Source organism: Coregonus lavaretus (genome assembly GCF_964263955.1).
Source record: "Coregonus lavaretus genome assembly, chromosome: 23".
NCBI classification, from domain to species: domain Eukaryota; kingdom Metazoa; phylum Chordata; class Actinopteri; order Salmoniformes; family Salmonidae; genus Coregonus; species Coregonus lavaretus.
The window spans coordinates 37,242,018-37,314,106 of record NC_140010.1 but is presented as its reverse complement, the minus strand read 5'-3'; the positions used below and the strand labels follow the sequence as shown (position 1 = coordinate 37,314,106).

General features: G+C 42.5%; 2 protein-coding genes across 4 annotated transcripts in view; one reads left to right on the top strand and one right to left on the bottom strand.

Annotated features, from left to right (window-relative positions):
* Nucleotides 1–2,229, bottom strand: part of LOC311099269 (profilin-2-like) — a 7,398-nt gene extending 5,169 nt beyond the window's left edge. The window contains exons 1-2 of one of the 3 annotated variants that reach the window (XM_084139973.1): nt 2,097–2,196; nt 1,880–1,994 (exon numbers count right to left, since the gene is read on the bottom strand). In XM_084139973.1, the coding sequence (XP_083996099.1) occupies nt 1,880–1,978 (99 nt within the window). In that variant the 5' untranslated portion in view covers nt 1,979–1,994; nt 2,097–2,196. Of the gene's footprint in view, nt 1–1,879 lie in introns of all 3 variants that reach the window. The other 2 variants (XM_084139971.1, XM_084139972.1) reach the window with 2 other exon arrangements.
* A 13,570-nt stretch (nt 2,230–15,799) lies between these two features.
* On the top strand, nt 15,800–70,574 carry LOC311150837 (TSC22 domain family protein 2-like). The gene is made up of 3 exons (XM_084188384.1): nt 15,800–18,311; nt 68,147–68,198; nt 68,631–70,574. The coding sequence occupies exons 1-3, from the start codon at nt 16,438–16,440 to the stop codon at nt 69,099–69,101; spliced, it is 2,397 nt and encodes a 798-aa protein (XP_084044510.1). The 5' UTR covers nt 15,800–16,437; the 3' UTR covers nt 69,102–70,574.
* Nucleotides 70,575–72,089: the final 1,515 nt, after the last annotated feature.

Genomic DNA, 72,089 nt, shown 5'->3' with positions numbered 1-72,089 from the left:
TCAATGTCAACATAGCTAATAGAAGTAACGTGTTAGTAAACCAACTACAATAATGCAGTAACGTTACAGTATGCAGTCAGTAAGCAGTTTAGCAGTTACACCAGCAGGGCCCGGTGGCAATACATTCGTAAAACCAAAAGCTTACCTTGACTTGGAAGAGTTCCAGCATTGTGTTGGATAGTCATAGCCAGCTAGCTAACATAGCATCCCTATGTTTGAGTAGGCTAAACTAGCTTGCTGCATTGGCTAGCTAAGTGTAAGTGAAAAAAATAAATACAAAATACAACCCTCTTCATTTAAGAAATTAATTGGTTAAAAACTGTTCAACTATTGTCTTTCTCCTCCTTTAATTCAACTACTCACCATATTTTATGCACTGTGCAGTGCTAGCTGTAGCTTACACTTTCAGTACTACATTCATTATCTGATCCTTTGATTGGGTGGACAACATATCAGTTCATGCTGCAAGCGCTCTGATAGGTTGGAGGACGTCCTTCGGAAGTTGTCATAATTACTGTGTAAGTCTATGGAAGGGGGTGAGAACCATGAGCCTCCTAGGTTTTGTATTAAGTCAATGTACCCAGAGGAGGACAGAAGCTAGCTGTCCTCCAGCTACACCATGGTGCTACCCTACAGTGTGTTTTATTCAATTATGGTGACATGTGGATATATTTATAGTTTTAGCTAAAAATGATAACTTCAATGTTTTACTATTTTTTAGAAATTCACTGAGGATGGTCCTTCCCTTCCTCTGAGGAGCCTCCACTGTTTTGAACACATGCCGAATTACATTTACGTCATTTAGCAGACGCTCTTATCCAGAGCGACTTACAAATTGGAGTTACAATTACCAGTTGGTTTGATTATACCTGGGGAATAATGTGCAAGTAGTACAGCACTTAGCATAGCGAGTCTAAATTCAAAATGCAATAGCTAGTTGCAAACTAATCTAGGTAGTTAGCAAGCTTACCCATTGTGGAAGACATGGGGAGCAGCCATCTTGGGCAGCAACAAGCCAAGCTAGGTCCTGACTTGAGCAAAACGTTAAAGCGTTCTTTCTTCAGCTAACTAACATAAGCTAATATCTACCTACCAACCACATTTACTTATCCAACTAGCTAGATAGCTAACATAAAATGTCGGAATATATGCACAATCATTGGCTAGCGTCTCCAATTTGAAACATTAGGTAGCCAACTTGGCTACTAGCCACAATAACTTAACTACTAGTTAGCAACTAACGTTAGCTAGCATACCCGTATAGAATAAACAGTTGAGGACGCTAGCAAACGTTGGCAAGACAAGTGTTGACTTTCCAATTCACATAGCTAGCCAACAAACGTTAGTTGGCTAATGGCTAAGTTAGCCTCGTAGTGAGTCGAATAATATATGGCTGACGTTAGCTAGCTAGCTTCAGACCACGACACTCATTCATTGTGTCTAACGTTGGTAAGCAAGTTCCAGCATGACATTTAGCCAGTTAGGCTAATCAGACTGCTAGTACATAACTCTAGCTAACATTGTTAGCAGCCAGCAAGTGTTGCATAATTGGCATTCGAGTAGTTGCCTGGTTAAATTCACATTAGTTTGAGTTTGATATTATTGGCGAACAAGTCGTAGTGTACCAATTTCACGTTAGCAATAGCATACTAGCTTGCTAACTTAACGATTTTGCTGGCCAAACGGGGATAGGCGGTGAAGCTAGCTAGCTTACGGTAGCTGGCTGCTAGTTAACTGGCTAACACTAGGTAGCAAGTTAACCCTTTCCTTAAGCTAGGTCCGGCGAGGTTGTGATTATCACAGGCAGCATTCATTCTGATTCATACAAAGATCCACATAGTGGCATTCATTAAAAAATAGTTTCCCTTTCATTTCTTACCGTTATGTTGTTAAAAGTACCACCGGCATGTGCTGCCCAAACGTATTTGGCGTCCGTATACCCAACAATGGCGGAATCCTGACAGCTGCCGTCGGCCATCAGGTTATCCACGTAGCTTTGCCAAGACATTTTTGAAAGTTAGAATATACAGCTCCCTATGCACTCAGAAATGTAGTTTCTAGGATAAGACCTTTACAGCCAATGTTGCACTGCTTACGGGTCAATTTAGTGTCTCCAATTCTAGCTACCCCCACTTCGACGTTGACACACGTCTTGGCTCGGGCAGGAAAGAAAGCCCATGTAATCATGCAGCGCCTGGGTGTAGTCCGTATCAGATCCCTCCGCACAATGGGCTCACTGGCAATTTATAGTTAAAGGGGCGGAAGCATAAAATAAAAAAATGGGACGTGTGTCGTACACTTCAGAGTTGTCTGGAGAATGTCCTCACGGTTTTGCAATGCATTGGATTATAGTCCTTATGTGATTTGTGTAATATTCTTCTCGAAACTATATTGTGAGATAAATTGAGGAATAGACAGGGTGAGTGTCTATAGCATATTGCTGCAGTAAAGCAATATCTTTCATGATTTGTGGACCTCTGTATTTCAGACAATACTGTAACAACCCATGCATACCTATGGGCTCGTTACAATCTCCTTAACAGGAAAAGTGGTTAGCAAATTGCACAGGTTCGAGACCCATATGAAGGGTCGGCAGTGTTGCCAACTCCTCAGTAAGGAAAGTAGCTATTGGCTGTCCTAAAAGTCGCTAGAAGTCGCTAAATGACGTAATCACCTAATTTGCATAATTGGCAATGTGCATGTAATTGTGATGGAAGCTGTAGGAGAGGGGAATAACCTCGTGGGAGAGACAAAAAGTGAATAAAAAACACCCTAAATATGTTTAGAACTACAAATGAACTTTCTTCTGTCGATTCTTGTTTTTTTTTATGTCACAATTCCAAACCTCCTCCTTTATCCGGGCTTGGGACTGGCAAAAGTGACCCAAAAGAGACACTCTGGCGGAGTTACTTAGTTTTTAATTTTTTATATATTTTTATATTTTTTTGTTTAGTTTTCTTAAGTTTGGTTTGGTTTTTAACCTTATGGTCCACTTAGGAGCCTACAACAAGTCACAGTAAAACATTAACATTTTTAACCATAACATTTTAAACATTTTTTTGTATACAATTAACAATCTAAATGGACTAAAAAGAGACAATAGAAAAAACGGTCAATGGCAATGTGAGAAAATGATGGTAACTAGTCTGGCCCTAATCCATTATTATTATTATTTTTTTGACCCCCCTCCACACACACACACACAGGCTGTGCTGGCTCACAGAAAGAGTGGGTCATCGTCATTTTGGTCAAGGCTCTCTATGGCAGGTTCAGCAACTGAGGGAGATGACTTAAATGAGTAAGCAGCTGATGTGCCAAAAAGCTGCAAAACATTATCAGGCAGCTGGTGCTCATAGCAAGCCTCATCAGACAGCTTCAGTCCATATCGAATGTACAGGATGGAGTTAAGGGTCTGCAAGGACATCCGATTTCTACGTTTGCTTTTTACCACACTCATCTGGCTGAATAATCTCTCGACTTCAGCATTCGAGTGTGGCAAGGACAACACAGACACAGCAGCCATGGCAAGTTCTTGAAACGGGTTGATATCAGCTGCATCCTTGAACTTCCAAATCTCACTCCAGAAGCCCAGTGTGTTTTTTGTCTCATTCCATTTACTAAGATGGATGGCACGCCACTGCTGGACAATCTTGTCTATCTCTGCAGGGGAGTAGCCAAGGAGCTTGGTAATTTGTTCTATTGCTTCAGGGCTCTTATTGTGCTTTAGAGTTTCCTCCACATTGAAAACTGACATGTACTGCAATGCTTCGATGTTGTCCGGCAGTCTCACCCTCAACTCATTATTGAGTGAGATGGTGAAGGCTACACATCGCTTTCGGACATTGTTTTGTGCAAGGTGGAGCTCAGCTGCCTTTGACTCAAAAAGGTAACCAAGGTACGGTTTGGGACTGATGTATCCATCTATTGGCCCTTTGAGTACATCAACATTTGCCAGTGGATTCAGCACCCTGCTGCTCACAGACTTGATCAGGCTAACCAAGCTGTCAAGTAGCTTAAGAGGATCTACTTGCTCTCCCTCAAAAGCCTTGATGGCCAACTGTACCTCACCCAGCACTGACTTCAAAAAAGTCAGTTACAATATGTTTTGAGGATCACTGTACATGGAGTATAAAACCTCAGCCATGTAGCAGTGTTCATTGGACTTGGTGACTGCGAAATGCAGCCTAAGCTCCTCCCACTGGTCCAAAATGCATGAAACCGTGGGTTCAATGGAGAGCCAACATGTGGCACACACCTTGGTTATCTGTAAAGGTTTATCCCCACAGTTGATGGTCTCATATATGGCCTTGTAGGCCTCCCTGCGCTTTGGAGACACTGAAAAACAGTTCTAAGGAAAGCCACAACAGCACGGGCTATAGATTTGGCATCGCCTCCCTCCAACTCAACATGCCCCAGAAATGTTGATACAATTGTCTGCTTGGTGTCACTAAAGTACCTTATCACAACCCCCAGGTACTTAGAAACACTTACATCCGTGGACTCATCGAGGAGGAGGCTGAAACGTTGGTCACCCACATCTGCGACCAACTTTTTCAGAAAGTATGGCGCTAGAACACCATTAATCATTTCTGTGCACTTTGTCCTGTGCATTTTGAAGTGGGTAGCAGCAGTGGAGTCTGAGAAAGCAGCTCTACATGCTTCTCCAATGTGATCACATGCCAGCATGGAACAGTGTTCAGCGATAGCTAATGCCATGGTGGCCTCAGCCTTTTTTGCAGAGTACATTTTTTAAACCATAAATGGCAGCTTGTTTTGGGTGGAACTGTTATAAGGCTTTGCCTTTTGAGTATGTTTTTGAGTTGTCATGTGTTTTTTTACATCACTAAGTTTGGCGTAGAAATCAGCCTTACAATACAGGCAGTATGCCTGTGTATCATCTCCAATAAACGGCTTCAACCAGCCTTTGAATTCAGGGTTTGATTCCCACTCCTTTCTGTATTTTTGAGTGTACAGTTTAGACTGAGACATGATGAGCTAGCCAGCTAGATGTTTAGCTTATGTCACAGAGAGGCACAAACACAGTGGACGAGGTGAGTAAGTGACTGAGGCTGTGTGAGTAAAATGCAGTGATTTATTTTTGTGCAGTGATTTATTTTAGACAAAGAACATTTTACATTTACATCCCGCCCTGAATGTAAGCCAGGGCGGGATCAGCCAGGAGCGGCTTTCCGCATGCGCGATTCATTTGCAGTCTGGACGCGGATGGGTGAACATCACCTGCTCTGACTGCAGCTGGGAGGGACTGCTGCGCGAGGACTGGGCCACCTGTGAGTGCTTTGGGACAGGGGTGGGGCCTACGGCAGCACCCGCTGATCGTTGAGAAGAGTAAGAACGATACGTGCTTTCACGTCAGAGTCTCCAAGTCTCCAATAACACCAGAAAAAGTCGCTAGATTTGTCGCTAGTCGATTTTTTTGAACATGTGTCGCTAGAGGGGTATGAATACTCGTTACATATAGCGACAAAGTTGCTAAGTTGGCAACACTGGAAGGGTCGGACCTAGCCTTTTGTGGGCTCTAAGTGAGATTTTTTAATTTCCTGCAATTCTACAAATTTTGCCATGGGGCGTAGAGAAAATGTGGCCATTTTTCTGTAAAAAAAATGGCCTTGTGTAATTGTACACATTTCAGTTACAGCTCATTTCCTGCAATCCTACCCATTTTGGAATGACTTATGCCATGTTAATATGATACCTGAGTGGAAATGACTAACAAAACCAATGGGGGACCCCTGGAGCCAGGGCACGTGCCCTGCATCCCTGGTCAGGATTTGGCCATGATTAATACAAGTTTAGATGGCTGGCTAGACTAACTACCAGTCTAAAAATTGTTAGCTGACATGGCTAATTGAGTGACTGTCAGTGACTGATATAACAAGAGACAAACTGCTGATGCACAAGCAACTTTCGAAATTGCAGTTCCTAAAAAATAAAAGAATAGTGTATATATATATATATATATAAAGTGAGGGAAAAAAGTATTTGATCCCCTGCTGATTTTGTACGTTTGCCCACTGACAAAGACATGATCAGTCTATAATTTTAATGGTAGGTTTATTTGAACAGTGAGAGACAGAATAACAACAAATAAATCCAGAAAAATGTCAAAAATGTTATAAATTGAATTGCATTTAAATGAGGGAAATAAGTATTTGACCCTTCTGCAAAAACATGACTTAGTACTTGGTGGCAAAACCCTTGTTGGCAATCACAGAGGTCAGACGTTTCTTGTAGTTGGCCACCAGGTTTGCACACATCTCAGGAGGGATTTTGTTCCACTCCTCTTTGCAAATCTTCTCCAAGTCATTAAGGTTTCGAGGCTGACGTTTGGCAACTCGAACCTTCAGCTCCCTCCACATATTTTCTATGGGATTAAGGTCTGGAGACTGGCTAGGCCACTCCAGGACCTTAGTGTACTTCTTCTTGAGCCACTCCTTTGTTGCCTTGGCTGTGTGTTTTGGGTCATTGTCATGCTGGAATACCCATCCACGACCCATGTTCAATAACCTGGCTGAGGGAAGGAGTTTCTCACCCAAGATTTGACGGTACATGGCCCCGTCCATCGTCCCTTTGATGCGGTGAAGTTGTCCTGTCCCCTTAGCAGAAAAACACCCCCAAAGCATAATGTTTCCACCTCCATGTTTGACGGTGGGGATGGTGTTCTTGGAGTCATAGGCAGCATTCCTCCTCCTCCAAACACGGTGAGTTGAGTTGATGCCAAAGAGCTCGATTTTGGTCTCATCTGACCACAACACTTTCACCCAGTTCTCCTCTGAATCATTCAGATGTTCATTGGCAAACTTCAGACGGCCCTGTATATGTGCTTTCTTGAGCAGGGGGACCTTGTGGGCACTGCAGGATTTCAGTCCTTCAAGGCGTAGTGTGTTACCAATTGTTTTTTTGGTGACTATGGTCCCAGCTGCCTTGAGATCATTGACAATATCCTCCTGTGTAGTTCTGGGCTGATTCCTCACCGTTCTCATGATCATTGCAACTCCACGAGGTGAGATCTTGCATGGAGCCCCAGGCCGAGGGAGATTGACAGTTATTTTGTGTTTCTTCCATTTGTGAATAATCGCACCAACTGTTGTCACCTTCTCACCAAGCTGCTTGGCGATGTTCTTGTAGCCCATTCCAGCCTTGTGTAGGTCTACAATCTTGTCCCTGACATCCTTGGAGAGCTCTTTGGTCTTGGCCATGGTGGAGAGTTTGGAATCTGATTGATTGATTGCTTCTGTGGACAGGTGTCTTTTATACAGGTAACAAGATGAGATTAGGAGCACTCCCTTTAAGAGTGTGCTCCTAATCTCAGCTCGTTACCTGTATAAAAGACACCTGGGAGCCAGAAATCTTTCTGATTGAAAGGGGATCAAATACTTATTTCCCTCATTCAAATGCAAATCAATTTATAACATTTTTGACATGCGTTTTTCTGGATTTTTTTGTTGTTATTCTGTCTCTCACTGTTCAAATAAACCTAACATTAAAATTATAGACTGATCATTTCTTTGTCAGTGGGCAAACGTACAAAATCAGCAGGGGATCAAATATTTTTTTCCCTCACTGTATATATATATTTAGAGAGAGAGATTTGTATTTTATATTGATTTTGTGTTTTTTTGGGGGTTGGGGCCCCCTAGTGGCCGGGGTCCAAAAGCAACCGCTTATGTCGCGCTTATGCCTAGAACCGGCCCTGCCCATGTGGTGAATTGCACAGTTGCTTTTTGCTACATGGTGTAACAATCTGGACGGCACACCTGTAAGGTCTATGGAGAGGCCTGTACACATCTCATGAGGAACTTTAGCTACAGATTGTTGAACCAGATAATGTGATTTAACCAAATATTTTTTTGGTATGGGTTAGGTTCTGTTTGGTGTAGCATAGAACATTTTCGACCCACCTTAACTTGTCTTCTAAAATGTCTGTGTCCAGTTGCATGTGGTGCGTTTAAATTTAGAAAAATATTTGATTTTTTTGCTCTATGAAGTAATCCAACAATGTGTATGCCGCCATATTGTCTATTGTCTGTTTCTTCTCTCATTGATTGAGAAAGGTAGGTCCACCCCAAAGTGCCACATGTCATGATGACATACAGTGAGGAAAAAAAGTATTTAGTCAGCCACCAATTGTGCAAGTTCTCCCACTTAAAAAGATGAGAGAGGCCTGTAATTCTCATCATAGGTACACGTCAACTATGACAGGCAAAATGAGAAAAAAAACTATGACAGACAAAATGAGATTTTTTTTCTCCAGAAAATCACATTGTAGGATTTTTAATGAATTTCTTTGCAAATTATGGTGGAAAATAAGTATTTGGTCAATAACAAAAGTTTCTCAATACTTTGTTATATACCCTTTGTTGGCAATGACACAAATCAAACGTTTATGTAAGTCTTCACAAGGTTTTCACACACTGTTGCTGGTATTTTGGCCCATTCCTCCATGCAGATCTCCTCTAGAGCAGTGATGTTTTGGGGCTGTCACTGGGCAACACAGACTTTCAACTCCCTCCAAAGATTTTCTATGGGGTTGAGATCTGGAGACTGGCTAGGCCACTCCAGGACCTTGAAATGCTTCTTACGAAGCCACTCCTTCGTTGCCTGGGCGGTGTGTTTGGGATCATTGTCATGCTGAAAGACCCAGCCACGTTTCATCTTCAATGCCCTTGCTGATGGAAGGAGGTTTTCACCCAAAATCTCACGATAAATGGCCCCATTCATTCTTTCCTTTACACGGATCAGTCGTCCTGGTCCCTTTGCAGAAAAACAGCCCCAAAGCATGATGTTTCCACCCCCATGCTTCACACTAGGTATGGTGTTCTTTGGATGCAACTCAGCATTCTTTGTCCTCCAAACACGACGAGTTGAGTTTTTACCAAAAAGTTATATTTTGGTTTCATCTGACCATTTGACATTCTCCCAATCCTCTTCTGGATCATCCAAATCCACTCTAACAAACTTCAGACGGGCCTGGACATGTACTGGCTTAAGCAGGGGGACACGTCTGGCACTGCAGGATTTGAGTCCCTGGCGGCGTAGTGTGTTACTGATGGTAGGCTTTGTTACTTTGGTCCCAGCTCTCTGCAGGTCATTCACTAGGTCCCCCCGTGTAGTTCTGGGATTTTTGCTCACCGTTCTTGTGATCATTTTGACCCCACGGGGTGAGATCTTGCGTGGAGCCCCAGATCGAGGGAGATTATCAGTGGTCTGGTATGTCTTCCATTTCCTAATAATTGCTCCCACAGTTGATTTCTTCAAACCAAGCTGCTTACCTATTGCAGATTCAGTCTTCCCAGCCTGGTGCAGGTCTACAATTTTGTTTCTGGTGTCCTTTGACAGCTCTTTGGTCTTGGCCATAGTGGAGTTTGGAGTGTGACTGTTTGAGGTTGTGGACAGGTGTCTTTTATACTGATAACAAGTTCAAACAGGTGCCATTAATACAGGTAACGAGTGGAGGACAGAGGAGCCTCTTAAAGAAGAAGTTACAGGTCTGTGAGAGCCAGAAATCTTGCTTGTTTGTAGGTGACCAAATACTTATTTTCCACCATAATTTGCAAATAAATTCATAAAAAATCCTACAATGTGATTTTCTGGAAAAAATTTCTCATTTTGTCTGGCATAGTTGACGTGTACCTATGATGAAAATTACAGGCCTCTCTCATCTTTTTAAGTGGAGAACTTGCACAATTGGTGGCTGACTAAATACTTTTTTTCCCCACTGTACCTGTCTCAATCAATGAGAGAAGATTTGAAGTAGACAAGATGACGGCGTACACATTGTTGGATTACTTCATGGAACAAAACATTTATTTATTTTAATAACGGAGCATTTTCTAATTTCAAACACACCACTGTGCTTTGGTGTATTCCATTTATTTTTATCCTAAAAAACTTCCTAGTCCTTGCTGATGACAAGCATACCCATAACATTATGCAGTCATAATCATGCTAGAAAATATGAAGAGTGGTACTCAGTGATGTGTTGTGTTGTATTTGCCCCAAACATAACGCTTTGTATTCAGGACAAAAGTTAATTTCTTTGCCACATTTCTTGCAGTATTACCTAAGTGCCTTGTTGCAAACAGGATGCATGTTTTGGAGTATTTGTATTCTATACAGGCTTCCTTCTTTTCACTCTGTCATTTAGGTTAGTATTGTGGAGTACCTACAATGTTGTTGATCTATCCTCAGTTTTCTCATATCACAGCCATTAAACTCTGTAACTGTGTTAAAGTTACCATTGGCCTCATGGTGAAATCCCTGAGCAGTTTCCTTCCTCTACGGCAACTGAGTTAGGAAGGACACCTGTATCTTTGTAGTGACTGGGTGTATTGATACATCATCCAAAGTCTAATTAATAACTTCACCATGCTCAAAGTGATATTCAGCGTCTGCTTTTTTTTTTTTAACCAATTGGTGGCCTTCTTTGCAAGGCATTGAAAAACCTCCCTGGTCTGTATGGTTGAATCTGTGCTTGAATTTCACTACTTGATTGAGGACCTTACAGATAATTGTATGTGTGGGGTACAGACATGTTAACCACTTTTATTGAACAGAGAATGAGTCCATGCAACTTATTATGTGATTTGTTAAGCACATTTTTACGCCTAAATTTATTTATTTTGACCCCAATTTCAATCTTGTCTCATCGCTGCAACTCCCCAACGGGCTCCGGAGACGAAAGTCGAATCATGCATTCTCCGAAACATGACCCGCCAAACCGCGCTTCTTAACACCCGCCCGCTTAACCCAGAAGCCAGCCACACCAGTGTGTCAGAGGAAACACCGTTCAACTGACGACGAGGTCAGCCTGCAGGCGCCTGGCCGCCACAAGGAGTTGCTAGAGTGCGATGAGCCATGTAAAGTCCCCCCGGCCAAACCCTCCCCTAACCCGGACAATTGTGCACCGCCTTATGGGACACCTGATCACGGCCGGTTGTGATACAGCCCGGGATTGAACCTGGGTCTGTAGTGACGCCTCTAGTACTGTGATGCAGTGCCTTAGACTGCTGCGCCACTCGGGAGGCCCAGACATTACAGGTTTTCATTTTTGTATTGTTCAGCGTTGCTAGCCTCGAAGCGAGCATAGAAGGCATTTGGCTCGTCTGGTAGGCTTGCGTCACTGGGCAGTTCGCGGCTGGTTTTCCCTTTGTAGTCCGTGATAGTTTGCAAGCCCTGCCACATCTGATGAGTGTCAGTGTAGTAGGATTTGATCTTAGTCCTGTATTGACGCTTTGCCTGTTTGATGGCTCGTCGGTAGGCGTAGCAGGATTTCTTATAAGCGTCCGGATTAGTGTCCCGCTCCTTGAAAGTGGCAGCTCTAGCCTTTAGCTCAGTGCGGATTTTCTTGTAATCCATGGCTTCTGGTTGGGATATGTACGTACGGTCACTGTGGTGATTAATTTGTCGATGCACTTATTAATGAAGCCGGTGACTGATGTGGTAAACTCCTCAATGCCATCGGATGAATCCCGGAATATATTCCAGTCTGTGCCAGCAGTCTCCTGAGTGGCGCAGTGGTCTAAGGCACTGCATCGCAGTGCTAACTGTGCCACTAGATCCTGGTTCGAATCCAGGCTCTGTCGCAGCCGGCCGTGACCGGGAGACTCATGGGCAGTTGAGATTCATACGGGGGAATTGTCATTACAAAAGCATATAATCAACAATGGCATTATTTTCAATTAACTCTGCAACTCTTCCAACAATTGACTTTTTTTCACAACTGCCACCATTATAAACTATTTTAAATAATTACAGTGGTCTGGAAATATTCTAAGATCATGTTGTGGGTTGTTTATAATAATTAATAATTCCCGTAATGTTTTTTTAATATCAGAAATAAATAAACAAATCCCAGAATGCATCAGATCAAACACTGCAGCATTGAGATCCTATTAAATTTCAGATTGTAATTGCTAATTCTATGCACTTCCATATCAACAATCTAACAAAGAAATTACATGACAAAGAAAAATACTGTTTGACAGATTTGAGTTATAATCAAAGTAATATTTGTAATGGTACAGTGCCTTCAGAAAGTATTCACACTCCTTAACTTTTTCCACATTTTGTTGACAGACCTCTACATGCTTTGTAAGTAGGAAAACCTGCAAAATCGGCAGTGTATCAAATACTTGTTCTCCCCACTGTAGGTGATTCTAACATGTATTGACTCAGGGGTGTGAATACTTATGTAAATGCATATTTCTGTATTTAATTTTCAATACATTTGCAAACATTTCTAAAAACATGTCTTCACCTTGTCATTAGGGGGTATTGTGTGTAGATGGGTGAGAAAAAAATCAATTTAATCAATTTTGAATTCAGGCTGTAACACAACAAAATGTGTAACAAGTCAAGGGGTCTGAATACTTTCTGAAGGCACTGTAGATATTTTAGATTGTCCAGATTCTTCAAGAATCTTCAAGAATCTACTCTTCAAGAAAGAGTCATTTATATTAGCTCTGGCTTCTTATTTCTTACAAATTGAATATAGAGCCTTTTTCTATAAGTCTAGGAGCAGTGGCAAACTGCAGTTTGGAGTTAATAGTTTACCCTAAATGTTGATACACATACTGATACCTAAATGTTAAAAATACAATTAGGGTAGGGAAGAGTTCTATCATGACACTACTGATAAGATAAGAACCAAATGATTTGTTAATATCACCTACTGAATAATGAAATCCTTTCATGAAAAACAATGGAACCATTTTTGTTCCATCATCAACATCTATTGAATTATCATTCTGTTTATAACTGATGTTGCTCAGAGCTTGGCCCAGATAAGTTACAGGAAAATCAACCAGAAACCGTATGTCAAAGCCGTTCTGATGCAGTCTTTTTTCTAGCACAAACCTTACAAAACATTACAAAAGGGTTACAAAAGATAACCAATTCAACCAATTCAGTTTCCTCAGGTTTGTGAACATGCCACTGGTTCATACTGTTTTCTTCTGTTCCCTTTCAATGACTCCTTTATATATACTGTATTATGTGGGTGAAAGTTTAGTGCAAACAAATATCCAGAAAAACCTGTTTTGTCTATAATGTATGTAAAATGTATGCAAAGTTCTACCTTAAAATGCCCAATTAAATCAAACCAAGTTTCTAGGAAATTTGTAAAGAACATTCCCTTTGTGCTATATGGATGTAAATTGGGATTTGTGTATATAACAAAACTGCTAAGACCATTATATACATATTCTAAACCACATATTCCCTTTGATATGTAATGCTTTTATGTTCCTCTAGTGACAAAGAACACATTATCTATCTATGTAACTACCTGATGCCACACCAGAAATATGTCAGCGATGTTACGCAGACTATGCAGGGTTACGCAGTGTTTTCTTTTTCAAGTATAAGAACTGAATCATGGGTTTTTCAGTGGAGGCTGTTCATAAAGTGCCTAAAATGCTTTGATACAGCACTATGACCAATTTGTAAAGGACACGAATACAACCAAGTCTGGTGATCAGAGAATTGTAGTCATAAGACATTGCATATTGCTGCTGTGGCCCAAAGCAAAGAAAGTTACCAAGAGCTAATTCAGTAAATAAGCATCTAAAGAAATACAATATTACAGCCCACCTGGAAAATGAGATCTCATGGTGACATTAGAGCAGAGATAAATGAAAATGACATAATTTTGAAGAAGTTGGGTAATATTAGGACCAATCCAATAATCTCAAACTACTAAAACAAAAATCATCATGACGTGCTTGGAATGCCCCTCTAAATTAAGGCAGTTATACTATGAACAATGTCAAACCTAAATATCTTTAGGCACAGGTTCTAACTTGCCAAATCCTAATGCAAACTACACTACATGTCATTCCAAAATCATGGGCATTAATATGGTGTTGGTCACAACTTTGCTGCTATAACAGCCTCCACTCTTCTGGGAAGGTTTTCCCCTAGATGTTGGAACATAGCTGCGGGGACTTGCTTCCATTCAGCCACAAGAGCATTAGTGAGGTCGGGCACTGATGTTGGGCGATTAAGCCTGGATCGCAGACGGCGTTCCAATTCATCCCCAAGGTGTTCAATGGGGTTGAGGTCAGGGCTCTTTGCAGGCCAGTCAAGTTCTTCCACACCGATCTCAACAAACCATTTCTGTCTGGACCTTGCTTTGTGCACGGGGGAATTGTCATGTTGAAACAGGAAAGTGCCTTGTCCAAACTGTTGTCACAAAGTTGGAAGCACAGAATCGTCTAGAATATCATTGTATGCTGTACCGTTAAGATTTCCCTTCACTGGAACTGAGGGGCCTAGCCCGAACCACGAAAAACAGCCCCATTAAAAACAACCATTATTCCTCCTCCACCAAACTTTACAATTGGCACTATGCATACAGGCAGGTAGTGTTCTCCTGGCATTTGCCAAACCCATATTCGTCCGTCGGACTGCCAGATGGTGAAGCGTGATTCATCACTCCAGAGAACACGTTTCCTCTGCTCTAGAGTCTAATGGCGGCCAGCTTTACATCACTCCAGCCGACCCTTGGCATTGTGCATGGTGATCTTAGGCTTGTGTGCACTTAAAGTTGACCGGGGCAGCTCTAACAGGGCAGAAATTTGACGAACTGACTTGTTGGAAAGGTAGCATCCTATGACGGTGCTACGTTGAAAGTCACTGAGCTCTTCAGTAAGGCCATTCTACTGCCAATGTTTGTCTATGGAGATTGAATGACTGTTTGCTCGATTTTATACACATCAGCTACGGGTGTGGCTGAAATAGCCGAATCCACTAATTTGAAGGGGTGTCCACATACTTTTGTATATATAGTGTATTTTGCGAGGGATTCACAACCATCTATAGTTCTATTGAACTGACTGAATATTTTAAGATTTGCATACATTGGTGTGCTGAATGAGAACCGGTTCAACACAAAGACCCCCGGGGGTACATGGCAGGGTTTTATTTAGGATTGTTCCTGCTCCCTTCAATATTGTTATTCACCCATCCCTTGAGGATAGTAAGGGGTGCAGTCCCCTTCCCCCCCCCCCCCCCCCCAAAAGGGTGATGTCAGCCAAGTGAGTAATACAAATAGCAAACAAGTTTAACATGTTAACATTTTAAATATTTCAAATGTTGTCTTAAATTGAGAGATCTTGAAAGAAACATACAAAATGTAATGTATAAATGCCTTTCAAATAATACAAATGGTCTAACCAAAATAAGACATATGGTCTAAAAATGTAGTAAGTATGTCACGACAGAGCGAGAGCGAGAGAGGGTGCCAGAGAGAGAGAGAGAGAGGGAGAGAGGGAGAGAGAGAGAGAAAGATAAATGAAATTCTCAATCATCATGTACGTAAATATGGTTGCGTTAGCTACCCACGATGCCGTGCGATTGTACGTAACCAAATATTTTCTGTTATATTGACAAGATTGTCGAGTGACTGCTCTAACAACGGAAATACATGTCCTTGAAGATGGAAGGCAGGCGGGAAGATACGAGATCTTGTGGGGCATTCTAGGTAATGAGAGGGCAGATACGCTTGTGAACAACAGTTACAACTCCGATATAAAGTAGTTTTTACTAAGTTGCCGAAATTCTACGTGCTTCTACTTATATCCGTGCGTTCGATATTCTATCAAATAAGCCTCACGTAGCAAATTAGCAATTACATTTTTTGTTGACCAAATTCGACACTGTCATTGACCTCCATACAACAATTCCTCATTGGTAGTGTTATTTTCGTGGACAGATTTTGGGCGGAGTAAACCCTCTCGCTTTGCCTCTTCCTCTCTGACATAACTAGCTAGTCATCTTCTTGACAAGAATGAGGTAGGGGAGGCGCTGTTTGGAATGTCAGTTCCATGAAGTGTGAAATAGAGACAGTGTATTCTTGGAAATGTGTTACATTGACCTTTTAAACAGGTGTTAGTATTGAATAATTTTTAATTCTCAAGTCAAGAGGGGAGAGTAGACTTGTTCCGCATGATGTCTTACATACTTGTTCCAACGTAGAGGAGTGTTGTAGCTAGCAAGCTAGCTAGCCAACGTTAGCTCTTTGAGTGGAGGGGTACGGGCCCGCCTCAGACTAAAGTAGCTCCTGCAGCTGGGGAGCTCTATCTGCGACAGCGGCTATCTGACAACTACGGAGTCGGGACATTACTTATTGGGCAGGCCGGTTCGGACGGATCAAAGCTTTGGACCAGTTATTGAATAGCTAGCTACTTATTGGCAAACACCGCATTTCTGGACTTGAGAGGGTCGGTCTTCAATGTTATGAACTCGTAAAATGCAACAGGAGACGAGAGGAGGAAGGATGACATACTCATCTTGATAATAGAAAAACTGAAATCGATGCAAATACGCTGTTTCAGATAGCCATTTGTCAGCTGATACTAGCTCACTCGCTTTTGACGCAGGGTATTTAGACTAGAGTTGTAAACGCAGGCTCTCAAAATGTCTAAAATGCCGGCTAAAAAGAAGAGCTGTTTTCAGATCACAAGTGTGACACAGGCTCAGGTGGCGGCCAGCAGTGCCACGGACGACACAGAGAGCCTGGACGACCCAGACGAATCACGGACTGAAGACGTGTCGTCGGAAATATTCGACGTGTCCCGGGCCGATTATGAGCCAGAGGTATGTGATCGAAGTTCATCTGAGGAAACACTAAACCATGTAGGGGAGCAAGAGGCACCTGGCCTTATGGCACCGCCACATAGCAACGTTATACCTCAAGTTGGGCAGCTACCTTCAATGTCGGGTCCCCCAAATGGGGGTTTTGCTATTCGAAAGGTGGGAGTGGCAGGCTCTCCTCATGCTAGCCAGCAAACTCTGGGAACTGGTTCCTCAAGCGGCCTCCCTAGTATCGCTCAGTCCAGGCTCATGCAACAGCCTGCCCCAGCAACCAGTGGGGGGGCTACCAACGTGTCAGTGAGCACATCCCAGCCAGTAGTGACTAGTTCAACCCCTACTTCTACTACGACGTCGACAACAAGTTGCAGTTCACGCTTCAGGGTCATCAAACTTGATCATGGTACTGGAGAGCCCTTCAGAAGGGGCCGATGGACTTGCACAGAGTTCTATGAGAAAGACTCGGAGGGTAACACAGTGGTTAACAGGACTATGGATAACATTAGGCATGCCAATGCGTTGGACCCCAGCGCCGACAGGGACAGTGGGCTGGGGTTGACAGTAACTCTCTCAGGCCAGGGCCTAGACTCTATAGCGGACGCAGCTGCACTTAATGCCTTGCACATTCCCCCAGGGGACACACTGCAACAGCAGCAGCAGCTCCACTACCAAAACTACAACATGGGTCAGCCTGGAACAGCCACATCCAACGCTTTCCCCACCAACAAACCCATAGCTGTCCCAGTTCAGCAGCCTGCGCTGGGCACTATCCAACCCGCTGCCCCCCAGAACCTCCTTGTGGGGTTCAACGGTCTGCCTCAAACTGGCATCCACATACAGAAATCTCATAGCGTGCCCCCGGCAGCCCAGACCAAGCCGCTGACCTACCCTCTCCAGCAGCAGCAACCCATGCTACAGCAGCTTCCACTGGGACACCACCTGTCCAACCAGCCCCCAGGCCTGCCCCAGAACCAGGCGGAATACTACCAACACCAACAGCACCAGCCTGTCATGGAGGCAGTGGCCTCGGCTGGCCAGACCCTTTCCGTGGCCAGCCTCTCCGTGGGACAACCTATGGGTCAGGGCCCGTCTCCGGTCATGACTCCCGCCGCCGGGGCGCCGATGCTGGGCCAGGTAGGGGAGTTGGCAGCGGTGGGGGGAGGAGTCCCTTTACCCCTCAGTCAGCCAGCTCCAGGCCTGATGGGTGCAGGTATGGGAGGTGTCGGGGCCTCCATGCTGCTGGGCAGAGGCTCTACTCTGCAGCAGCCTGTGGGTCAGTACGCCCTCACAGGGATGCCTCAGCCCCTCGGCCTCCACTCCATGCCCGCAAGTGTCCAAAACGTGCCTACCGCCGTCGTAGCCATGACAACCAGCATCGCCGGCATGCCCACCACTGTGCCCAGTGCCTCCAATGTCGGCGCAGCAGTCCCTGCCACCATGCCAAACCTGACTGCCTTCTTGTTGCCCGGGCAACAGGCCCCCATGGCCCACAACGACGGGGGGGCGCAGGGCCTCCTGGCTGCTGGTTTTGGCCAGGTGGAGGAGGGCGGTAGGAAGGTGGAGGGCCTCGCGGCGGCCCAGCCTCTCGCCATCTCTGAGAAAAACCTGATGAAGACCCCAGAGGGCCTGCAGCTGGCCGTCAACCCCTCTGTGAACAGCCTGTTTGGAATACCCATACAAATGGACTGGGACGAGGACAGGTAAGCCCCCACCACCATTGTTCACCCTGTCACAGTTCACCATTGATCATATAGAAGGGAATAACCTAGCTAGAAAGTCAACAAAATGCTGTCAGGCCACATACTATGGACTCTCAGGGGCAGAGCCATTCAGATACATGACTTAGGCCTAGCCTAAAATTGCCAAAGACTCCAGCCACCCAAGCCATAGACTGTTCACTCTGTTACCAACATGCAAACAGACCAACAGGCTCTGAGACAGCTTCTACCCCAAGCCATAAGACTGCTAAATAGTAAATTAATGGTACCCAAACAATCTGTACTGACTCTTATCTTGCACTGCCCTTACGAAAACTCACTAGACTATATATACACACACACTACATTGACACTCCCACACAAAACCCACACACATTAAAATACACTACATACACCCACACACACATAGCACACGCATACCAACACAACACAAACGCACACATTACACACACGCACACACACATTTACACTCATAATTTCCTGCTGCTACTCTGTTCTTTTATTTTACTCTTATCTATCCTGATGCCTAGTCACTTTACTGTGCCTTCATGTACATATCTACCTCTAATACTTTTGTACCTCTGCACATTGATCTGTATATGGCTCTATTCTTGTGTATTTAATTGTATTCCTCGTGTTACTATTTTATTATTTTAAAACCGGTTCGTTGGGAAGGGCTCGTAGGCAAGCATTTCACCATAAAGTCTACACCGTCTACACCAGTTGTATTTATGTGACAAATACAATTTGATTAGCTATAGCGAAACATAATCTCAATCTTCTTGGTTGAGGTATAAATAACTTTGGTACTGTTTCGCTCAGTAAGCAGTACAATTGGCAGGTTTCTATAGCAGTGTGGAAAAACATTGCAGCTGTGGAGTGGTTTTATAAAGTGCAGGGTGTGTGGGGGCTATAAGCGTGTGTGTGTTCACATGGGGGAGAGTCTGTGTTTGAACTTATATGGCCGCATGTTGCAGCCAACCAGCTCCCTGGACATACAGTGCATTCGGAAAGTATTCAGACCCCTTTACTTTTTTCACATTTTGTTACGTTACAGCCTTATTCTAAAATGTATTACATTTGTTTTTTTCCCCCTCATCAATCTACACACAATGACAAAGCAAAAACAGGTTTTTAGAAACGGAAATATCACATTTACATAAGTATTCAGACCATTTATTCAGTACTTTGTTGAAGCCCCTTTGGCAGCGATTACAGCCTTGAGTATGACCCTACAAGCTTGAAACACCTGTATTTGGGGAGTTTCTCCCATTCTTCTCTGCAGCTCTGTCAGGTTGGATGGGGAGCGTCGCTGCACAGCTATTTTCAGGTCTCTCCAGAGATGTTAGATCGGGTTCAAGTCCGGGCTCTGGCTGGGCCACTCAATGACATTCAGAGGCTTTTCCCGAAACCACTCCTGCGTCGTCTTGGCTGTGTGCTTAGGGTCGTTGTACTGTTGGAAGGTGAACCTTCGCCCCAGTCTGAGGTCCTGAGCACTCTGCAACAGGTTTTCATCAAGGATCTCTCTGTACTTTGCTCCGTTCATCTTTCCCTCGATCCTGACTGGTCTCCCAGTCCCTGCTGCTGAAAAACATACCCACAGCATGATGCTGCCACCACCATGCTTCACCATAGGGATGGCGCCAGGTTTCCTCCAGACCTGATGCTTGGCATTCAGGCCAAAGACATCAATCTTGGTTTCATCAGACCCAAGAGTCTTGTTTCTCATGGTCTGAGATTCCTTTGGGTGCCTTTTGGCAAACTCCAAGTGGGCTGTCGTGCCTTTTACTGAGGAGTGGCTTCCGTCTGGCCTCTCTACCATAAAGGCCTGATTGGTGGAGTGCTGCAGAGATTGTTGTCCTTCTGGAAGGTTCTCACATCTCCACAGAGGAACGCTAGAGCTCTGTCAGAGTGACCATCGGGTTCTTGGTCACCGCCCTGACCAAGGCCCTTCTCCCCCGATTGCTCAGTTTGGCCGGGCGGCAAGCTCTAGGAAGAGTCTTGGTGGTTCCAAACTTTTTCCATTTAAGAATGATGGAGGCTACTGTGTACTTGGGGACCTTCAATGCTGCATAATTTTTTTTGTACCCTTCCCAGATCTGTGCCTCGACACAATCCTGTCTCGGAGCTCTACGGACAATTCCTTCGACCTCATGGCTTGGTTTTTGCTCTGACATGCACTGTCAACTGTGGGACCTTATATAGACAGGTGTGTGCCTTTCCAAATCATGTCCAATCAATTGAATTTAGCAAAGGTGGACTCCAATCAAGTTGTAGAAACATCTCAAGGATGATTAATGGAAACAGGATGCACCTAAGCTCAATTTCGAGTCTCATAGCAAAGGGTCTGAATACGTATGTGTAAATTTTTGTTTTTGTAATACATTTGCAAAAATATTACAAAAAAGGAAGTCTTTAAGTCTCGTATGAGTGTTTTAAGTTTGGGTGGCGTGGCTGGACAGAAACTGGGCTTTCCCCTGCTACTAGGACTGCGTCCCAAATGGCACCCTATTCCCTACATAGTGCACTACTTTTGGTCAGAGGCCTGGCTCTGGTCAAAAGTAGTGCACTATAGGGAATAGGGTGTCATTTTGGACGCAGCCTAGCTATACAGGGAAGGGGATTGGAGGGAGGGAGCAGAGGGGTCACACAGAAAGTAAATATCATGTTTGGTGTTTCTCAGTAGGCCGACTCTTGAAAGAGAGCTGGAGTGTAGCCCACTACAGGAAAACACAAATGACCACCACCCCCATCTTAAAAACAACTGGGTTAGAAAGCAATGAGCATATTCACTCCTTACTGGTGTGCAGTAGTAGTTTGTACATGTTGCTTTGAAATATTCTTGGCCTGTTTTCATTTGTTGACAGTCTTAGTACAGTGTTGCTAAGTTGATCTAGGCTAATCTCCAGCATTCCTTGTTCTCTTGCTATCACACAAGAAGTCAATTTCGAAGTTGATGGACTCTGTAACAAACTGGAAATATAATCTTTATAGCTAGCTTCTACACTAGATGCGAAACATTCCTTTTGTCTTAGTCCTCTCGTGGGCTTGACCTTTTTGAAATGTTAGCGCCTGCCCCGGATGTAATGCGTTTCAATGGGGACGTCCACAACGGCGTGGAAACACAACGCCCCCTTGCGGTTGAAGGCTCCGTTGCGAGAGTCCATCGAAGAACAGGAAGTTACCAAACCACAGAAGATGAAAATATGTGGTTTTCGGTGATGGCTTTATGGGATATCTAGCAACTTGTAAACAATTACCCATTCCTATAAGTTAGTACTATTTTAATAGTAATGTTAAATAATATACATTGGCTGTTAAGACAATTTAGATTATGACTGTTGCCTCCCGTTTAAGTTAATTGTGATGGTAATGACATTTGTTTTTGATAATTATTAGGTGGAGGTCGCTAGCTACAATGCTATCTTCAACCTAGCATGTATTTTAGCTAGCTAGCTGCTCTGCAGTGCAAGCTAGCTTGACTTACATTTACATTTACATTTTAGTCATTTAGCAGACGCTCTTATCCAGAGCGACTTACAGGAGCAATTAGGGTTAAGTGCCTTGCTTAAGGGCACATCGACAGATTTTTCACCTAGTCGGCTCGGGGATTAGAACCAGCGACCTTTCGGTTACTGGCACAACGCTCTTACCCACTAAGCTACCTGCCGCCCCTATGAAGTTTGAGAAACAAGTTGACAAAAGTAATTAAACAAAACTTGTTTTATTATCGCCTGAAACAATATTTATCCTGCCTTGAATGAAAAGGTCATATTTTGCAATCTCCCAAAATAAATGCAATCTCTGACGAGAGACAGGCTCTCCTCCATCTTGCGTTACAAACACTAAACTTGTCTGTTCAGTAGCGGGGCAAGACACCGTGAAAATTACGTACGGCACAATGAAATACGTCACAAATGGGGCAACTTTAGAGTTCAGAAATCAGCATTTTCAAAACACAGACCATCAAAAATCGGTGTTTTTAAACCATTTGACCTGCGTTTTATATTGAAAGTCAACAGTGAAAATGATGGAGTGATCAGGGCGTGCATCTAGGACTGACCCCACTGTAATCGACTGGTCGATTGTGTAGTCGATAGGCTGTTGGTCGACCTAGATTTCTTTAGTCGAGCAGTCGCAAAAAAAGTCATGGTGCACACGACACCTGTCTGATTCGCGCATGTCTGAGTGGACTAATCCATTGTGGAGGCTGTGGGGATGTGCTACTGAAATTGTACATGATTATATTACGTAAGAACAATGGTGCAACTAATAAAAAAAATATTTTAAAACATGCGCTTTCTCCAGCGCTGAATAGCGGTCACTGTCCATGGTTCTGAAACAGCAGTGGGCTGTTGAATTGGCGCCTTTTCCATGTTGCTATGTGCATAATAGCAAAGTGAACCAGCATATTGGTGTTGAGAACAAAGTGGAGGAGGCAGAAGGGGAATTAGGAGATGAGAAAACAGCCCTTGCCTTAATGTTCTAAGAAAAGGGAAGAGAGGGGAAACCCCAACTTAATTAGGGCTATAATCAATAGTCTAACTGTTAAATGTGCCTGACTTTATAAATCATCCATATATATCGAAATAAATAAGAAATCCTGCTTCTGTTGCCTGTTTGAGTGTTTGTTTAATTGCCTACTGATTCTGTGAGCGCCAAGCCTCATTCAAACACATGTCAATATTTGCTATGCTTTAATAAAGGCTTTACACTTTATTTTCGTTAGAGGAGCCTCTAATGATATTCTAACAGCACCTGTTTGTCACACATAATATGCACGCAGCTCTCGCTCCTATACCCTCCTTTTTCTTGATCTCTTATTAGTGTTAGTATTACAATTATTATTATTATGATCATTATATTAATAATGTCGTCATTAGTAGGTTTAGTATAGTAGCCTTGTATAACCACCATCGAGCTGTAGGCCTAAGAGCGCATCCTGTTTAGTCTTAATACCGTAACTTACTTAGGCCTATATGTCAATATATAGGCTACTGTATCAATTAATCATTCATTCGTTCATGTCCTCACACAGGGATCCAAGTCATTCATGATTTGAAATGTAAATCAAGTATTTTACTTTTTAAATGAAATTACAAAGGGACCTTTTGAAGAATTTAGCGGAAACAATAAATATACCGTTCCATGTTGGCAATTGCATTCACGAATGCATGCTACTGTTTTTAGTCTATAATAAAGGCTTTACAACCAAAATAAAATTGTTAGAACAGACTCTGGTAGGCTTATAATTGAGTGTTTACATTGTTCCAAACAGTCCAAAAAACCCAAAACAAATTGAAATGGAACCTGTTCGGCACACAATATGCATTCATCTCCTTACCTTCCTCCTTTTTCTTAGTCACAACTAAATCAAATGTATTCCACACATCTGACTTCCTCTTTCCCTCCTGCAACCAGTAAATATTCCCCCGTTTCGAGTTTATTTTTTATAGGGAATGTGTTTTCGAAAGAAAATGAGGGATTTTGGTGAAATGACTGTAATTAAGTTGCAGCTTCAGCAACACGGACTGCGCGATAAACACTGATGTTCTCTGGTGGTCGCTGCAGCAGGGAGGAGAGAGCGAGACAACGGGTGCACAAAGGCTCTTAAAAAAAAAAAATTACACAATGAAGGAAGTCTGACCCCGGCCTGGCACAATCAAATCAATTGTGGTCGGACTCCCTCTAGTCATTTGTGTCTTAAATATTTAATCTAACAGTGCGCTTAAATCATCATACAAGCTCAGTGCATATACCTGATTTTATTAAAACATATAGAAAAATCAGTGTTTAAAAATTTGGACCAATCAATTGGTCGAAAGAACAGACGACCTTCGGTCAACCAATATCTTTTTTAGTCGGGGACAGCTCTACGTGCAACTAGTTTTCCTTCACAGAAAATAGATTAGTGCAACACATTCGGCAGAAAATTGCTTCATTTTCATCAGATGACAACAGAAGTGCAACGCTATTTGGCTAGTCTTTTTATTTGTAATGTTTATCATAGAAGGAATGCAGCCAGCTACATTTGTTTTGCTTCAAGTTAATCTTCTGTTTTCCTGAGAAAAGTAGGCTACACCTAGAAAAGTACTGGAGAAAAGTAGCTACATATCACTCAGAGCGCTGTCTGCTTATAAAATGAATTCTCATCCGAGTGGAGAAGTGCAACTGAAGCACAAAATCAGTCTGATGCCGAGCAGAAATTACAAAAAGAAGCATTTTAGATCTGCGTTTACAAAACGCAACAAGATATTTCTTATGCATTTTATTGTATTATTTTTGTGGGTAAAAACGTGTGATTCATCACTCCAGAGAACGCATTTCCACTGCTCCAGAGTCCGATGGCGGTGAGCTTTACACCACTCCAGCAGACGCTTGGCATTGCGCATGGGGATCTTAGGCTTGTGTGCGGCTGCTCGGCCATGGAAATCTATTTCATGAAGCTCCCGACGAGCAGCTCTTGTGCTGACGTTGCTTCCAGAGGCAGTTTGGAACACGGTAGTGATTGTTGCAACCGAGGACTTTGCGGCTGAGCCGTTGTTGCTCCTAGACGTTTCCACTTCACAATAACAGTGCTAACAGTTGACCAGGGCAGCTCTAGCAGGACAAAAATGTGACAAACTGACTTGTTGGAAAGGTGGCATCCTATAACGGTGCTATGTTGAAAGTCAGTGATCTCTTCAGTAAGGCCATTCTACTGCCAATGTTTGTCTATGGAAATAACATGGCTGTGTGCTCGATTTTATACACCTGTCAGCAACGGGTGTGGCTGAAATAACAAAATCCACTAATTTGAATGGGTGTCCATGTACTTTTGGCCATGTAGTGTGTGTGTGTGTATATACTGAACAAAAATATAAACGCAACGTGACGTGTTGATCCCATGTTTCATGAACTGAAATAATAAATCCCAAAATTTTTACATAAGCACAACAAGCTTATTTCTCTCAGTTTGTGCACAAATGTGTTTATATTCCTGTTAGTGAGCATTTCTCCATTGCCAAGATAATCCATCCACCTGACAGTTGTGGCATATCAAGAAGCTGATTTAAACAGCATAATCATTACACAGGTGCACCTTGTGCTGGGGATAATAAAAGGCCACTCTATTCTCTTTTAGAGAATTTGGCAGTACTTCAAACCAAACTCACAACCACAGACCACGTATAAACACGCCAGCCCAGGACTTCCTCAATTTGAATGCACAGCGATACCGTGACGAGATCCTGAGGCCCATTGTCGTGCCATTCATCTGCCACCATCACCTCATGTTTCAGCATGATAATCCACGGCCGCATGTCGCAAGGATCTTTACACAATTCCTGGAAGCTGAAAATGTCCCAGTTCTTTCATGGCCTGCATACTCAACAGCCATGTCACCCATTAAGCATGTTTGGCATGCTCTGGATCGACGTGTATGACCGCGTGTTCCACTTCCCGCCAATATCCAGCAACTTCGCACAGCCATTGAAGAGGAGTGGGATAACAGGCCACAATCAACAGCCTTATCCAATTCTATGCTAAGGAGTGTGCCCCGCTGCATGACGCAAATGGTCACACCAGATACTGTCTGGTTTTCTGATCCACGGCCCTACCTTTTTTTAGGTACCTGTGACCAACAGATGCATATCTGTATTCCCAGTCATGATAATCCATAGATTAGTGCCTAATGAATTTATTTCAATTATTGCGTGTTGCGTTTATATTTTTGTAAAGTGTACAATTAAAAACATTACATTTCACAACACATTGTGTGTCCTCAGGCCACTACTCTACTACCACATATCTACAATACAACATTCATGTGTACACTGCATATGTTATTGTGCCTGTGTGTGTCTCTTCAGTCCCCACTGTTCCATAAGGTTCCATATTTGTATTTGTTTTTTAAATCAGATTTGACCGCTTGCTTGAGTTACTTGATGCGAAATAGAGTTCCATGTAGTCAGAAAAGACATACCAAATAATACAACAAATATACTAATTGATAAAGCATAATTTTTCCCAAAAAATATTTAAAGGTATAATCTTTGTAAATGATATCATAAATAGGACTGGTGGAGTTATGTCACACATGCAGATAACACAAATATATGGAAATGTCTGCTCTACCCAAAATTACAACCAACTAATTATAGCATTACCGCCAAAATGGAAGAGGCAAGTGAAAGGGGGAGAAAGTAAGTAACTTGTCTGTAATTGGCTAAAGAAAATTGTGATGAATAAAAAAGTATACCAGTTTAATTTAAGGGCCAAAAAATTGACAGCTGTGCCATATAGATTGCAAAATAGTTTTCGACGTACCGATTCCATGACACATGGTTGATGAATTGATACGCAAAACGACGCCGGATTCAAAACTTAGAATTGTTCAATTTAAATTATTATACAGAATTATTGCAACCAATAGAATGTTATATATGGGGGATACAATCATCCCAGCTCTGCAGATTTTGCTGCGAAGAGACAATCATTAGATCATTTGTTTTGGTACTGTCCATATGTTGCTTGTTTTTGGTCGCAGGTCCAGGAATGGCTGAAGAATTGCAACATTTACCTGGAGCTACCTCTGCAGATAGCACTACTGGGTGATTTGAAAAGTCATAGTCAATCGAGCAATAATATAATACTTTTAGCAAAAAAATTTAATTTACAATCTGTAGAAACTATGAGAATGGAAAGGTTCAGAACTTTTGTAAAACAGCACAGTTCAAAATATGGCAAATAGAAATCAAACTGGATGGTCTTCAGAAATAGATGGGAGGGGTAGAGGGTAGCGGAAGGATAGGAGTAAAAACAAACAAAAGATTGTCCGTAAAACGTATATAGTAAGTAGAAGCTGGAGGTAGAAGCCTAAGTGGTGTTGTTCATCAGGTTACTCCAATTAGGGGAGGACTGGTAGGGTTAGTGGAAAAAAAAAAAATATATATATATTTAAAAATTGTGTGTGTTGAGAAAGTATTCAGACCAATTGACTTTTTCCGCATTTTGTTACGTTACAGCCTTATTCTAAAATGGATTAAATAAATAAAAATCCTCAGCAATCTACACACAATACCCCATAATGACAAAGCAAAAACAGGTTTTTATAAATTTTTGCATATTTATTATAGATAACTATTCAGACCCTTTGCTATGACACTCGGAATTGAGCTAAGGTGCATCCTGTTTCCATTGATCATCCTTGAGTTGTTTCTACAATTTTGATTTGAGTCCACCTGTGGTAAATTCAATTGATTTGGACATGATTTGGAAAGGCACCGGTCTATGTAAGGTCCCACAGTTTACTGTGCATTCTAGAGCAAAAACCAAGCCATAAGGTCGAAGGAGTTGTCCGTAGAGCTCCGAGACAGGATTGTGTCGAGGCACCGATCTGGGGAAGGGGTACCAAAAAATTAAAATGTCTGCAGCATTGAAGGTACCCAAGAACACATTGTTAAATGGAAGAAGTTTGGAACCACCAAGACACTTCCTAAAGCTGGCCGCCCGGCCAAACTGAGCAATCGAGGGAGAAGGGCCTTGGTCATGGAGGTGACCAAGAACCCGATGGTCACTCTGATACAGCTGCAGAGTTCCTCTGTGGAAATGGGAGAACATTCCAGAAGAACAATCATTTCTGCAGCACTCCACCAATCAGGCCTTTATGGTCGAGTGGCCAGATGGAAGCCACTCCTCAGTAAAAGGCACATGACCGCCTGATTGGAGTTTGCCAAAAGGCAACTAAAGACTGTCAGACCATGAGAAACAAGATTCTCTGATATGATGAAACCAATATATAATTCTTTGGCCTGAATGCCAAGCGTCACGTCTGGAAGAAACCTGGCACCATCCCTACAGTGAAGCATGGTGGTGGCAGCATCATGCTGTGGGGATGTTTTTAAGCGGCAGGGACTGGGAAACTAGTCAGGATCAAGGGAAAGATGAACGGAGCAAAGTACAGAGAGATCCTTCATGAAAACCTGCTCCAGAGCACTCAGGACCTCAGACTGGCGCAAAGGTTCACCTTCCAACAGGACAACGACCCTAACCACACAGCCAAGACAACGCAGGAGTGGCTTCGGGACAAGTCTCAATGTCCTTGAGTGGCCCAGCCAGAGCCCAGACTTGAACACCATCGAACATCTCTGGAGAGACCTGAAAATAGCTTTGCTGCAACGCTCCCCATCCAACCTGACAGAGCTTGAGGATCTACAGAGAAGAATGGGAGAAACTCCCCAAATACAGGTGTGCCATAACTAAGAAGACTCGAGGCTGTAATCACGGCCAAAGGTGCTTCAACAAAGTACAGAGTAAAGGGTCTGAATACTTATGTAAATGTCATATTTCAGTTTTTTTATTTGTAATAAATTAGCAAACATTTCTGAACCTGTTTTTGCTTTCCCTCGATCCTGACTAGTCTCCCAGTCCCTGCCGCTGAAAAACTTTCCCACAGCATGATGCTGCCACCGCCATGCTTCTCCGTAGGGATGGTTTCTAAACCTGTTTGTCGTTATGGGGTATTGTGTGTAGATTGAGGGGGGGGGGGGGAATGTATTGAATCTATTGTAAAATAACACTGTAATGTAACAAAATGTGGAGAAGGGGTCTGAATACTTTCTGAATGCACTGTATGTGTATGCATTGATGGAAGCTACAATCTATCTGCAATATTAAAGCTGATCTACCCCAACAAAAATAGAGTTCCATGTAGTCATGACTCTATGTAGTACTGTGCACCTCCCATAGTCTGTTCTGGACTTGGGGACTGTGAAGAGACCTCTGGTGGCATGTCTTGTGGGGTATGCATGGGTGTTTGAGCTGTGTGTTAGTAGTTTAAACAGGCAGCTTGGTGCATTTAAACATGTCAATACTTCTCACAAATACAAGTAGTGATGATATCTGTCTGTCCTGTACTTTGAGCCAGGAGAGATTTAACATATGTTAGCTCTCCATGTACATTTAAGGGCCAGCCGTGCTGCCTTTTTCTGGGCCAATTGCAATTTTCCTAAATCCCTCTTTTGTGGCACCTGACTACACGACAGGACAGTAGTCCAGGTGCGACAAAACTAGAGCCTTTAGGACCTGACTTGTTGATAGCGATGTTAAGAAAGCAGAGTAGCGCTTTATTATGGACAGACCTCTCCCCATCTTAGATACTGTTGCATCAATATGTTTTGACCATGACAGTTTACAATCCAGGGTTACTCTAAGGAGTTTAGTGTCTTCAACTTGCACAATTTCAAAATTATTCATTACAAGATTTACAGTAGATACAGTCTTTACTCAGTGGTAGGTCATTAGTAAAGATTGAAAAGGGTAAGGTGCCTAGACAGCTGCCCTGGGGAATGCCTGACTATACCTGGATTATGTTGGAGAGGCTTCCATTAAAAAACACCTGTGTTCTGTTAGACTGGTAACTCTTGATCCACAATATAACAGGGGATGTAAAGCCGTAACACGTTTTTCTCGCAGCAGAGATTGTGATCGATTTAATGTCAAAAGCTGCACTGAAGTCTAACAAAACAGCTCCCACAGTCATTTTATCAATTTCTCTCAGCCAATCATCAGTCATTTGTGTAAGTGCCATACATGTTGAATGCCCTTCCCTATAAGTGTGCTGAAAATCGGTTGTTAATTTGTTTACTGTGAAATAGCACTGTATCTGGTCAAACACATTTTTTTCTTAACATTTACTAAGGGTTGGTAACAGGCTGATTGGTCGGCTGTTTGAGCTAGTAAAGGGTGCTTTGCTATTCTTGGGTATCTGAGTGACTTTTGCGTCCCTCAAGGCCTGGGGGCACACACTTTCCTGTAGGCTTAGATTGAAGAGATGGCAAATAGGAGTGGCAATATCGTTTGCTATCATCCTCAGTAATTTTCCATCCAAGTTGTCAGACCCAGGTGGCTTGTCATTGTTGATAGACAACAATTATTTTCTTTACCTCTTCCACACTCACTTCATGGAATTCAAAATTAAAATGCTTGTTTTGCATAATTTGGTCCATTATGCATGGATATGTAGTTTCAGAATTTGTTGTTGGCATGTCGTGCCTAAGTTTGCTAATCTTGCCAATTAAAAAATCATTAAAATAGTTGGCAATATCAGTGGGGTTTGTGATGAATGAGCCATCTGATTCAATGAATGATGGAGCTGAGTTCGCCTTTTTGCCCAGAATTTCATTTAAAGTGCTCCAAAGCTTTTTACTATCATTCTTTATATAATTTATCTTTGTTTCATAGTTTAGTCACTTGATTTCTCAATTTACAGTACATTTTCCAATCGGCTGTGCAGCCAGACTAATTTGCCATTCCATTTGCCTCATCCCGCTCAACCATAGAATTGTTCAATTCCTCATCCAGCCATGGGAATTTAACCGTTTTTACAGTCATTTTCTTAATGTTTGCATGCTTATTAGTAACTGTGTTAAGTGCAGCGTCTGGTTGCTACTCATTACACACCACAGACCAGCAAATATTCTTTACATCTAGGAATCGTAGGAGTCACTACAAAACCTATTGTATGACCTCTTATACACTCTATAAGGCCCAGCCTTTGGAACTTTTCCTAGATATGGCTACTATATTATGATCTCTACATCCAATGCATTTGGATAATGCTTTAGACCAGATTTATGCAGTATTAGTAAAGATGTGATCAATACATGTGGAGGATTTAATTCCAATGCTGTTTGTAAATACCCTGGTAGGTTGACTGATAACCTGAACCAGGTTGCAGGCACTGGTTACAGTTTTTTTAAAGCTTTTTTTGGAGTGGGCAGCTTGATGAAAGCCAGTTAATACACTGCTCAAAAAAATAAAGGGAACACTAAAATAACACATCCTAGATCTGAATGAATGAAATAATCTTATTAAATACTTTTTTCTTTACATAGTTGAATGTGCTGACAACAAAATCACACACAAATTATCAATGGAAATCAAATTTATCAACCCATGGAGGTCTGGATTTGGAGTCACCCTCAAAATTAAAGTGGAAAACCACACTACAGGCTGATCCAACTTTGATGTAATGTCCTTAAAACAAGTCAAAATGAGGCTCAGTAGTGTGTGTGTGGCCTCCACGTGCCTGTATGACCTCCCTACAACACCTGGGCATGCTCCTGATGAGGTGGCGGATGATCTCCTGAGGGATCTCCGCCCAGACCTGGACTAAAGCATCCGCCAACTCCTGGACAGTCTGTGGTGCAATGTGGCGTTGGTGGATGGAGCGAGACATGATGTCCCAGATGTGCTCAATTGGATTCAGGTCTGGGGAACAGGCGGGCCAGTCCATAGCATCAATGCCTTCCTCTTGCAGGAACTGCTGACACACTCCAGCCACATGAGGTCTAGCATTGTCTTGCATTAGGAGGAACCCAGGGCCAACCGCACCAGCATATGGTCTCACAAGGGGTCTGAGGATCTCATCTCGGTACCTAATGGCAGTCAGGCTACCTCTGGCGAGCACATGGAGGGCTGTGCGGCCCCCCAAAGAAATTCCACCCCACAACATGACTGACCCACCGCCAAACCGGTCATGCTGGAGGATGTTGCAGGCAGCAGAACGTTCTCCACGGCGTCTCCAGACTCTGTCACGTCTGTCACATGTGCTCAGTGTGAACCTGCTTTCATCTGTGAAGAGCACAGGGCGCCAGTGGCGAATTTGCCAATCTTGGTGTTCTCTGGCAAATGCCAAACGTCCTGCACGGTGTTGGGCTGTAAGCACAACCCCCACCTGTGGACGTCGGGCCCTCATACCACCCTCATGGAGTCTGTTTCTGACCGTTTGAGCAGACACATGCACATTTGTGGCCTGCTGGAGGTCATTTTGCAGGGCTCTGGCAGTGCTCCTCCTGCTCCTCCTTGCACAAAGGCGGAGGTAGCAGTCCTGCTGCTGGGTTGTTGCCCTCCTACGGCCTCCTCCACGTCTCCTGATGTACTGGCCTGTCTCCTGGTAGCGCCTCCATGCTCTGGACACTACGCTGACAGACACAGCAAACCTTCTTGCCACAGCTCGCATTGATGTGCCATCCTGGATGAGCTGCGCTACATGAGCCACTTGTGTGGGTTGTAGACTCCGTCTCATGCTACCACTAGAGTGAAAGCACCGCCAGCATTCAAAAGTGACCAAAACATCAGCCAGGAAGCATAGGAACTGAGAAGTGGTCTGTGGTCACCACCTGCAAAACCAGTCCTTTATTGGGGGTGTCTTGCTAATTGCCTATAATTTCCACCTGTTGTCTATTCCATTTGCACAACAGCATGTGAAATGTATTGTCAATCAGTGTTGCTTCCTAAGTGGACAGTTTGATTTCACAGAAGTGTGATTGACTTGGAGTTACATCGTGTTGTTTAAGTGTTCCCTTTATTTTTTTGAGCAGTGTATTTGGGTCACCTGTTGATATCACACATTATCAAGCATTTCACACGAGAGGATTTCGACACCCACCATCTCAGATTGTTCTGAAATTGTTTCTTTTAGAAACAGATCAAATTAGCATTTCTGGAACATTGTTTTGTTTAAATATTTTGATCTCTGAGAAATTAAGCTAATTGATTGCACCCAAATTGGGCATTTTTTATTTATAGGATTCATATAATATTCATTAAATATATAGTACCTAACAATGAGTTAGACATGAGGAATCCAAAGAAAGACCCTCCACACCCCATGCCAATCCCACCCCAACAACGAGTATCAGTTCTCCATGTCTGACAAGTAGTATGGCGCTGCGGCTCAGAGTATTATTTCTTCATACTATGTAATGTACTTCCCAGTGAATTCAGCAATGTTTTTTTTCCCTTGGTCAGAGAAATTAGTCATTGAAGTTGTTTGGTCTCATCCTACATCCTGATATTACCAGTTTCTGACCACTAGATGGTGCTGTTCCAGGTGATTTAATTATTTATATACCCCCCTCAATGTCAAAGAGTTCCCCCAAAATACAAAATTCCTTATTGGTTTCCTTACCCTGTAAACAGTCTATGGACAAGGTATGACTGCAATCCATGCGTTGGTTTTGTTGTCCACTGTTTCAAATGCTAACTATTTTGCATTTGTGGCACATCCAATGCAAGTCGATGGTACCTATATTGGCATTTTCACGCTTCATGTCCAAATCATCCTGAAGTAGCACATTTATTGTGTAACTCAATGATGTTACTTATGGATATGAAGCTCGAAAATGCTAATATAGGTACCATGGACTTGCATTGAATTTGTGCCACAAATGATAAAAAGTTAGCATTTGAAACAGTGGCCAGGTAAACAACCAAAGCATGGGTTGCTGTTATACCTTGTCCATAAACTGCTTACAGGGTAAGGAGACTGATGTCATGGGAGGGGGAGAACTGATACTGTATAGTCATTGTCAGGGTGGGATTGGCGTAGGGTGTGATGGGTGGCTTTTGACAATTTCTTATTGTTAGAAAAGGGTTTGGTCCAAATTGTATGTTCGGTACTATATTTATTGAATATTCTAAGCATCCTATAAATTAAAAATGGCCTAATCAGAAATGATTTCAGAACCATCTGAGATGGTGGGTGCCATGGCTTGCTGAAATTTAGCATTAAGTTACAGGCACTAACCCTTGACTGAAAACAGTCCGTTTAGTGTGTATACAGTGGGGGAAAAAAGTATTTAGTCAGCCACCAATTGTGCAAGTTCTCCCACTTAAGAAGATGAGAGAGGCCTGTAATTTTCATCATAGGTACACGTCAACTATGACAGACAAAATGAGAAAAGAAAATCCAGAAAATCACATTGTAGGATTTTTAATGAATTATTTGCAAATTATGGTGGAAAATAAGTATTTGGTCAATATCAAAAGTTTCTCAATACTTTGTTATATACCCTTTGTTGGCAATGACACAGGTCAAACGTTTTCTGTAAGTCTTCACAAGGTTTTCACACACTGTTGCTGGTATTTTGGCCCATTCCTCCATGCAGATCTCCTCTAGAGCAGTGATGTTTTGGGGCTGTCGCTGGGCAACACGGACTTTCAACTCCCTCCAAAGATTTTCTATGGGGTTGAGATCTGGAGACTCCAGGACCTTGAAATGCTTCTTACGAAGCCACTCCTTCGTTGCCCGGGCGGTGTGTTTGGGATCATTGTCATGCTGAAAGACCCAGCCACGTTTCATCTTCAATGCCCTTGCTGATGGAAGGAGGTTTTCACTCAAAATCTCACGATACATGGCCCCATTCATTTTTCCTTTACACGGATCAGTCGTCCTGGTCCCTTTGCAGAAAAACAGCCCCAAAGTATGATGTTTTCACTCCCATGCTTCACAGTAGGTATGGTGTTCTTTGGATGCAACTCAGCATTCTTTGTCCTCCAAACACGACAAGTTGAGTTTTTACCAAAAAGTTATATTTTGGTTTCATCTGACCATGTGACTTTCTCCCAATCCTCTTCTGGATGCACTCTAGCAAACTTCAGACGGGCCTGGACATGTACTGGCTTAAGCAGGGGGACACGTCTAGCACTGCAGGATTTGAGTCCCTGGCGGCGTAGTGTGTTACTGATGGTAGGCTTTGTTACTTTGGTCCCAGCTCTCTGCAGGTCATTCACTAGGTCCCCCCGTGTGGTTCTGGGATTTTTGCTCACTGTTCTTGTGATCATTTTGACCCCACGGGGTGAGATCTTGCGTTGAGCCCCAGATCGAGGGAGATTATCAGTGGTCTTGTATGTCTTCCATTTCCTAATAATTGCTCCCACAGTTGATTTCTTCAAACCAAGCTGCTTACCTATTGCAGATTCAGTCTTCCCAGCCTGGTGCAGGTCTACAATTATTTTTCTGGTGTCCTTTGACAGTTCTTTGGTCTTGGCCATAGTGGAGTTTGGAGTGTGACTGTTTGAGGTTGTGGACAGGTGTCTTTTATACTGATATCAAGTTCAAACAGGTGCCATTAATACAGGTAACGAGTGGAGGACAGAGGAGCCTCTTAAAGAAGAAGTTACTGGTCTGTGAGAGCCAGAAATCTTGCTTGTTTGTAGGTGACCAAATACTTATTTTCCACCATAATTTGCAAATAAATTCATTAAAAATCCTACAACGTGATTTTCTGGATTTTCTTTTCTCAATTTGTCTGTCATAGTTGACGTGTACCTATGATGAAAATTACAGGCCTCTCTCATCTTTTTAAGTGGGAGAACTTGCACAATTGGTGGCTGACTAAATACTTTTTTTCCCCACTGTATATGCAGTTTAGACTAACTTTTCACAGAATCTTAGTGCATATGTTAATCTGTACAGATTCGGTTGAGAGGTGTCACTCACACTTCCTTTTCATATGCTAAAACTTTCAGTTCCTGAGCTGAGCACTTGCCGTGAGAGGAAACGGTAAAGTGCCTTGAATCTCTTGGTAATTTCCATAAACAGGTTTTATAGACAAATATAGACCAGGCATCCTATGCAGCAGCGCAGGCATTTTGCTTTCGGTCACATATGGCCTAGATACCTAGTTTAGCCCTTTTGTTTTACAAGTCCAACTTGCCTTATAGGCTTTTTCGGAAAGTTGTTTAGTGTGTTTTTGCAGCACAGGCTTTTGTATTTTGAAGGCTCTGGTTTTGCCCTTTGTTGATCCATGAGCCTAACTTGCCTTTTTAAAAAGTTATTTAGTAGTACGTGTAGGCTACTCAGTTTCTCAGTTTTGCCATTTCTAAGTTGCGGTGTTTCAAACGGCAATGAGTCACGCCTTGCAACAAAGTGACTGATTATCTTCTTTTAGCTGTTGTGAGTGAAGCAAGCAGCCACTTATCCCATGCTCGTGAGAATATATAAACTCTCCAAATGATTAGAGTAGGGGTCTCTCATGATAGTAGCAGCCCTATCGGGCAGCGAAGTGGTCTTTCCACCGTGCCCCCATTCTACAGATAAGGCCCCGTCAACGGGGTGTGTCGGACATTAGTCACTACGCTAGTTGTCACGTTGTTGTTCTTCTACCATATCTACCATATACCATTTTCTCTCTCTTTCAATATCTGCCTGAAACGTCATCGAAATTCGTCATTGTCACCCACCACCCCTTGTCCGGAACCAAAACCACACTGGGGCCCTGGCTGGCGAGACCTGGCTGTAACTTTGCATCTGTTCCACCTCCATGTCTTTTGTGCCAGCAGCCACTGGGAACATCCTGTGTTGCAGTGTCTAGAGCCAGGCCCCTTGACTGACTGACAGGCATAGAGAGGCAAACTGGCAGTTGTGACTGAGGTACTAGTGATAGGCCTAGTACATAGCTCATATCTCCCTTTAACATCCAGGCCTAACCAGTTGTAGGTTTCCCATTCTCACAATATAAATATCAAATGTCATCAGATGTTGGTAAAATTGGGTGTCTGACTTGTTGCTGACGCAGTGACTGCAACTGTTAATGCCTAAGCCATGATCTGATTTTGGAGGGGCAAGTAGAAGTGAAGGAGTGATTGACACTGAAATGAGCCTGTGTGTGTGTGTGTGTGTGTGTGTGTGTGTAGGAGGTCAAGGTCGTGTTAAGGGAAGTCTTATGTATTTTGTGTGTGAGACAACGATCGGCACTTGGCATCTAACCCCAGGGTGTCCTGCTGTTTCCTGTTTTGCTCACCCGAGAGCGAGAAGAGTGGGCTGATCACTGTGTCCTGACCATGGCTTCCATTATGTAATTTACCGGACATTTGAGAAATGTACTGGATCCGTATGCTTTGGGTGCGTTACTTGATTTGGGTGTCTACCCACAGTGCTCAGAATAACAGATCACACTTAGATTATGGTAATTCATTTTAACAGTACATTGAAACTTGAGGATGCAACGTGCGTCCTTCTTACCGAATTACTATGCAAACTTTGAAGAGGTTAGAACAACTGTCCACATTTACTTTTCCTCAGCCAACAAGATGAGTAACGAACAGCAAAATCACTAGCCTATGTCAATCTACTATCCCCCATAGTAGAAAAGTTAACCTATTCTATTGGTTGGTTTGTCGAGAAAGCTGACCAATTCCAAACAGACTCTGGGACAGTTGGGGGACGATAGATCCCAAATGCATACAACCAGTTAAAAAGCAATGAGGCTGACACAACAGATCAGAACGTTTAGCTTACAATTTTGATACTGAACAAAAATATAAACGTAACATGCAACAATTTCAAAGGTTTTACTGAGTTACAGATAAGTTCAGATAAGGAAATCAGTCAATTGAAATGAATTAATTATGCCTTAATCTATGGATTTCACATTACTGGGAATACAGATATGCATCTGTTGGTCACAGATACCTTTAAAAAAAAAAAAAGTAGGGGCATGGATCAGAACCAGTCAGTATCTGGTGTGACCTCCATTTGCCTCATGCAGCGTGACACATCTCCTTCACATAGAGTTGATCAGGCTGTTGATCGTCCAACTCCTCTTCGATGGCTGTGTGAAGTTGCTGGAACTGGAACACGCTGTCGTACACGTTGATCCAGAGCATCCTAAACATGCTCAATGGGTGACATGTCTAGTGAGTATGCAGGCCTTGGAAGAACTGGGTCATTTCAGCTTCCAGGAAGTTTGTACAGATCCTTGCGACATGGGCCGTGCATTATCATGCTGAAACATGAGGTGATGGCGGCAGATGAATGGCACGACAATGGGCATCAGGAACTCGTCACGGTATCTCTCTGCATTCAAATTGCCATTGATAAAATGCAATTGTGTTCTTTTTCCGTAGTTTATGCCTGCCCATACCATAACCCCACTGCCACCATGGGGCACTCTGTTCACAGCATTGACATCAGCAAACCGCTCGCCCACACGACGCCATACATGCTGTCTGCCATATACCTGGTACAGTTGAAACCGTGATTCATCCATGAAGCGCACATTTCTCCAGCATGCCAGTGGCCATCGACGGTGTGCATTTGCCCACTGAAGTCAGGTCAAGACCCTGGTGAGGATGACGAGCACGCAGATAAGCTTCCCTGAGACTGTTTCTGACATTTTTATGCAGAAATTCTTTGGTTGTTCAAGCCCACAGTTTCATCAGCTGTCCGGGTGGCTGGTCTCAGACAATCCAGCAGGTGAAGAAGCCGGATGTGGAAGTCCTGGGCTAGTGTGTTTATACGTGTTCTGCGGTTGTGAGTTTGGTTTGAAGTACTGCCAAATTCTCTAAAACGACGTTGGAAGCGGTTTATAGTAGAGAAATTAACATTTCATTATCTGGCAAAAGCTCTGGTGGATATTCCTGCAGGCATCATGCCAATTGCACTCTCCCCAAAACTTAAGACATCTGTGGCATTGTTGTGACACAACTGCACATTTTAGAGTGTATTTTTATTGTCCCCAGCACCTGTGTAATGAGCTTGCTGTTTAATCAGCTTCTTGATATGCCACACCTGTCAGGTGGATGGATTATCTTGGCAAAGGAGAAATTAGCACTAACAGGGGTGTAAATAATTATTATTTCAGCTTATGAAACATTTATTTCAGTATATTATTTATTCACATTATAAGTGCAGTAAGGCGGTAGGTTACGCACAAATATTCGTAGCATAATGCAATTAGCGGGAAAACACGTTGTCAAAAGCACACCGCCCATGCGAACGGTTTCATGTGACAGAAATGAAAATATCTGTAGAAGTTTAGAAAGAGGAGATCTAAAGATGCAACAACTAGCATGGGTTTCTAATATGACTAGGATTGTGTCTTTGGCCACTGGACAATGAAAGAAAGTTGATTTGAAAACCAATAGCACATGAGAGAAATGGGCTACTAGTTTCAATGGCATATGGAAGTCTTTTTTAAATAATTGCCTCCGGATATGTTCGGATTTTGGCTGGGCTACTTTGTAGCAAGGTAAGACATGCCTCATATGTCGTAAAACGTTCAGGTTTCAAACAGTTAAGTACAGTTGAAGTCGGAAGTTTACATACACTTAGGTTGGAGTCATTAAAACTCGTTTTTCAACCACTCCACAAATTTCTTGTTAACAAACTATAGTTTTGGCAAGTCGGTTAGGACATCTACTTTGTGCATGACACAAGTAATTTTTCCAACAATTGTTTACAGACAGATTATTTCACTCATAATTCACTGTATCACAATTACAGTGGGTCAGAAGTTTACATACACTAAGTTGACTGTGCCTTTTAAACATGTCATGGCTTTAGAAGCTTCTGATAGGCTAATTGACATCATTTGAGTCAATTGGAGGTGTACCAGTGGATGTATTTTAAGGCCTACCTTCAAACTCAGTGCCTCTTTGCTTGACATCATGGGAAAATCAAAAGAAATCAGCCAAGACCAATTTCCAAATGCCTGAAGGTACCACGTTCATCTGTACAAACAATAGTACGCAAGTATAAACACCATGGGACCACACAGCCATCATACCGCTCAGGAAGGAGACGCGTTCTGTCTCCTAGAGATGAACGTACTTTGGTGCGAAAAGTGCAAATCAATCCCAGAACAATAGCAAAGGACCTTGTGAAGATGCTGGAGGAAACAGATACAAAAGTATGTATATCCACAGTAAAACAAGTCCTATATCAACATAACCTGAAAGGCCGCTCAGCAAGGAAGAAGCCACTGCTCCAAAACCGCCATAAAAACCTGACTCAGTTACACCAGCTCTGTCATTAGGAATGGGCCAAAATTCACCCAACTTATTGTGGGAAACTTGTGGAAGGCTACCCGAAACATTTGACCCAAGTTAAACCATTTTTAAAGGCAATGCTACCAAATACTAATTGAGTGTATGTAAACTTCTGACCCACTGGGAATGTGATGAAATAAATAAAAGCTGAAATATATAATTCTCTCTACTATTATTCTGACATTTCACATTCTTAAAATAAAGTGGGGATCCTAACTGACCTAAGACAGGGACTTTTTACTAGGATTAAATGTCAGGAGTTGTGAAAAACTGAGTTTAAATGTATTTGGCTGAGGTGTATGTAATTTTCCGACTTCAACTGTATATGATTTCAAAATGCATACTGCCTTCAGCACTTGAATGGAGACTGGGAAGTGCGCAGTTGAGAAATAAAAATAGTAGCTCTTTTTTAATCGTGGCCATCAAAACTGTTTTTAACCTCTATGGGATCGGTGTCCTGAATACGGGACGGGTGAGCTAATGTGATTAGCATGAATGTTGTAAGTAACAGCAAACTTTCCAGGACATAGACATGTCTTATATGGACAGAAAGCTTAAATTCTTGTTAATCTAACTGCACTGTCCAATTTATAGTAGCTATGACAGTGAAAAAATACCATGTTATTGTTTGAGGAAAGTGCACACAACAAAAAAACTTATCACGGCAACTGGTTTGATACATTCACATCTGAAGGTAAATCATGTACTTACATTCAGTAATCTTGCTCTGATTTGTCATTCTAAGGGTCCCAGAGATAAAATGTAGCATAGTTTTGTTTGATAAAATCAATTTTTATATTCAAATGTAGGAACTGGGTTCTTCAGTTTGAACCCCTGCTGTCTCTGGCTCTACACCCACCCTGCCAGGCCATCTAGATGTGTGAAAGTTAGTGTATAAGCTAATGATCCATCAGGTATGATATTCCTGGAAGTGTGTGTGTGTAAACTTATATTTTGTATTACCATGTCATTTTTGTATGTTCTCTGTAGTTATGTACTTGAAAATGTATCAATTGACCAATTCGGCACATTTGGGCAGACTTGATACAAAATAGTCCAGTATTGCAACGCTTCACTGGATCAATCTGAAACTTTGCACACACACTGCTGTCATCTACTGGCCAAAATCTAAATCGTGCCTAAACTGCAATATTATATTGTGGCCTTTCTCTTGCATTTCAAAGATTATGGAATAAAAAAAACAAATAGTAAACGCATGTTTTTTTTGTTTGTATTATTTTTTACTAGATCTAATATATATTATATTCTCCTACATTCATTTCACATTTCCACAAATGGTATCAAGAATATGCATATCCTTGCTTCAGGTCCTGAGCTACAGGTAGTTCGATTTGGGTATGTCATTTTAGGCGAAAATTGGAAACAAAGGGTCCGATCCTTAAGAGGTTTTAACACGCGATTTGGATTAAGAATTGTTATGCAATAAAATCCCGTTTAATTCCAGCAGTAACGAAAGAGCTGTTTGTGGAGCTGTAGCAGCAGCTCTCACGCTGTCTGACAGATTTTCCGCTCAGGCTCTATCTGTTTACTGTGTGCGTGTGATACATAAGATGCATAACAAATTCCACTAAATTATGCAAATTAAACTATAAGCATGACCGTTCAAATGTATTTACATAGACTGTCATTTCCATAAATGAATAGGCTAAAAAGCATTATTTCACAATGGGATTTTATTTATCAATGTTCTGTTAAAAAAAATTGTGCCCAAAAGCTGGAAACCCTGGTCCTGACTCTCCTGCAACCTCTGCTACTCATTTACAATGTACAGGAAACTGCCAAAATATAGGAAACAGTTTAGTAAATGATGGATACAAAGTATATAGAAAGCAGGTGCTTCCACACAGGTGTGGCTCCTGAGTTAATTAAGCAATTAACATCCCATCATGCATAAGGTCATGAATAAAAATACCCAGTTGCCCATTATTTTTGCAACCATGGCTAGAAGAAGTGACTTAAAAAGGAGGGTCTCAAAGGAGCATATGGGGTTTAAAGTGTGTGTGCATCTCAGTCACCAGATCTCAACCCAATTCAACACTTATGGGAGATGCTGGAGCGGTGCCTGGGACAGCGTTTCCACCACCATCAACAAAACACAAAATTATGGAATTTCTCCAGACACATGTAGAATCCAGCCTGTCAAGGCGCACTGACGCTGTTCTGGCGGCTTGTGGTGGCCCAACGCCCTATCAAGACACTTTATGTTGGCGTTTACTTTATTATGGCAGTTACCTGTACATGAAGACAAAAGCCTACATCCAGCCCCATAAGCTTTACTTTGTTACCATTCAGCAGGCAGGGGGCCCTTTTGGCTAAAACAGGTTAACAGAATTAGCCTACCACCGGTAATCTTCTTCACTGCTTTGAACTCCCTTTAACTGCTTATATGATTTGTCTCCACTGCCTCCCTTGAGTCCCATCTGCCTTTAATGCGATTCTAAAGAAAGATGTATTGTTCTACGTGGACCCACCCTGCCCATCCCCGTCTTTAGGTTCTTCCTCAGTCATCACCTCTGCTCCAGGTACAGAGGCCCTCCATTGTTTGGCGAGAGAGGCACGTCAGCCCTGGCTTCAGGCCCTATGGCAGCTCCGCCTCGCTGCCAATAATAGACTAGTTAAACAGTTCCTTCATGGGGAAGTGCTGTTACTGTATGTCACAAAGGGCTATTTATGGTAAATCTGAAAGGAGTGAGTGTTAAAGCAATGTCACAAACGTCATGCAACTTTTCTACCTATTCTATCCACATCCTTACAAGAGGACATAGGCTATAGGACAAGAAACCACAGTTCCTCGAAAGTCAGTTCCCAACTTTCTCCATAGTCTCGTTTTCCGTCACCCCTGCGTCCTGACAGAACAGGGGAATATTCCCCAAAGAGCGGCCATATTAATGAATTTAGAGTGGCGGCATTGGGCCCCCTTCTCTTACTCCCCACCATCCAAACCAAACGTGGCGCAGGGGGACTCCCACAGGGTGCTGGAATCAAAATAGTCCTAACATACTTCTGCCCGGGCTCTGATGGATGGGGCAGATGACAGAAGGCCACGCAGCCAGCGCCATCAATAAACAAAGGATATTGGCCAAATGAGCCACGTACGTGTCCGTAGCCCTTTACATTCGTACCCGTATACGGGTTGAACATTTTAGATTTGGGCACGAATAAGCGTCTAAGTTGGAATGTAGAGGCTGTACATGGTATACATGACGTCAGAGCTCTGGCTCGCCACTTCACAGCGCTGTATGGGTTTTGACTGACAGCCGTTCTAAACTTGAGGACTGCGCACGACAAGAACTTGCCCCCTCCCTCCCGGTAATTTTTTGTTATCAGAGTGAGTGAAATGCTGTAAATTTAAGATGACTCGATCTATTTTGAAAGATGAGACGTTAAGGATTATGATAATATACCACTTTGATTTCATGCTAACAAGCCATCACCCGTGAGTCCAAATGTGCACTTCATCTCCAAATCAAATAAAATTAATGTCATATACAGTGTCAACGTTTATTGTCACTATGTTTGATGTACAGTTGCAAGATGACATGTCGTCTTACCCTGGGTTGTTCTGAACAGAATGAGCTTGTGTTTGTTTGTTGTGAAGAAAATCTGCCGCCGCACATGTATCTGTATGCAGACATGACTCCTTTCTATGCGAACCAAAATTACGATCTGTTTCTCTGAATCACCTTGTGAAAGCCTAACACTGCAAGTTCATATTTTATAACTTAGCTAGTCATGTTGGCAATAGAACAAGCTTTAAAATCATGCCCACCTGACCTAGATTGCGATTTATAATGGGATGCGTGAACAAAAACAGTAATTGTGTGACGTCGGGGATGCAGGGTTGTGTTCCAAACGAAACAACTAAAAGTGAGCTTGCTATAGTTCCTCAACGGCACAGCTAAGAGAGCTCAAAAAAGTATTTTATAGTTGAAGAGTCTTCTTTGAGTCATAAGTGCATTGAAATTGCTTAGGTACTGTGCACACTTTGGAGAGGTGTGGCCACTTGGAGACACCAGTTAGTCCTCTCACTCAAACCCTTGGAATTGTTTTGTCTTATGTTGCACCTACCCCACATTTTCCAGGAATAGTCTTATCATGTTACTGAATGTATCCAGAGTATTTTCAGATTCGTTATCAACAAATGCGGCAAAGTATAGTTAATGTAAAATGCACATAAAATCAAGTGCAATGTTAGGATTCAGTCTTGTCAGGTGAACTGTTGTGTACTCACCTTTGGTCTAATCATTTTTCCATTAGCTCAAAATGGTTCCCTTTCAATTGCTACCGTGGTTATGCCTTTGGTTTTCAATATTTCCTCTGTAAGAAACATTTCAGTTTAGCCAATTACCACGAGTGTTAAGAATTAAAAACAGCCTATAACAAACGCGATTCCTTGTGTTTCGATGTGCAGCATTTGCAAAACTTTGTAGCCTATTGTTTTATTGGTTTTTACTTTCCTAAAACAATTGTCCACCTCACGGTTCAGCTGTCTGAGATTTTAGCAGTAAATGCATCAGGGCATTGCATGCAGAGGCCTATGGGATAAAGCATCCACTGTATGATATTCAAATAAAAAACAAATGTATAAAGGAAGAGAAGTTTAGGCCTAGCCCTAGAGAGAGAGCGAGAGATGCGGCAGCGTCAAATAAAATCAAATGTTATTTGTCACATGGTTGGTAAACAACAGGTGTAGACTAACAGTGAAATGATTACTTACAGGTCCTTTTTCAACAATGCAGAGTTAAAGAAATTGAAATAATGACAGTGAATAGCGAGTATAAATAACATGGCTATATACAGGGAGTATCAGTACAGAGTCGATGTTATTGAGGTAGCTATTTACATATAGGTCGGTGTAAAGTGACTAGGCAACAGGGTAGATAGACAGTAGCAGCAGCATATGTGGTGGAAGTGTGTGTGCTGTCAGTATGCGTGTGCGCGTGTTGTGTGTGTGTGTGTGTGTGTTGGGGTGTCAGTAAGTACTGTATGTGTGAGTGTGTGCGGAGTCCGTGCAAGAGGGTTAGTGCAAAATAAGGCCAATGCAGGTAGTCTGGGTAGCCATTTGATTAGCTATTTAGCGGTCTAGTTTTTCATTCTTATGACTTGCGGGTAGAAGCTGTTCAGGGTCCTGTTGGTTCCAGACTTGCTGCACTGGTACTGCTTGCCGTGCAATAGCAGAGAGAACAGTCTATGGCTTGGGTGGCTGGAGTCTTTGAAAAAATGTTGGGGGCAGTCCTCTGACACCGCCTGGTATAGAGATCCTGGATGGAAGGGAGCTTGGCCCCAGTGATGTACTGGGCCGTACTCGCTACCCTCTGTAGCGCCTTGCGGTCAGGTGCCTTGCAGTTGCCATACCAGGGCTCGACATTAAGGCTTGTCCGGGGCAAGTAAAAAAAAATATATAGATTTCAGTTGTCCGTATGGACAAGTAAACAATCACAATATCAAACAATTACTCCAATCAGAATTGGATCAGGCAGGGCAGTGCATGGTTGACATTGAGAAAATTGCCTATATTCTTATTTGCTATAGCCTATTTCAATAAATATGTTATATTTCCATAAAGCAAGAGAACAATGTACACCAAGCTAAAAGTCTCACCAAAGCAGCGCAAAATATCCGGTCAGAATTTATTTGTTTGAATGTAGGATGATCTGGGCCAATAGCCGAATTCTATTTTTATTTTTTTAGGACACTGGTGTCTTATTGTTATAGAAGCCCATATCATATTATTTTCTTTACATTTGTGACCCACCATCTGGATTCGGTCCTATGAAGCAGCATTTGGAATGGTGTTTTTTACATAGGATAAAAGTAGAGACACCGAGCTAGAAAATGGTGTATCATACACTGCAGTTGAGGAACAATGAGAAATTAATTCTGCTTTGAAAGTTGATTAACTTGTAACCCCACTTTTGAGAAAATGGCCCGTGAATGTTTTTGTACACCTACTGGAGAGCTCTTCTTTGTCTATACCCATTCAGCATAGTTCACACCCTCTTAAACCCCACCCATCTCTTTAAGGATTAACAGTGTAGTAAACAACCAAAGATTTCAAGACTAAAAGTAGTGAAAGTAGTAGTAAAAATAAACATTTTCAGAACTTCATATCTTTCAAAAAAAGACGTGGTAGACAGGATTATCCACACATACTTAGCAGCTCATGTTATAGACAGAAGCATGCTACATGGCAGACCAATCCAAACTCCTCTCTTGTCATATCCAGACCATTCATTCTCAGCCAATCATGGCTAGCGGGAAGGTTTCTTTATTTTTCCGTGGCTAAACCAACCAGTCTTCTTATTGAACAATTTTATTCATATTTACAGATAGCTTACACGTTTGTTATTAAGGCACATAAAAGTTCACGTTCCAGAAGGCATTTCTGCCAAAAAACGTATTTTGATTAAAAAAAATATTAAGTTAAAATGCCTCTCCTGTGAAGTAGTGATGTGCGACATACGGCAAGTTTCGTGAAACGGGTCACATTTTGATATATGACTTGGTGTATTACCACGTTATTTCATGATCAAACAATGAAAGAATCTAACAGAGTTCTAGGCTATCTCAGAAAGTTAAGTTGTTTTTGAATAACCCCAAAACATGGGAGGCCTAAGGTAATAATGAAAGAGATGGAAGAAACAATAAATATATTAAAATCAAATGCGAAATTTGAACAAACCTTACAGTTGAGCAAAGCATTATAAGACATAAATGATGCATGCATAGTAGGCCAGGAAAAAAAAATCCCTACTTGCCATTGCGAACCAAACAAACCAAAACCTAATCCTACTAAAAACCAGTAAGACAAATGAAAGTTATGAGTAGTTTCCAAACTTTTCTAATAGTGTTTAATGTCCTAAAGTTGCAGCTTTTAAATGGGAATAATTATGAAAGTCTATGCTATTCTCATTAACAGATTTATTTTGAATGACAAATAGCCTATTTTAGGGCACAAGAAGGGAAATTGAGCAAACAATAGCAAGATGGAAAAATTGAATGTGGAGTCAAAAGAGAACTTAAGCTACAGCTGAGGAAAGCTTATGAAAGAAATGATGCGTAGTCTAGGCCTATTTCCATATTATTTTAGCAATGTGCAACCTACCTACAACTGATATAGTAGCCTAGGCCAAATAAGAGAGGATGATACTTTTTTTTGAATCAGTTTATAATTATTCAGTTCTTAGAACAGCAGAGTTGCTCTGCTGCAGCTCTTGATGATTTACAACCCATCTGCGCTTCGGCACACACAGATAACCAGATAGGCCTAGGCAACTACACATCTATTTCGTGCCACAGCTCCACTAGAGTGGAATAGGCTATTCAAATCTTTCAGCCTCCTCGGGGAAGACGTGTTGTCGTGGCCTCTTCACAACTGTGGGTGTGTGTGGACCATATTAATTCCTTAGTGATGTGGACACCGAGGAAGTTGAAGCTCTCGGCCCGCTCCACTACAGCCCCATCGATGGATCCTTTTTCAACAATGCAGAGTTAAAGAAATTGAAATAATGACAGTGAATAGCGAGTAAAAATAACATCGGTTTGCATCGGTTTGTGGTGGTAAATAGACAGCAATGCATGACAAACTTTTTTTGCCACTTGTCCTTTGGACCTTGTGTTGTTGAAGGGCCGGATGGCAGTAGACAAGAAGGATTTAATTCATATTGATGTTAATGATTCATATTGAGTCATGATTATTGGCTCTCTCTGACCAAAAAGAGATCTCTAACAAACACAAACTACTAGGTCATCATTTGGGTCCACAATAGAGTAAATTGTCATGGAGACCCAAATGTTTTTAAAACACACACACAAAGAAGGGGCTCTTTCCTCTTCAAACCACTCTCTCTCGCTCTCTCAATGAATTAACATTAACGTGTTGGCTACCTAACTTGTTTTGTGGGTTACAGTGTTGAAAAATACCATGACTGGTGAAGTAGTCAGTGAAACATTTAGGCTAACGTTAGCTATAGCAGCTTGTCTTCAAACGTGTTTTCAATAGTACTGTCACTCCAACAACACTGGCTATAGCCTACCTTGACCAATACAAAGAAGATGCAGGTAGTGAAGGCCTGATCGTTTAGCTAATGCATTGTGTACTTAACTAGCTAGCTAGCTTAACTTACCTTGCTTGCTCCTTGTTGAAGATTCTCTCATCTCTCCATCCATGATCTGAGGTGACAGACGATCGTTGGGACCACTCGTAAAATAATACTTGATTACCATTAATTCAGAGCATAGTGGCAGCTTTGCCTGAAGTAGGTGTTTTCATGTTTTATGTACCATCCTTTTTAAGCACATGACCAAATGAGTTTCCCCCTGGTGGGATAATAAAGTTGATCTGAATCTCTGAATCTGAGTAATCAAACAAGGAGCTAAATCAAACAAGCAACATCACTATTTATCTGAGAAGTCAGCTGTCGGCTTCAATGATAATTGCTGACTAACTAGAAAACGGGAAGACAGCGTGCATGCACCCCTTCACACCCCCTCAAAGATTAAAAGCAGTGGATTGGTGTAACTAATTGGTACTGACGAAGATCCGTTTCGGATCTAAACGTTGTCAATAAAGCGGTGAATTGGGAGCTTCAACAGTGTGTGCGCCTTCTTGTTTTTTACTAGTATTCTTCGTAAGCCCAGCACCTATATCAAAATGACATGGCTAACCAATGACCTCTCGCTTCCAACAAGTTTAGGATAGGATGTCGATTGTTTTTCTTTCTAAAATCAAAGTAATTCTGAACTGCGAAAATTACTGCAATACTGTTAATATATTTTGATCACTTTTCATGTCATTTTGGCCAGCTAATAGTCCTACCCACTGATCAAGCAACATTGGAAGAAAAGTGTGAACCTCTTATGAACGTTACTCGTTAGCTCCGGCGTACGGCTACTTGTACACAAAATCCACCCCACTTGTATTCATAACTACAATGTTGATTGTAAATTACAACTTTATAATACTACATTACTAACTAGCTAGCTAATTTATTCTGTGTCTAAACCAGCCTGATTTTAATTGTTCTGTAGCATGTTATCTTGAATGGGCGAAGTCTGTTGCGACAGTCTAAGGTCAGGGAAGTTGGCGCTAGCATTTTGGGCATGCTAGCTATTGTCAGAAAACCTTGGAAACTAACAATTTTCCTTAAGTAATCATACAAGGTTTTTACAATAAAGTAAAGAGTTTAAAGTATTCAACTTTAAACTCTAGGCCGTCTCACATTTGTCAAACATGACTGGTGTTTAGCCTGTATTTATGTAATTAAAAGTCTAATTAAAGTTTGGCTACATTTTCTGGTACCACATATCAGCATCAGTTTGGACATGAGGTTGTAGCGAATATGCATATCACCTACACTTTTTTTATTTATGTACATGAAAAATAGATTGGAATATTATTCCCATCTTGGCCTCTGATCCAATTATGATATGAGTAATTGTTTGATATTGTGATTTTTGTGATATAAAAAAAAGAAATTGCGAATGGACAACTTAAATCTATATTCTTCTTGTCCGACTATTTTTTTTTCTTGTCCCGGACAAGAGGACAGGCATTGATTGTCGAGCCCTAGATGATACGTTATGACAACAACATCCATTTCTTTATTCTTGTCAGATAGGCTACTGCGTCTACTATACAGATATAGGCGTACAGAATAGGGATGTTAATCGGTTAGCCCCAAAAATACATTTGACCAGTCATGCTTTATCGGTCTATAGGTTAATTTGCATAATTTAGTGGAATTTCAATTGACGCGTGTGTGTTTTTTGTTAGTCGTCATGCATCTTATTTATCACCCGCACACAGTATACAGAGACTAGTTTGAGGAGCGGAATAGCCGATCACCTGGCAGACAGGGTGAGAGCAGCTCCTCACAAAGCTGGTGCTTTTATAAGCCCTGTCATTGCGCATTGATCAACAAATTACAATTTTAGATGTTATTAATGGCCACGATTTAAAAAATAGTTTTTATTTCTCAATCTCAACTCGTAATTCGAGCACGCCTCCCATTCGCCATTCGAGTGCATAGGCTATAGTCAACAGTAGGCAGGCTACCAGCGTGTCACCCACCGCTTTGCAACGTGAGCTAAAGGCAGTATAATTGTTTGAAACCTGAACATTTTACTTTACTTCTAATAATGAGGCATGTCTCACCTTGCTTCAAAGTAGCCTAGCAAAAGTACAACCATAGAAACGTGGAGGCAATTATTTTATAAAGACTTACTCATGCCATTAACCATCATTTCTCTACTGTTCTATTGGTTTTCATATCAACTTTATTTCGTTGTCCAGAAGCCAAATGCACAATCCTAGTCATATTAGCAACCCATTGTAGTTATTGCTATTGGCTTGCCCATCTTTCTAAGTTTCTAACGAAAATGTTTATTTCTGTCACATATGGAACCGTTCGCATTAGGTGCGCTGTTTAGAACTGTTTTCATGCGAATTGCATTTTGGCAAATGTTTGAAAATGTTTTATTAGCTGCTTCATTACAGGAGTTGCATGTGCAATGATGGGCTATAACCTTTTGACTGTAAGACGATAGGCTTGTTATAGGTCGTTATCAATAAAACGTCACAATACGATGCAGAGTGTGCGATTTGGCTGACTCGGGGACAGGGAGAACCCCATATCAGCTACAACCATTGACAACTACGTGCCGTTTTCAAGTTATTGTTAAATAAATGTTATAGCTAACTATTTGGTTTTAATATCTCCTCTTGAAGAGCATAGTCAGAACTACACATTTCTGATTATTCCACATTTAGCACTATCAGAGTTATACAGCAAGTAACTGCATTCTTTTCATGCTCAGTAAACATAAATTGATCATGTAATTTCAGATACATCAGGGTAGCCTATCCATTTGGCATGTAACTAAGCAAGCAACGTGTCATTTATACTGAACAAAAATATAAATGCAACATGCAACAATTTCAACGATTTTACTGAGTTACAGTTCATATAAGGAAATCAGTAAATTGAAATAAATAAATTAGGCCCTAATATATGGATTTCACATGACTGGGCAGGGGCGCAGCCATGGGTGGGCCTAGGAGGGCAAAGGCCCACCCACTAGGGAGCCAGGCTCAGCCAATCAGAGAACGTTTTGTCCCACAAAATGGTTTTATTACAGACATAAATACTCCTCAGTTTCTTCAGCTGTCCGGGTGGCTGGTCTCAGACGGTCCCGCAGGTGAAGAGGCCGGATGTGGAGGTCCTGGTCTGGTGTGGTTACATGAGGTCTGCGGTTGTGAGGCCGGTTGGACGTAATGCCAAATTCTCTAAAACGTTATTGGAGGCCGACTATAGTAGAGAAATGAACATTAAATTATCTGGCAACAGCTCTGGTGGACATTCCTGCAGTCAGCATGCCAATTGTACACTCCTTCAAAACTTGAGACATCTGTGGCAGTGTGTTGTGACAATACTGCACATTTTATAGTGGCCTTTTATTGTCCCCAGCACAAGGTGCACCTGTGTAATAATCATGCTGTTTAATCAGCTTCTTGATATGCCACACCTTGCAGGTGGATGAATTATCTCGGCTAAAGATAAATGCTCACTAACAGGGATGTAAACAAATTTGTGAGAAATAAGCTTTTTGTGCATATGAAACATTTCTGGGATCTTTTATTTCAGCTCATGAAACATGGGTCCAACACTTTACATGTTGCGTTTTATATTTTTGTTCAGTATAGCTTGCTTAATTAGAGATTAGGCTTGACATTGGCAAGTCCTTTTCCTGGTAAAGTTGTCCGTTGGACTTCTGTCATCACCACTATAGATTGCAAGCAAATCAAACTAAATGTTCAGAGTTTATCCCCTGAAAGTTAGCTTAACTAGCCATATGTGACTCGTTTCAGGAAACTAGGCGTATGTCGTGCGTCACTCCTTCACAGGAGAGCCATTTGAACGTAAACTTTTTTTTTAATTATCAAAATGTGTTTTTTGGCAGAAATGCCTTCTGGAACATGTGAACTTTCATGTGCCTTAATAACAAACTTGTATACAAATAAATACAAATAAAACGGTTAAATTACGAGCCTAGTTGGTTTAGCCACAGAAAAAGACAGCAACCTTCCCGCTAGCCATGATTGACTGAGATAATGAGTTGGCTGAGCATGCCGAGAGATGAGTTCGGATTGGTCTGCCATGTAGTACGCTTCTGTGTATTTGAGCTGGTCAGTATGTGTAGGTAATCCTGTCTAACACTGCTTTAAAAAATATATATATATATATCGCATAGTAGAACTGCATAAGTGTTGCTCTCCACTTTCTGGAGGACCAAGTTGTGGAATTAGAGTATGATAGCTAAGGAGATGGAGAAAACACCTCTCTCCAGATTACATCTTCAAACTAAGGGCAACCATGGCATCTGTGAGAGGGAGTAGTGTCCATCCATGTGTACGGGTAAGATAGTCTAGCTAGCTACATTTTCTGATATTACACGTTTCTAATTTAGTCAAAGTCGTTTTCATTTCAAGTTAGTGTACTGTTAGCTAGCTAGCTAACGTTAGCTGGCTGGCTCGCTAGCTAGCTAACATTACGTGTATGATTTGTGTAGTAATATTAGTATCTCAGAGCCATTTGCTTTGCTAGTTATAGCCTAATGTTAGCTAGCTAACATTGAACCTGGTTGGTTAGCTACCTGCAGATTCATGCAGGGTAGTAACGTCATGAGTTGGGATTATGGTTAATTGTTTAGCTAGCAAGCTACATGTCTTAACAAAAGACTCCACTATGCAAGTAACCATTTCAATAGAATGTTAATGATGTCACTGCGACAACTGTTGATATACGTAGCTGGTAAATTCGCTCTGGCTATCTACTCCGATTTCAGAGCACTCTCGTCTGTGTGTGCCAGAGCACAGAATAACTGACGAATTTACGAACGCTCAACACCTGTTGAATATGGCCGGTGTCAGTAAACGTTGGCAAAAAAGCTTAAATTGTTGCCAGCAGCACAGTTGCAGTCACCAACGCTCTGGATAACATAAACAGCCTAACCAGCTCTGCTAGGGCGAGTAAAATGGTCAGAGTGAGCTGTTCTCTCATTTGTGTCTGGAAGTAGCTAGCAAGCTAGCCAACATTAGCCAGTTAGCTTGGGTGCTTGACTGCTGTTGTTAGGACAGAACGCTCCGATCAACCCTTAAAGAGATGGGTGGGGCTAAAGCTTAAGAGGGTGTGAACGATGCTGAATGGGTGTAGACAAAGAAGAGCTCTCAGTAGGTACCAAAACATTCAAAGGCCATTTTCTCAAAAGTGAGGTTACAAGTTTATCAACTTTCAAAGCAGAATTACTTTCCCGTTGTTCCTCAACTGTAGTGTGTGATATTCTATTTTCTAGCTCTGAGTCTCTACTTTTGTCCAATGTAAAAAAAAACACAGTTTCAAATGTTGCTACATAAGACCGAATCGAGCCGGTCGGTCACACACAGATGTGATTTGTTATTAGCTAGCTAGCCAATTTGACATGGTCCATCAATCAATGTAGCCTATCTTGTCTGTCAGCAGCAATCGTGATTAAACACTTGAAAAAGGGATCATGTTAGCTAACTTCGTTAGGTAGGCCTACGTTGGTTGGAGAAAAAAGTACATTAGGTCTACTTACCACTCTGTTTAGCCAACTGTACAAAGTTTCTACCAATAGCTTGCAAAGTAAACATTATCAGCTAACAGTACATCGGCAAATGCGCCCTTCTGCTGCCAATATTGAGAGATATCGTGAGGCTAACTTCACGTATCTGAAATTACATGATAAATTGATGTTTACTGATCATGAAAAGCATGCAGTTACTTGCTGTATAACTCTGATGGAGCTAAATATGTGCAATTGTTTTGCATGGAATAATTGGAAATGTATAGTTCTGACTATGCTCTTCAAGAGGTGATGATATTACAACCAAATAGTTAACATTTATTTAACAATCCCTTAAACGGCAGGCAAATTGAACACTGCACCTTGTGACATTTTATTGATAACAACCTGTTGTTACATGTTTCCATTAAGCTCTTATTGAAAAATGTCAGTTCCTTGTATGCGTGAATAGTATTTCCTGTTGGTCATGTGATTTTACTGTTTGGAATTTGTTTCACCGTTTATTGACCGATTTTAATGAGGGTCTGTTAGTCGGCAGCAAAATGTACCTACATTTTCATCCCTAGTACAGAAGGAGGCTAATTCGTTAATTTTCTATCAGAATATTTGTTATTAAGATAAGCACTTTATTGTTAGATTATAGGAGTAACTCTGGTAGGCCTAAAACATTCTTCGTCACCTCAAGTTCAACTGTCTGAGTCAGAGCGCCGGTGTCCACTGCCTTCATATCATAGCCCCTACTGCCTTCATATCATATCCCCTACTGCCTTCATATCATAGCCCCTACTGCCTTCATATCATAGGCCTGCAGTATAATAGCCACACTACACCAAACCTTCACCAAAGTTTCTAGCCTGTATTAGGGTAATATCTAAAGTAAGTCAAGCGATTTTGTTTATAGAGAAAATATGAGCAGGATTGGATATTGTATTACGGCAAACACAACATTACAGTTGGAACTTAATTTGGCCAAAGAAAACTGCTCAACAGAATGAAACAAAACTCTTGCGAACTGGTTCAACCTTTACAAAAGTTTTGAACAGGCTATATTGCAGAAATTACCAAGAAAGGCTAGTGACTACCATACCCAACAAACGACAGCAATAGGCTATTTCTTTTACAACAAGCCTTCTTATAACTAATCTTAAACTAAATATGGAGCACACAATTAAAAATAAATCTCAAACTTAATTTAGCCAACAAATGTCTCAACATTTTTTGAAACAAAACACGTTTTGAATATTTAAAGAACTGGTTTAGATTAATAAATAGGCCTACAATAATAATTATATATAATAATAATAATATAATAATAATTCTAAATATTAAAAAATTAATCAATACAAGTTCAAAAATTGCATCCTACCTGAATAGTGAGTTGCCCATAGCCTGCATTTGGCCGCACCAACGTTCTTATCGTTGTCCACATCAATATTAAAATGTATTGGCATAGTCTCTAACTTTCATTCTACCTCAATGAAAAAGGCACCTCCATTTTTGCAATCAACAGTAGCTTGGGGGGTGGGCCATTTCCCCTCTCATATGTCTCATCATTAAACAGTGTACTTGTGGCCTCAAAGGCCCCGTAGTCAGGACATAGGCGGTAATGTTATTCATCTGAGCTCGCCCCCCTATCAACGCAGCGGTTGGCAAAATATCCTTTTCTTACTCTGTAGACCTCAACACTTGGGCGATTTAACAGTTTTAGCCTCAGTTACCTGCACTGCTTTCAAAATATTTATGACTCTGGGGGTTAAATAAGTACTGTGTTGTTTCTCTCTACGGGCACTTTGTTCTTTGAAACTCCCCCAAAGCGAGTTTTATTTGAATATTTGTGAATAGCGTATTGTTCTGTTTGTTACCTTGAACTCGTGACAGCCAATTTAGTGAAACGCTTTTAGGCATAGCCTCTATCCTCCTAACTAGTTAGCTATGCACACAGGGTATTCTACCTCTAAGACATTTTACCATACAAGCCTTGCTTTGTCTTGTCTTTCTTCTCTGATTCATCCCCTCACTCTCTTCTTTCTCCCTGTTTTCTCTGACTTTGGTTGGCACAGGAACCCCTCCATTGCGTTCTACCAGGCCTTCCAGTCTGGCAACAGGCTGCGGGCCCACAGTGATAGGTACTGTACTGGACTGGATTGGATGGGACAGGCCTGCCTGTGTGTGTTTTATGGTGCAGTGCAGCTCAGCAGCAGCAGTGAGCTTTCCTTTGTGGATGTGCATGGATGGAAACAGAGCATGGCTGCGGGGATGTGTTGGTCAGCCAAACCTCTCACACTCAGCCAATAGGCCTACATGAATAGCTGCCTCCTCAGTAACACTAAGTCCCACTAAAGCCCATAAACAAACCGTTGTTCCCTGAACCTCCCCTTAACTGACTCACACTGGTCAGTGTATGACACTGAACCGAGTGGTGCTATAAAGGGCAAACCACTTTTAGTCATAATATGAAGTCATCAATAGGAAGAATCGGATGATTAAATAGAACATGCCACATCCAATAACTTTCCCTAACACTCCCACTTACAAAGCAGATGATTTGCCAATATATTATGACCTCTCACCTACCCCTTTCGAAGGGCTAGATGGAGGGTGCATTCAGGAGGCAGGACATTCTTGAGAAGCCTCTATACAAATGAAAAGGGGAACCATATGAAACTGTATGTGAGGGGAGAGCACCAGATGGGAAATGAAAGCGTGCTGTTAAAGCAACGCTCAGCTGACAGACACCACAGAGGAGAACTGTACACATAGGCAGTAATTTCATACACCCAACCTCCTCCAGCCATAGCGCTGTGTGCCTGAAACCCACTCACACTAAAGCATCGATTGACTGACTGACTTAGAAAGCACTGACTGAGTGCTTTCTAACTGGGACGCTGCAGTAACATCATGTACTTCTTCCGCCTGGAAGAGTACATGCAGATTTCAGTTGTGCTGTGTTGTTTGGATACTTTACTGTTACTGCAAGCACCTGGAATGTACTGCCTATCTCTAGTTGGTTTCCCTCACCAGCACCACCACGGGATGGCAGGGGCGTTGCGCTTGGTGCCATCGGCCCCACTTCCTGCTTCACTTCCTGTTTTAGAGGTGCTGTATGTAGAGCGTTCCGTGGGTATCCACTTCCACGAGTGCCCGTTTCCATGGCAGAAGCTCAAACAGGCCAGGCTTTGTGCGGAAGTCATCTGTAGATCTCAATGGTGCCCCTGGTGCTCTGAGTCTGTATTTCATGTCAAAGTTATTCAACCTCATTTTGAAACAGATTGGGCTCTCTCAACATGATATCATAGAGATTGTCCAGATGTCTCTCAACATCATGCTACACGGTTTCCTCCTGATGTTTCCTGTAAAAACTGGATGGGATTGCCAAATAGCCAATTCTCTTGCATGAACAAATGCTAGTGTGTTTGTGTATCCTTTCACATTCCGTCAATTTCCTTCTAGTTACGAAAGGAATCTGCTTGTAGTCACGCATGTTTGTGAAATGCCTTTAATGTTAGCAGCAGGTAGGTACACTCAAAGGTGTTAAGGTAGTCAAGCCCACCTGCAGATACTGAACATTTTGAGCTTTGAGCTGGTTTTATCATATGCCAAGCTGAGCCAGATGCCCCAACTGGGCTTCCCTCTGTCACTGAAGCACTGAAGATACTTATCCCAGTGATCGCATGAGGCAACTGTGGCCAGGGGCAAGGTATGAGAACTATCCCAGTTTCTCCCTCCTCAGTCCCCGTCAATGTAGGAGTGCTTCGTGACTGTCCACTCTTCGGTGGCTAATGCATCTTTGATTCACATTCTTCTCTTGAACCCTTGAGGTTCGGAACCGTCTCGGTCATTCTGCTAGGAACAACAAACCCCAAAATCGAGCTCCATTAAGCTCGGTCCAGTGATTGTAGAAAGTAAACTTTACAGAGTTGCGCAAGATGGACGATAGCAGCTTTTTGTTTGATCTCAGCCCAACCCTAAGCCCTGTGGGCTCTGATGAACAGAGGCAGTTTTACACTGTTTACCTTTACCCAGGTAGAGCCGGGATAAGTACCTTTATACTACGTACTGTACATGTTTGAAGTCAGGCTTTAGCAAAGAGGTAGGCCTACGTGGCTTTAACTAGAAACTAGTGGCTAAGAGAAGATCACATGTTTAAAGGGGCTTGGGAAAACTGGAGCTTGTTACACCACCTGACCACACATTGTTTTGCCTTCAACCAAAGAAATGACAACTTTCAGGGGTAATTTAGCTTGTTGAACAATTTGCGCAGGACTTTTAGACATTCAAGCTGCCATTTTGGCTTTTGTAGCTAGTTCTGTTATTTTTCTTGGTCTGTTGAGGTGTGCAAGGATTATGCAAATAGAGGGATTTTACAGTTTCATTTTTTTCCTTCAGAAGCATATGCTTAAAGTAGCTTAATTTGAGTGGGCAGTGGGCACTGCCCAGACTGATCTATGATCAGCTAGTCTGTGGCAGCTCTGACCTGTGCTGAATACGACCCGTTCTGGTCCAGCACCAGCTATTTTTGCTCCCACCCCCACAAGTCCTTTACACTGAATAGCACAGTCTCTTCTATTTACTGTGCCTATTGGCCAGAACTGACCATGGTGTCAGACTGTCCTCGTGGTCACACGTCTAGTGTAAATTCACCTCTGCCACAGTCGTATAGTTAGACTCTACCATCCTCCCCAAAATGGTGGGGGGTCCACCATAGCCCTGCCAGTGTCTACCAGTGGCTGGCTTTATCCATTTGAATTAAAATGAAGAAACAAACCCCACTTCAGTCTGTCCCAGCATCTGAATCCGGGAACGCTGGTATTAAAGGTTTACGCCCAGTTAGGCAGTTTAGTGTACACCAGCGCGCTAGAGCCTAATGTTTATTACTGGTTGTTTGATATTATTCATGCACTACTAGCCTAGTTGTGTAAGACGTTCTTGTCATTAAAGTGCAATTGGACCAGTGACACCAGGGCGACAAGTGTTTGGTTTAGGAAAATGACTAGGCCTACTTCAAATGATTAGGCTAGGCCATGATTGCATTCATGCAGTTGATTAATAGTTTGAACTGATTTAGTTTTTGGTCTCTTACTGGCACGGGACCAGTCTGGAGGTATTTGAGCTTGGGGCCCACCACAAGGTCTGTGCTTTTACAGACTGAGATTGCCGTTGGGTCAGACCTATTGAAAACTCACAGCAGGCAGGAAACTTATAGGAGGGACTGTGTGCACGCCAGGAACGGACCTAATTAAACACACATTTGGGCAGTGTAGGGTGAAGTTTGTGTTTTGCCTCTTTCTCTAAGGTTTTTCTGGCTTACATAACTCCTTGGCAGTTGGGACCTGGCTTCAAATACAATTTGAAATCTTTCTAAAACTTTGAGCGTTTGCTTTAGCCTGCCTGAAGGTCCAGGTGGGCGGGGTTTATACTTTGAAGACTTTTCAATTAGTTCCATTGCAACAGGCAAGCTCAATCAAGCACAGATATAGTATTTGAAATGATTTCAAGTAGTATTTGAACCCAGGTCTGGTGTAGTGAGTGTGTGTGAGCGTGCGCTGAGCTTGCCTCTTCCCTGTGTGTTTTTATACGTTTTGGGGGAGTGTGCCTACTGCCTCCTTGCATGTGACATGTTTTGTGTCTTACTCAGCCATCATCCTCTTGTCAGCGAGAACAAGGTGGAGGTTTGTGGTAAGAAATGTCGTCACTGTACTGGCTGAAGAGCTGGGAGAACATTCCTCCCTGGAGGAGCCTGTTGATGGTAATCTGCTTGTGCTTCCGCTCCTCTTGGACAACTAAATTGGATGGTGAAAGAACATAATGTCTTGTGCTGCTCCATGTTCATCAACACTTATTTTGAGGGAACCTGTGTGTGTGTGTGTGTGTGTGTGTGTGTGTGTGTGTGTGTGTGTGCTGATTATAATGACCATTCGAATGGCACCAAATGTCAACCCATGCAATCAGTCTTTGCTGATTTAAGGTAAACACATCCATATCTGGTGGTGATTACACATATGCATGTCATCTATAAAATGTCTTTCAGATTATTTAATAGGCTAAGATAAAAAGGGAAGTTTGATAGTACAAAGTTCTAGACATTATATATAGGTTGTGAGCCTGGTGCATCAAGTGAACAGCTTGAAAGGTAATGGTTATGTAAAATGTTGGCTGTATGGTTCATACATATGATATACACTGAGTGTACAAAACATTAGGATCACCTGCTCTTTCCATGATTTAGACTGAATCCAGGTGAAAGCTATGATACCTTATTGATGTCACTTGTTAAATCCACTTAAATCGGTGTAGATGAAGGGGGGAGACCGGTTTAAAGGTATGGGTTGTGTATGTGTGCCATTCAGAGGGCGAATGGGAAAGACAAAAAATGTGGCTTTGAACAGGGTATTGTAGTAGGTGCCAGGCACACTGGTTTGAGTGTGTCAAGAACTGCAACGCTGCTGGGTTTTTCACACTCAACAGTTTCCCATGTGTATCAAGAATGGTCCACCACCCAAAGGACATCCAGCCAACTTGACACAACTGTGGGAAGCATTGGCATCAACGTGGGCCCCCTGTGGAGTCCATGCTACGATGAATTGAGGCTGTTCTGAGGGCAAAAGGGGTTGCAACTTAACATTAGGAAGGTGTTCCTAATATTTTGTACACAGTGTAGTATCACAATGTCATGAAACCACACAAATCCTTTGTTGGTTGTGGGGTGGGGTGCCCTTTCCCTAACCTTTTATTTGAACCAGCATTTTAGTGCATAGTCAGCCTAACCTGCTCCAAAATGCACACACGCAATACATGTTACCGGTACTAAAAAGCAAGGTGATTGCGGATCCATTCCATTTTACTACTTCCCCTGCTTTGTTGAGTCATTCACACTTGGATAAATGCTGTTTACCCCAGTCATAAACCGCCATTTCATCTATGATGTAGTGTGATAACTGTTGCGCATCTAGGTGGATTTTGTGACTTTGTTTCTATTTGATTGACATGATTATGAATATCTGAATACATTTGCCATCATCTCCCTGCATGTGCATCAAAGCGACCGCAGGAGGTATGAAATGTGTCCCTGCGTACTTGTCAACCCATGTCTTCCTGACGTGCAGTTTGCAATGCATGTCTTCTTCTTGACGTGCGCGGTTTCATGTTTTATTTTTCTCTATGTAGCCTAGTGATACCTAAGCCCTTCAGTGCTCTCGTGGAGTACTCTCTCAACCATACACTACACACTATCCTACAAACTACTGTGCTGTCCTGGTTCTCCTCTTAGTTCTTCAGTATCATTGGTCCATTACAGGGAACAACACAGGTAACTCTTTACTTTTAGTGTTGCTCGTTTCAATAGTGGAGTGTTAATTTTGATGATGATGGTGTCTAGTTGTCGTTGGATTTATGTTCCTAAATTAGGTGAAATGTGGTCTCAGTAGAATGTTTTGTAATACATTTTGTGCACACGTTCGATAAATGTAGACTACATTTCCTGAATCAAATCATATCAAAGTTTATTTGTCACACTCGCCGAATACAACTGGTGTAGATTTTTACAGTGAAATGCTTACTTACAAGCTCTTTCTCAACGATGCAGAGTTAAAAATAAGAAAATAAAAACACGAGGAATAAAATACACCAGTACCATATCAATGTGCAGGGGTATGAGGTAGTTGAGGTAGATACAGCGCATTCTGAAAGTATTCAGACCTCTAGACTTTTTCCACATTTTGTTACGTTACAGCCTTATTCTAAAATTGATTAAATTGTATTTTTTCCCTCATCAATCTACACACAATACCCCATAATGACAAAGCAAAAACAGGTTTTTAGAAGTGTTTGCAAATGTATTACAAATCAATTGAAATATCACATTTACATAAGTATTCAGACCCTTTACTCAGTACTTTGTTGAAGCACCTTTGGCAGCGATTACAGCCTCGAGGCTTCTTGGGTATGACGCTACAAGCTTGGCACACCTGTATTTGGAGGGTTTCACCCATTCTTCTCTGCAGATCCTCTCAAGCTCTGTCAGGTTGGATGGGGAGCGTTGCTGCACAGCTATTTACAGGTCTCTCCAGAGATGTTAGATCGGGTTTAAGTCTGGGCTCTGGCTGGGCCCCTGAAGGACATTCAGAGACTTGTCCCGATACCACTCCTTCGTTGTCTTGGCTGTGTGCTTAGGGTCGTTGTCCTGTTGGAAGGTGAACCTTTGCCCCAGTCTGAGGTCCTGAGCGCTCTGGAGCAGGTTTTCATCAAGGATCTCTCTCTGTACTTTGCTTCGTTCATCTTTCTCTCGATCCTGACCAGTCTCCCAGTCCCTGCCGCTGAAAAACCTCCCCACAGCATGATGCTGCCACCACCATGCTTCACTGTAGGGATAGTGCCAGGTTTCCTCCAGACGTGATGCTTGGCATTCAGGCCAAAGAGTTAAATCTCATGGTCTGAGAGTCTTTAGGTGCTTTTGGCAAACTCCAAGCGGGCTGTCATGTGCGTTTTACTGAGGAGTGGCTTCCATCTGGCCACTCTACCATAAAGGCCTGATTGGTGGAGTGCTGCAGAGATGGTTGTCCTTCTGGAAGTTTCTCCCGTCTCCACAGAGGAACTCTAGAGCTCTGTCAGAGTGATTCTCCCCCGATTGCTCAGTTTTGCCGGGCGGCCAGGTCTAGGAAGAGTCTTGGTGGTTCCAAACTTCTTCCATTGAAGAATGATGGAGGCCACTGTGTTCTTGGGGACCCTTCCCCAGATCTGTGCCTCGACACAATCCTGTCTCGGAGCTCTACGGACAATTCCTTCAACCTCATGGCTTGGTTTTTGCTCTGACATGCACTGTCAACTGTGGGACCTTATCAAATTAAATCAAATCACATGTTATTGGTCACATACACGTGTTTAGCAGATGTTATTGTGGGTGTAGCGAAATGCTTGTGCTTCTAGCTCCGAAACTGCAGTAATATCTAACAAGTAATATCTAACAATTTCACAACATATACCCAATACACACAAATCTAAGTAAGGAATAAATGAAGAATATATACATATATGGACAAGCGATGTTAGAGCGGCATGGACTAGGATACAGTAGAGTAGTATAGAATACAGTATAAACATATGAGATGAGTAATGCAGATATGTAAACATTATTAAAGTGGCCAGTGATTTCTAGTCTATGTCTATAGGCAGCAGCCTCTAATGTGCTAGTGATGGCCTTGAGATAGAAGCTGTTTTTCAGTCTCTCGGTCCCAGCTTTGATGCACCTGTACTGACCTCACCTTCTGGATGATAGCGGGGTGAACAGGCAGTGGCTCGGGTGGTTGATGTCCTTGATGATCTTTTTGGCCTTCTTGTGACATCGGGTGCTGTAGGTGTCCTGGAGGGTTGGTAGTTTGCCCCCGGTGATGCGTTGTGCAGACCGCACCACCCTCTGGAGAGCCTTGCGGTTGCGGGCGGTGCAGTTGCCATACCAGGCGGTGATACAGCCCGACAGGATGCTCTCAATTGTGCATCTGTAAAAGTTTGTGAGGGTTTTAGGTGCCAAGCCAAATTTCTTTAGCCTCCTGAGATTGAAGAGGATCTGTTGTGCCTTCACCACACTGTCTGTGTGGGTGGTCCATTTCAGTTTGTCAGTGATGTGTACGCCAAGGAACTTGAAGCTTTCCACCTTCTCCACTGCGGTCCCGTCGATGTGGATGGGGGGTGCATCCTCTGCTGTTTCCTGAAGTCCACGATCATCTCCTTTGTTTTGATGACGTTGAGGGAGAGGTTATTTTCCTGGCACCACACTCCCAGAGCCCTCACTTCCTCCCTGTAGGCTGTCTCGTCATTGTTGGTAATGAAGCCTACTACTGTTGTGTCGTCTGCAAACTTGATGATTGAGTTGGAGGCATGCTTGGTACAGGAGTGGGCTGAGCACGCACCCTTGTGGGGCCCCAGTGTTGAGGATCAGCGAAGTGGAGGTGTTGTTTCCTACCTTCACCACCTGGGGGCGGCCCGTCAATGTCCAGGACCCAGTTGCACAGGGCGGGGTTCAGACCCAGGGCCTCAAGCTTAATGATGAGCTTGGAGGGTACTATGGTGTTGAAGGCTGAGCTATAGTCAATGAACAGCATTCTTACATAGGTATTCCTCTTGTCCAGATGGGATAGGGCAGTGTGCAGAGTGATGGCGATTGCATCGTCTGTGGATCTATTGGGGTGGTATGCAAATTGAAGTGGGTCTAGGGTGGCATGTAAGGTAGAGGTGATATGATCCTTGACTAGTCTTTCAAAGCACTTCATGATGACAGAGGTGAGCGCTACGGGGCGTTAGTCGTTTAGTTCAGTTACGTTTGCTTTCTTGGGTACAGGAACAATGGTGGCCATCTTGAAGCATGTGGAGACAGCAGACTGGGATAGGGAGAGATTGAATATGTCCGTAAACACACCAGCCAGCTGGTCTGCGCATGCTCAGAGGATGCGACTAGGGATGCCGTCTGGGCCGGCAGCCTTGCGAGGGTTAACACGTTTAAATGTTTTACTCATGTCGGCCACAGAGAAGGAGAGCCCCACAGTCCTTGGTAGCAGGCTGCGTCGGTGGCACTGTGTTATCCTCAAAGCGGAAAAGAAGGTGTTTAGCTTGTCCGGAAGCAAGATGTCGGTCTCGGCGACGTGGCTGGTTTTCCTTTTATAGTCCGTGGTTGTCTGTAGACCCTGCCACATACGTCTCGTGTCTGAGCCATTGAATTGCGACTCCACTTTGTCTCTATACTGGCGTTTTGCTTGTTTGATTGCCTTGCGGAGATAATAACTACACAGTTTGTATTCTGCCATATTCCTAGTCACCTTGCCATGGTTAAATGCGGTGGTGCACGCTTTCAGTTTCACGCGAATGCTGCCATCTATCCACGGTTTCTGGTTAGGGTAGGTTTGAATAGTCAAAGTGGGTACGACATCTCCTATATACTCAGTTACGGTATCGGTGTATTCGTCAATTATTTTTGCAAGCTACCCGGAACATATCCCAGTCCGTGTGATCAAAACAATCCTGAAGCGTGGATTCCGATTGGTCAGACCAGCGTTGAATAGTCCTTAGCACGGGTACTTCCTGTTTGAGCTTCTGCCTATAGGAAGGGAGAAGCAAAATGGAGTCGTGGTCAGATTTGCCGAAAGGAGGGCGGGGGAGGGCCTTGTAAGCTTTGCGGAAGTTTGAATAACTGTGATATAGAGTTTTAGCAGCGCGAGTACTACAGTCGATATGTTGATAGAACTTCGGCAGCCTAGTCCTCAAATTTGCTTTGTTAAAATCCCCAGCTACAATAAATGCGGCCTCAGGATATATGGCTTCCAGTTTGCATAAAGTCCAGTGTAGTTCCTCGAGGGCCGTCGTGGTATCGGCTTTAGGGGGGATATAAACGGCCGTGGCTATAACGGAGGAAAATTATCTTGGGAGATCATATGGTCTGCATTTTATTGAGGTATTCTAGGTCGGGTGAACAAAAGGACTTGAGTTCCTGTATGTTACTACAATTACACCATAAGTCGTTAATCATGAAACACACACCTCCGCCCTTCTGCTTCCCGGAGAGATATTTATTCCTATCTGTGCGATGAACTGAGAATCCCCCTGGCTGGACCGATTCCGACAGAGTATCCCGAGAGAGCCATGTTTCCGTGAAACAAAGTATGTTACAGGCCCTGATGTCTCTCTGGAAAGAAATCCTTGCCCTGAGCTCATCAACTTTGTTATCCAAAGACTGAACATTAGCAAGTAATATATTCGGAAGCGGTGGGTGGTGCACACGCCTCCTAAGTCGAACCAGCAGGCCGCCTCGAGTGCCTCTCCTCTGCTGGCGATGTTTTGGGTCGGCCTCTGGAATCAGTTCAATTGCTCTGGGGAGAGCGAACAAAGGAACTGCTTAGGGGAAGTCGTATTCCTGGTCGTAATGCTGGTAGTTCTGGTGAGTTACCGCTGCTCTGATATCCAATAGTTCTTCCCAAACATTTCCTGAGCTAATAAAGTACAAAATTATAAATTAAAAAACAAAATACCGCAAAGTTTCCTAAGAGCTAGTCGCGAGGCCGCGATCTCCGTCGGCGCCATATTCCAGGTTTGTGTTTTTCCAAATCATGTCCAATCAATTGAATTTACCACAGGTGGACTCCAATCAAGTTGTAGAAACATCTCAAGGATGATCAATGGAAACAGGATGCACCTGAGCTAAATTTTGAGTCTCATAGCAAAGGGTCTGAATACTTATGTAAATAAGGTTTCTTTTTTTTATACATTTTCAAAAATTTCAAAAAACCTGTTTTCGCTTTCATTATTGGGTATTGTGTGTAGATTGCTGAGGAAAAACGTTTATTTAATCCATTTTAGAATAAGGCTGTAATGTAACAAAATGTGAAAAAGGTCAAGGGGTCTGAATACTTTTCGAAGGCATTGTATGTACATGTAGGCAGGGATAAAGGGAATATTAGAATAGATAATAATAAAAGTACAAAATAAAGTAACAGCAAGAATATTTGTGTGTATAGAGTCCTGTGAGTGTGCGTAGAGTTAGTGCAAAATAAAGTCAATGCAGATAGTCCGGGTAACCATTCAATGAACTATTCAGCAGTCTCATGGCTTGAGAATTGAAGCTGTCTCGGAGCCTGTTCGTCCACTTGCCGGAATGTAGCGGAGAGAACATTCCATAGCTTAGGTGGCTGAAGTCTTAAGCAATTTTTCGGGCCTTCCTCTGCAGAGCCTAAAATATTTAAAATCTACCAGCCACTCAGATTTTTTTTACCAGCCAAAACAGTTTTGGTTGCTAAAATTATACCAACAAAAAAACACAAAACTGATGTGCATGCTTTGTAATGATGCGCATGCTTTGTAATAACCTGGGGGCGGCCCTTCAGGAAGTCCAGGATCCAGTTGCAGAGGGATGTGTTCAGTCCCAGGGTCCTGAGCTTGGTGATGAGCTTGGAGAGGACTATGGCATTGAACACTGAGCTGTGGTCAATTAACAGAATTCTCACAGGTATTCCTCTTGTCCAGGTGGGAGAGAGCAGTGTGAAATAGGGCTGGACGGTATACCGTATTTTACTATATACCGGTATTTATATATGGACCGGTTTGGGTTTTTACTTTACCGTCTATAACTGTACTTCAATGTTTGGTTTGTTAAATGTGATACGCAACTCCAGCGCGTGTAATGTCCGTTTTTATAGTTTACTCCATTTGCTACTTGCAAGTCAGCTCCCTCCCTCTCCTGCATGCAATGATTTAGGTCAGGGCTGGCAACTGGCGGCCCTTTTGTATGCCCGCGGACCTATAACATCAAATTGATCAGAAATACAGTGTAGACATTGTTAATGTTGTAAATGGCTATGGTAGCTGGAAACGGCTGATATGTAATGGAATAGCTACATAGGCGGACAGAGGCCCATTATCAGCAACCATCAGTCCTGTGTTCCAATGGCACGTTGTGTTTGCTAATCCAAGTTTATCATTTTAAAAAGCTAATTGATCATTAGAAAACCCTTTTGCAATTATGTTAGCACAGCTGAAAACTGTTGTGCTGATTTAAAGAAGCAATAAAACTGGCCATCTTGAGACTAGTTGAGTATCTGGATCATCAGCAATTGTGGGTTCGATTACAGGCTCAAAATGGCCAGAAACAAATAACTTTCTTCTGAAACTCGTCAGTCTATTCTTGTTCTGAGAAATGAAGGCGCTTCCATTCGAGAAATTGCCAAGAAACTGAAGATCTCGTACAACGCTGTGTACTACTCCCTTCATAGAACAGCGCAAACTGGCTCTAACCAGAATAGAAAGAGGAGTGGGAGGCCCCGGTGCACAACTGAGCAAGAGGACAAATACATGAGTGTCTAGTTTGAGAAACAGATGCTTCACAGGTCCTCAACTGGCAGCTTCATTAAATAGTACCCGCAAAACACCAGTCTCAACATCAACAGTGAAGAGGCGACTCCGGGATGCTGACCTTCTAGGCAGAGTTGCAAAGAAAAAGCCATATCTCAGACTGGCCAATAAAAATTAAATATGAAGTGAGTTACGGGACAATAGACGATAAAAGGTCACCTGACGTTGAATGAATGCATTTTATTTGATAGATTTAAAATACATGGTTGCGTCAGCAATGAGAGTACAACAATGCAATTGTTGAGGATACAAAAATAAGTTGAGACTTATTTCCATTCTGGTCCTCATAACTTTCATGGACAGGGGTCACACGATGTGTTAGCTGTAGTTTTGTCAGTTTCCGTTGCACATTCAACTCGTGATTGTGAAAGCACAGTATATACAGTGGGGTCCGGAATTATTGGATCCCTTTATAAAGATAAGCAAAAAATACAAATACTGTAAAAAATATATATGTATTACAAATAATATGATTTTATACTAATACAATTGCTCAGAGAAAAATGTGGTTTAATTATTGGATCCCCGGTTTTCAATAGGCTACTACAGCACCCTCCCCTTGCGAGGCTAACGAGAATATTTGGAGAACACATTGCTGTGCGTGGTCAAAGACCTCTATTTTCATCATATGACCATAATAATGATTGGTTGAATAATTCACCTGTGATTGTCTTCATTCTAATATTCTCCTCTCTTCCTTTTTACAGTGCCTCTGGAGCCAGTGTTGTTGCCATTGATAATAAAATAGAACAGGCCATGGTAAGGGTTTTTATTGAATCATATTCATTTTATAGGATCATATTTTGCTGTCATTTTCATTTTAAACAGTCGTGTTGAAATGGAACCACTGTATTGGTAAGGAATGAATATCAACTCATTTCCTCAAGTGCCACTGGTTTAGGTCTCTCCTTGGTACTTAACTAAAAAACTAAACTAATTAAAATAGGTTGCCATCTAGAGTTTCCCTGCTCTGAGCTGGTCGCTGTGTAGATGACGAGGACGTAAACGAACATAAACTGTGGTCTGTCTTATGGCTGAATTTTGTGCATGTTAGAGCCATTATTTAGCCTACAGGGTTTGCTTTGTTCACAGTTACTGTGCATAGGCTAGTTGTTTTCTGTTCTGTCCTCTCGTAATGGCTGTTAGCGAGCTAAATGCTAATAGTGTGTCCCCTGTTTTCTCTCTCTTCAGGACCTGGTGAAAAGCCATCTGATGTATGCGGTGCGTGAGGAGGTGGAGGTGCTGAAGGAGCAGATCAAGGAGCTGTTTGAGAGGAACTCTATGCTGGAGCAGGAGAACGCTGTGCTGAAATCCCTGGCCAACAGCGACCAGCTGTCTCAGCTCTCTGTCCGGCCGGCCGACACAATCTCCTCCTGCAGCACACCTCCCCAGCAAGGGGTGAGCCAAGGCCAGCCACAACTACAGGCTCCACCACAGGTCCAGCTTCAAACACAGCCTCCGCTCCAGGCCCAGCCTCAAATCCAGCATCTCCAACCCCAGTCCCAGCAACTTCAACCCCAGCCTCAAGTGCTGCTTCAGGTCCCTTCCCAGCAACTGCAGCCTCGGCCTCAACAGCCCCAGCTCCACCAACCCCAGCTCCAGCTCGACGCCAGCCAGCCCCCACCTTCGCAGCAACCGCAGCCCAACGTCAACTCCGTTTGAAGTGCATCCTCCCTCCCTATCTCTCTCCACGACAGGAGAGGGGCGAGAAAAAAATGAGAAAACATCCTCCAATTCTAAATTAGCATATGAAGCAAAAAACTATATTGTCTTGTTCACCACCAGCTTGACCACCACAACCAAGAGCAGTGCTTCAGTGTGTCTGTGTGCGTGTGTGTACTGTATGCCGGCTGTTCGGCCTTCCCAGTGTTAATACAATCATCGAGCAAGAGAGAGTATGAGAGAGAGAGAAAGGGGGGCTTTTCTTGTGGGGCGCCATGCTGGAGCTTGGACAGATTGAGTGCTGGGTCAGAGCCTGTGGACCAGAGGCTTTGCCCGATCCCCAGGCAGGGGCAACTCACAGAGGAGTGATGCAGCTCACGAGGACGAATCAGAGCGTCCCAGAGATTATTTTTTTTAAAGAGAATCGAGTCGGGAAGGGGTTTATTTTTAGCCTTGCAGTTTCATGTTGTAAGTAAGAAGTGGGAGAGATCTATTTTCGGAGCCGCGCCGCCATTTCTTCTTCGACATAAGTCCAATCCATGCATCAGTCTAAAGTTCTACTGTTAATGTTTATTTATTACTGGGCTGCTATTTTCATAAAGGAACAATGTCACACACAAAAAAAAAAAAAAAAAAAACATTGAGCCTTTTTTTCTGCTTTATTACTTTTTGGGGTCATTAGTGTTTAAAAAAATTGGCCGTACATCCAATGGGCAGTTTATTACATTAACCAGTTGAATATGTAGGCAACAATAAAGAAACTCTGACATACATGTCTAACACTAAATGGGCTGTTTTACAATGGAATTGTTAATCTGCATCAGTCAAGATCTAGTTTGAATGTACATTTTGTATAGAGTGTAAAGTATTATGCGCATAGAAAAGTTTGTACAGGTGAACACCAACTCATGTGACAGGAAATCTGAACATGAGTCTGCGGTAGGCTATTTTGACGAAGATAACTTCCAATCCAATTGCTAGTTTCTTTGTCTCAAAAATTGAAAGTTTATTGCCATACTTCCCCGCCCCTACCCTGTCTTCTTGTGCATTTGTTTCCGGGATGGGGGCAAAAAATGCTGTGAAATCGTTCAAAACCTACTTTGTAACCAAAGATGCAAAGCTGTGTAATTCGATTATTATTTTGCACACTTCTATGTATTTTTTGTTACTTTTTGTCCTTCACAACAAAATATTTTTGTTGCTGTTTAGCATGTTCTGCATGATCTGTAATCTTCAAACCACTTTCTTACCTCATTTTTATTCAGCACTCTTATTGTAAGATCTGTGAACAGTGTAAATGGGAAAAAGACATCGAGACTAGGGTTTTGGTTGAGTGACACAAACTAGTGTTAGACACTAGCTGCAAAAAATGAAGTGAGCCATGTTTTGTTCATTTAAATGGTGTTTGAATTTCATATGCCAATAGTTTTGTTACATTGCAAATTTGTATCTATTTAAATAAATGCAATATTCAGATTCAAATTGTGTGAAAACCGGAGTATTTTTTGTGAAATGACTACCCATTAGAAACTACAGAACTGTGTGTAATTAGTCTCTCTCCATAAATGCCTAAAGAATGTACCATTTCTAATTTGTTTGCTTCTAGCAAACGTCACACACTTATTAACCAGAGAGGAGTAATGGGCCCAATCATTCCCTAAACCCAGCACCTAGGAGCTAAGAGGAATTGACAGGTGTAATCTAACTGGTAATAGCTCCTCCTTGCCCTCTGATAGGCTAGGTGAGAGTTTCACTATATTGCTTATACCAATCAAATCCTCTCAGATCTCCACAAGTGCATAGACTGGTTGGCTGACAACGGCACAAATGATGCGCGTGCATCTATGTGGCTGTAAGGCGTGTTATGATTCTGAACGGTCGGATGGCTAGCCACAATGACAAGAAGCTGCCATGCTGGGAGTCGTAGGTGGCTCGTATCTTGTTCTTGATACCATGTTTTGAGGTGTTCTGACTGATTTCATGTCTATGCTAATATTCGCTAACTAACAAACGACTGTAATTATGTATTTAAAGGAGACAAGTGCTCATTGTGCAAATGTATTTATGTTTTAAATAAACATTTGGTAACATAATATAGTTTACATGTTAATAGTCTAAGCCAATCCCGTCTGTTTTGCCCCATAGTTGTGCACGCATCGGTTTTGTTGCTAAACAACCGACCTGTTTATAGGGCGCAGAGTTTAGGGGAGGATTTGGGATTGGCCTACACTTTCCTTCCTACAAGACTGGTTTGCCAGCTTGTCGAGAGTGACTCATTCCTTACTGAATGATTCGGTCTGAAAAGATGCCCAATCCCAAATCAGCCCCTGGCTCCTCTGAAATTACCTGTGACCTGTACAGAACAAACCCTCAGTCAGATTTTTTTATAAGTGTTCTCAAATGTGTTTATTTTGCTGAAAATGTTTGTCCTGAGTGTCCCTTCATGACTTGACTATTAGCGATGTCATAGCAGTTGGACACTCCACATGGCTGATATTGTAGCCTATTTCTGAACATTTTATGAAGAGCTTGAATACCTATAATAACCCAACCTGAATTTTCAATTAATTTGTGTCATAAAAAACACGAGTATACGTTTTATAATTAGTATTTATTTATTAATGAAACATTGAAAACATTATTTTCTGAGAAATTTCAGGAAATCCAGGTAGTGGAAGCAGCATACCCTGGTCATATCTTCATCTGCGTCCTCCTCCTCTTGCTGCACCTCAGTTTTCTTGGCACGGGTCTTCTTCCTCTTGAAGTAACCTCGCAGCCTCTTCCAGAAGGACTTCTTGGCGGGGTTAGGTGTGGCATCCTCGACCAGCTCAGCTCTCACCTCCTGGAGTCTCCTCGGGCACAGCCTGGGTGACATGGTGGACCAGGATGGGCGCAACCTCCTCTGGGTGCTGGCGAGGGTCTGCTCCGAGGCACCGGAGCCCAGTGATTGGGCCGACCTGGCCCGGCGCTTACCGGACTCCTTTCTCA

Bases quoted from the DNA above. Each gene is read 5' to 3' on its own strand.
- LOC311150837 (XM_084188384.1), top strand. From the start codon at position 16,438: ATGTCTAAAATGCCGGCTAAAAAGAAGAGCTGTTTTCAGATCACAAGT. The intron at 18,312-68,146 runs GTAAGCCCCCAC...TCCTTTTTACAG, and splicing joins ATGGACTGGGACGAGGACAG to TGCCTCTGGAGCCAGTGTTG. The intron at 68,199-68,630 runs GTAAGGGTTTTT...CTCTCTCTTCAG, and splicing joins ATAAAATAGAACAGGCCATG to GACCTGGTGAAAAGCCATCT.